At 28.7% G+C, this 72,089-nt stretch overlaps 6 protein-coding genes across 9 annotated transcripts in view; 4 read left to right on the forward strand and 2 right to left on the reverse strand.

Annotated features, from left to right (window-relative positions):
* LOC112688694 overlaps window positions 1-321 on the forward strand; it is a 4,446-nt gene extending 4,125 nt beyond the window's left edge. Inside the window, exon 3 of the mRNA XM_025562019.1 lies at window positions 1-321. This exon is cut by the window's left edge and continues 217 nt beyond it. Coding sequence (XP_025417804.1) covers window positions 1-134 — 134 coding nt within the window. The 3' untranslated portion in view covers window positions 135-321.
* Window positions 322-1,723: 1,402 nt separating this feature from the next.
* Window positions 1,724-26,098, forward strand: LOC112688712. 2 transcript variants are annotated; one of them, XM_025562046.1, is made up of 3 exons: window positions 1,724-1,805; window positions 21,972-22,059; window positions 23,087-26,098. In XM_025562046.1, exon 3 carries the CDS (start codon window positions 23,218-23,220, stop codon window positions 24,589-24,591), a length of 1,374 nt encoding a protein of 457 aa, XP_025417831.1. In that variant the 5' UTR covers window positions 1,724-1,805; window positions 21,972-22,059; window positions 23,087-23,217; the 3' UTR covers window positions 24,592-26,098. The 2 variants fall into 2 exon arrangements, with proteins under 2 accessions (XP_025417831.1, XP_025417830.1); XM_025562045.1 differs by lacking the exon at window positions 1,724-1,805 and adding an exon at window positions 20,439-21,903.
* LOC112688714 (anaphase-promoting complex subunit 11) lies at window positions 16,473-19,475 on the reverse strand. The gene is made up of 3 exons (XM_025562047.1): window positions 18,847-19,475; window positions 16,945-17,067; window positions 16,473-16,780 (listed from the first exon to the last, which is right to left on the reverse strand). Exons 1-3 carry the CDS (start codon window positions 18,887-18,889, stop codon window positions 16,662-16,664), a joined length of 285 nt encoding a protein of 94 aa, XP_025417832.1. The 5' UTR covers window positions 18,890-19,475; the 3' UTR covers window positions 16,473-16,661.
* A 7,507-nt stretch (window positions 26,099-33,605) lies between the features above and the next one.
* LOC112688744 (zinc finger MYM-type protein 1-like) lies at window positions 33,606-34,196 on the forward strand. Its single transcript, XM_025562095.1, has one exon. It carries the CDS (start codon window positions 33,606-33,608, stop codon window positions 34,194-34,196), a length of 591 nt encoding a protein of 196 aa, XP_025417880.1.
* Window positions 34,197-41,756: 7,560 nt separating this feature from the next.
* On the reverse strand, window positions 41,757-58,932 carry LOC112688703 (MAM and LDL-receptor class A domain-containing protein 1-like). Of its 3 annotated transcripts, none has more exons than XM_025562031.1 (18): window positions 58,516-58,932; window positions 49,836-49,936; window positions 48,987-49,017; window positions 48,669-48,824; window positions 48,399-48,543; window positions 48,140-48,308; window positions 47,897-48,073; window positions 46,299-46,455; window positions 45,965-46,234; window positions 45,603-45,773; window positions 44,340-44,448; window positions 44,033-44,213; window positions 43,954-43,966; window positions 43,760-43,834; window positions 43,521-43,679; window positions 43,202-43,398; window positions 42,947-43,112; window positions 41,757-41,913 (listed from the first exon to the last, which is right to left on the reverse strand). In XM_025562031.1, exons 2-18 carry the CDS (start codon window positions 49,929-49,931, stop codon window positions 41,864-41,866), a joined length of 2,322 nt encoding a protein of 773 aa, XP_025417816.1. In that variant the 5' UTR covers window positions 49,932-49,936; window positions 58,516-58,932; the 3' UTR covers window positions 41,757-41,863. The 3 variants fall into 3 exon arrangements, with proteins under 3 accessions (XP_025417816.1, XP_025417817.1, XP_025417818.1); XM_025562032.1 differs by lacking the exon at window positions 58,516-58,932 and adding an exon at window positions 51,235-51,517; XM_025562033.1 differs by lacking the exon at window positions 58,516-58,932 and adding an exon at window positions 50,320-50,378.
* Window positions 58,933-63,676: 4,744 nt separating this feature from the next.
* LOC112688745 (variant-silencing SET domain-containing protein-like) overlaps window positions 63,677-72,089 on the forward strand; it is a 17,536-nt gene continuing 9,123 nt past the window's right edge. The window contains exons 1-18 of the mRNA XM_025562096.1: window positions 63,677-64,044; window positions 67,556-67,753; window positions 67,841-67,936; window positions 68,023-68,124; window positions 68,280-68,306; window positions 68,340-68,366; window positions 68,552-68,656; window positions 68,847-68,948; window positions 69,033-69,116; window positions 69,201-69,302; window positions 69,387-69,488; window positions 69,574-69,675; window positions 69,761-69,862; window positions 70,243-70,332; window positions 70,425-70,529; window positions 70,697-70,789; window positions 71,124-71,258; window positions 71,996-72,034. Coding sequence (XP_025417881.1) covers window positions 64,031-64,044; window positions 67,556-67,753; window positions 67,841-67,936; window positions 68,023-68,124; window positions 68,280-68,306; window positions 68,340-68,366; window positions 68,552-68,656; window positions 68,847-68,948; window positions 69,033-69,116; window positions 69,201-69,302; window positions 69,387-69,488; window positions 69,574-69,675; window positions 69,761-69,862; window positions 70,243-70,332; window positions 70,425-70,529; window positions 70,697-70,789; window positions 71,124-71,258; window positions 71,996-72,034 — 1,625 coding nt within the window. The 5' untranslated portion in view covers window positions 63,677-64,030. The remainder of the gene's footprint in view (window positions 64,045-67,555; window positions 67,754-67,840; window positions 67,937-68,022; window positions 68,125-68,279; window positions 68,307-68,339; window positions 68,367-68,551; window positions 68,657-68,846; window positions 68,949-69,032; window positions 69,117-69,200; window positions 69,303-69,386; window positions 69,489-69,573; window positions 69,676-69,760; window positions 69,863-70,242; window positions 70,333-70,424; window positions 70,530-70,696; window positions 70,790-71,123; window positions 71,259-71,995; window positions 72,035-72,089) is intronic.

Consider the following 72,089-nt stretch of genomic DNA (forward strand, 5'->3'; position numbering starts at 1 on the left):
CGAACTGTTCCAAAAAAGAAAAAATTTGCATTGACAAACACGAAATCGAAATCTGTCTAAAATTCAAAGATCAGATGTATCATCCGACGGTTAAAGCAGACCAATTTCTGGAATTGATAAAAAAAAAATCCTGATAACACCGACTGGTCATAGATACGTGATAAATATTAATCAACGATCATCACGCGAGAAGACGACACATAGTATTATAATAATAATAACGGTGTTACACCTACAATATTATTTTATGAATTGTCTACGGGTCGTAAACACACGTATCATATTGTTTACCGGAGATACGCCGTGAATTTCTTGTGCCGAACGGGCCATTATTACTATGTAACATATCTACAAAGTATTACATATACGTATTTGTTTTACGCGTTATAATATTTTATACTATTTTTTTTTTTTTTTTATCGTTATCCATGTACAATTATGTCTTGAATAAATGTGTTCGATTGTATTAACTGTATTCACTTTTAAAAGACTTTCATCTTCAGGACATGACAAGTTTTTTATGTATTCTAAGGCTGACTGATAACCAGGCTTAGCGTCCTAAAGTAGGATACATCATGGTGCAGAAACAGTTGGTCAGTGAAAATTACCAAAACATTAATGAATGCACAACTTTTCAATTAAGTGTACACTGCATTTACACAAACAGCATTGGTTCGAATACGGGAGAACCAAAGGGTGCTTGACACCCCCAGTTTATTTTAAGGTAAGAATATTGTTAAAAAATATGTTTACACTCGGGCGCCTTCCACTTCAATTTAACTTGCGTTTCAACATTCAATTCTGTTTTCATCTAACGCATGCCTTTATTGAATGCAATAGATGCATGCCTTTTTCTATTCACATAAGCGATGTGACAAATAGTGCCGCATTTAGATACAAATTGCACAGGGGTCAATATTTTACTGCCCCCTCTCTAATAAAAAAAAAAAAAATCAATAAAGAATAACACTAAATTAAAATATAACTTATATTTATATACTCAGTTGCAGTCACAATCTGACAGATCACAATTTTAAATTTTAAATCGTGTCCGCTGTTCAACAACCAAACAAGGCCATTATATTTTACGCAGAATCAATCAAGGATATCAAATGAATAATTTTATGGTCATTAAATTGTATTTCTCCTCATTATTTAAATACTGTTTTTGCAATATAACTAGCCATTAGGCACGGAAATTAAAAACAAATTTTGATGTACCTCTAAAATTTTGGCGCTCGGGGCTGCAATTTTATGCAAGTATAAAATGGAACAATAGGTGACACGGTCGTGTTCCACGAATATCGTGATCTCACCCGTTACACTCCTTTGCCTTGGTGTCACCATTCGTTCGATTATCAATCGGGACGCCCGATAGATAATCGAACCAGTTTTCGGAGTCGGCGATGAGCCCCGAAGCGTTCGCGGACGGTGTGACGACCGTCGAGAACGACGGCGGCGCTTGTCTGCATTCTGCCGTCTTCGTGGTCCTTTACATTTTTACTTGTGGTTTACTTTTGTCTTTTTGATATTTGTTTCTTTTATATTTTTTGTTACAATAATTTTATTGCCTTTTCTTTTATTTTTACAAAATAATAATTCGTGCTTATTATTATTAACATTATTAAGCAAAGTTTATTTTTTTGTATTGATTATTATTATTTCTTTTCCTATTAATATATATATATTTCATTTTTTTTAATCTTTCTTTTCTTTTTCTTTCTTTTAATTATTAATTTGTGGTGTGCATCGTGACATTTGGCTCCTCGAGGGAACAACCAGTCAAGTACGTGTACAGCGAAATCGTAAGTACTTTTTATTTTGTGACACATAAAATAGTTACTTACGTAAGATTTTGCTAAATCGAAAAGTACTAATTTAGCTCGCTAGTTAGGAAAATCCCCGATAAGTGCGAGTCGGCCGACGACGAGTGTCATTAACGACGGAAATAGAGAATAAATTTGCCTTAATCGGGATTTGCGAGTCTTCGGTTGTTACCGAACGATATCACATCCAATTAACTCATTTTCACGGCACGTGTACGCCGTACTCGCCGTTCCCGCTCTCGCACGCGTAGACATTCGACCGGTCGTCACCAGTCGTCTCTACAATTCGTGTGCACGCGATAAGCATCACGCTTCGAATCGCGTCCGCCGTTGTTATCGGGATTCGGTTATCGTACTTGAAATTAATATCGTTCGCTCGTGTGATAGCATCGTTGTTGATTGTGGTAAATTATCAACAATAACAAAAACACGATGTCGAGTGTTTCGAAAACTATTTTTCAAATGTCCATCGCGGAATTGAAATCGGAGTGCGAGTCACGTGATATTTCTAGTGCGGGTACAAAGAATGATTTAATCATTAGGCTCGAACAGCGCATTCAAAACGATGGGTATGACCCGCACACACTTTTGTTGCCCGTTTCGACCACGTTCCCGCGTAATACACCGTGTTCCCTACCTAGGGCCTTCGAACACCGATCGCAGTGTTCCGACAATTCGGTAAATGGTTCTGGGGACGGATATATAGACGATGAGGTGCGGAATATTTGTTTGACAGCCCGCCAGAGTGACAGACTGGCGGGCGCCGATGGATTTTGCGGATCGAATAACAGTTCGCGGGCTTCTTCGCGGCTATCGAACCGTAACTCTCCGCCGGTTAATCAACACTATTCCGACACGGCACAGCAATTGGTTGGCTTAGGCCACCAAATTTCGAACAGCGGTGCTCAAACTACGGCGAGAAGTAGAACTTTTCAGTATCGAAAATCGCCTTGAGTCAATCGAAATCGCGCTTGTCGACATTAGAAATTCTATAAGGAATCTCAACACTCGGCAAAACGCGATCGAAAACCGATTAACAAGTTTCGGCTGCTGTGGGGCAGTTGGGCACTCCCAACGCACACCCGACCGTAATTCACCGGTAGGTTTAATAGACTTAAATAATCGTCTCGCGGTAATCGAACGCGATATACGGGAAACAGCTACGGCGCCGCACAGCCACGGCCGTCGGTGACGTTCGCCGACTCCCATATACGCTCGCATTCGACTATTTCATCTCCGATACGCGAAAGGACATCATGTGCACACACATATAATGACGTACCGAATGTTAACGTGAATGTTGGTTTAGATCATAGGGACGACCCGAATTATTTGAATACTGAGCGCGCGAGTAGCACGCGCGCGGGGCCAGCGCCCCAGTATAATAATAGACGTTCCCCTCAACAATGCGAATTACATAATTCGGGACGCCCGACAGATAATCGAACCAGTTTTCGGACGGTGTGACGACCGTCGAGAACGACGGCGGCGCTTGTCTGCTTTCTGCCGCCTTCGTGGCCTTTTACATTTTTACTTGTGGTTTACTTTTGTCTTTTTCACATTTGTTTCTTTTATATTTTTTGTTACAATAATTTTATTGCCTTTTCTTTTATTATTATTATTATTTTTACAAAATAATAATTCGTGCTTATTATTATTAACATTATTAAGCAAAGTTTATTTTTTTGTATTGATTATTATTATTTCTTTTCCTATTAATATATATATATTTCATTTTTTTTAATCTTTCTTTTCTTTTTCTTTCTTTTAATTATTAATTTGTGGTGTGCATCGTGACATAGGTATGTAATCAAGAACATAAGTATATATATATATATATATATATATATATATATATATATATATATATTGTACTTAAATAGTGTTTAATGCTCCTTAGTACCCCCCTCCTCATAAAATTTAATCAAATACGCCACTGATGGACGTACAATGCACATAATATGTAAACGTATTATGCACGTTATACGTGTACGCATGCTATGAGAGTATTAGGTGTTTGGTTGTCATATTACCCATTTATAACGCATGTGATATTGTGATGACTAGTGCTCGGAACTTAATGCACTTAAAAAGTACTAAATATGCATGCACTTATGCGCTTAAAAAAGTAAAAAATATGCTTTAAAAATATGCACTTAATTTTTTTTTTAACGCAAACATTTTCATAAATAAAGATATTTTACTAAGTATACTCGTACATAACAACAGTACAAATTATACTAGTATATTATACTAAGCTAAACATAATTTCTAGGTATAAATATATAAGATAAAATAAATAGCTTGAAATTTGAAATATTCTTTCAGTGTTACCATTAAATTATATATACATCTGTAAAGAATAAATACAAGTTTGAAAAAACGTTTAGAACCCAATTCACAAGTAAGAAATGCATTTAGTTTTTATCTACAAAACTTTTACATTGAACCACTAAACATTTTTTAGTGTTTTCAAAATTTAAGAGATCGCCGGTTATCCGATTAATGCAATCAACGATAATCATTAAATTGTTATGATTAAATATAAATAAAACTGGATATTTTGTGTCAACCTGGTATTTGAGAATCATGATAAGTACAATATCTAATGAAAATTCTCAAAATAAATATTTTATTATTGATAACATTTATTAATGTTATTATCAATAATCATCAAATATGCTCTAAAAAATGGCAAAATTAAGAAATATGCGCTAAAAATTGCTAAACGACTAAATATGCAAGAATATGCACTATAAAGTTTCAATAAGTTTTTCGTAATGTCATGAAAATAATTTCAAGCTTACTTAGCTATAAATTAAATAGCCCAATAAAAACATGCCAATGCAACATCTTCCTAGACTTAGTGATGATAATCAAGCTTATATTTAGTATTTGTTGTTAGAATATTATTTAGGAATTTGTTTGTGTTTACCGTCTACCGGTTTGACCGCTTATTGATAAATAATAATTATGTTTTTTAATACTAGTACTTTTACAATGAATGTTAACACTATTTAGTTATAATATGGAAAATTGGTAACCGTCACGTCAACCTAACGTAAGATGGTCGATATTCTTTGCAGGTTTTTGTAATTTGGTCGTATAGTATTCAGTAAACATAATTATTAGCTGTCATGTCACTGGTGACATGCTGCGGTCTATATTATTAGTTGTTTATATTTTATTTTTGTACTCTGTACGTACATATTACCTACCTTATAAAGTAGTAAATATTTTTAGCTTATTTAAATAAAATAAAGCTTTTAATGAAAGAATATAATAATGAAAATAATGAACGATTTGGATTGTATTCCTTCATCATCGAAGAATTTAAAAGTACAAATTGATGATAGTTGTTATATTATAATAAAAAGTACTATATAGACATAGGTATATAAGTGTACGAAACAAATTTTTGGTACACATTCGACTTGAAAATGCTTTTGAATTTAAAATAATTTTAAATGATTGCATAAAAATTATATGCATTTTTATTATTTATAATTTCAATACTTTTACATTTTATTTATTTAATAAATTGATAAAATATTTATATAGATTGACGAAACAACTTTAAAATTGACAGAGATTGAATGGGAGCTTAAGTAATTTGGAAACAGAATCTATAGATTTTAGTTTTATTTAATTAGATATATTAAATAGGTATATTCCAGAACATAATTTGCTGCAATAAATATCGGTTACGTACCAAAATTGTGCGAAATAGATTTACAGATCTTTCGTATTTATATATATATATATATATATATATAGAAAGATAAATAATAAAAATGTTTTAGTGTTTAGGATTTAAACAAAATGCAATGAAAACACTATTTTTTAATTTACGAAAAATTAATTCAAAATGTTTGAATAGTATACCTGCTATTTATTTTGCAGAATTACACTTAAAAATCAAAATGGATTTTAAAATAACAAAAACTATTAAAAACCATGAGTGTTCAGTTTTTCGTAACTTTAATTCTACTTCAGTAGAAATTTGATTTTGGGAGATATAAGTCAAATCACTCAAAATCAGCACTAATCGATATTAAAGACATCCACAATCATTAAGCGAATATTATTGAAGATTTTACTTACTGGAAGTTAGAGAAAATATGAAATGGCAACGTAGTATGCAAAATAAGCGCATATGGGTTATAATCGACAAACAGTACCTTATCTTTCGAGTGCAACTGTCCACATCCCTCGGGGCTCAAATAGGCTGTACCCTTCATTATCATAAATTTTTTTGATGATGAAATTTTTAATTAAATTGTAAAACTCAAACACTATGTACCAGATAAATAAGAGGTGTGTGGGGGCTTTGTTCCCCACGGATTACCTTAGAATAAATAATTTCAGCACACCCAAGTCTTAGACTGAATGACCACCTGTAGTACACAGCCATATTGTACATAAACTCGAATTGTTCCTAAAAAAATTATACACGCATTTTTGTAAATGTGAAAAAATGTCTCATGTTCAGCACTACGGTACAATGGTATCCTCTAAGTAATAATTTATATTCAAACCAATCCTCCAATGTATAAAATAAATTATATTTATAAATTATTATTCTAAATTGTGTGGTCACCGCAAAATTAATATCAACGTATGCGTGTTCCAAAAATCCCAAAAAAACACACAGATATCCATTGACTATTTTGCCGTACAATGCTTTATATTTAACCTAATTTATAAAACTGCAATTTGTTATATTATAATTTAAACATTACACTTCAGCATAAAATCGTCTTTATACTTGTATTAAAATATAAAAAAATAAAACAAAACGATTGATATTTTTATTTGTCGACAGATCACTTTGTTCCACGCTTTTTGAGATAATATATATTCAACTATAATGTCACTATATCCTCGTAGTTGGTAATGCAATAATCCAAATACTATCTTATTTTAACCAGCCCTAGGAAATATTTCGTATTTCGTCTCTGCTGCCTTTTATACAAATTCCTCGTCCGATTGCACAGTAGTGAACTGTATATAAACATCAACAGACATAACTAATAACACTGACCTAACAAATACGAGTACTTATTGTGTACATAAAAACATAATACACGGAAGTTATTTATTGTTAATATTGTTTTGGAACTATACGTACATGATATTATATTCATTGTTGTGCATGGGCACCCAGAGAGGGAGGCAAGACGGGACATTTGCCCCCCTGGAAAAAATTAATCGAACAACTGCGAAGACTTCAGTTTTTATTTGATAACGATTAAAGTGTGTACAATTCTGACATATTTTATTGTTTGCTAAGAATACATTTTTTTTAATATACTTTTTGATTATGCCCCCCTGATAAATTTTCTACGATCGCCTATAGTGTAGTGCATTATTCAGATAAAATATGGTAATCTTTTTATCTTATCTATAAATAGTTAAATAGGCCGTCTGAGAATCACTGATCTAGATAAATTATTATTCGGTCAATAATTTAAATATTTTTGACACAAAACTATTTTAAACCACACTTATAAATCAGAGACATTTTATCCCAAACAATTATAACAATCAAAATAATAACATTATAAATAAGAGCCAACTAGCGCTACAAAATAAACTACCCGTGCAATTCCACGTGGAGCAAATCGTTTTTTCCACGTAAATAATGGATACGATATTTACTAAAGATTGATTTTCATATAAAAACAATTGCGTAGCTAACTGATTTAATATCGATTTTTTAGTATTGACAGAAGACATCACGTCCGGGAGCACGCGTTATTCGTCTTTCATGGGTTAGATATTGTATCGTCAGACTCGTAATTTGTTGTTCGGGATGGTCGGTCTAAAAATTTGGATAAAAAAATTTTAAATTTAAATTTAAGATTAAAATTTCATTTAATGTGGATATTTAATAATAATAATATTACAACATATATAATTATGATAAAAACTATGATCTACGCCGAGTATGAATGTTGGCTCCATAAATTGTGTCGTCGATAGTTAGCATTGTAGTTAAGAGAAAAACATTTTCATCATTAAAAATAAGTAAATAGTTTATCCGTTAACGTCTACACATGTAGTGTCTACCTAACCATTTTATATTGATAATACGTTTTGTGTTCATAAAATTACGGAAAAAACAGAACCCGCTGGAGTAATCTTTAAATACGATAAACGATTGCTGAGTAGTATCATTGATTATGGATATTATAGATAGCTCACTGGATGGTTTTTCGGTGGCGTACTATTTGGTCGGTAACGTTATTTGGCGCTGCGGGCGCAAGTTAGTTGTGGTCGGCATCGTTATAATCGTTGCAGTCGCGTTGATTAGCGACGGCGCAATGTGGGAAATTAATAATCTTCAGTCGTTTATTTTTAGAAGAAACTCATTAGATCTGTATTTGATTATTGTAAACTTTATCTTTGTACGTAGTGTACAAGATTTATAAGATTTATTTATTATAAGGTCCCCACACACTGCCGCGATGGCGGTGGCGTTAAATTTGTACACACGTATTGTAATGGGATACACAATTATTGTATGTAATATCATTGATTATAAATATTTATAATCAATGGTTATATATAAATATATTATGTTTATACTGGATAAAAATCGCCATTGCCACCGCCGCAATGTGTTCAGGTCTGCGATTTTAATATCGCCACCGCCACCGCGGCAGTGTGTGAGGACCTTTAATATTATCTAATTTTATAAAAAAATGTTATGAAAAATAATTTTGTGTTTGCGCTGATATTGCAGTGTATTATATACTAGCTGACCCGGCAAACGTTGTTTTGCCATATATTTAAAAGTACACTTTCCTTTATATTTAGAATATATATGATTATATACGATTAATGTGTTTAGTGTGTAACTGAATAAAATAAAATGTTAATATTTTACAAAACTTTTAAAAATATTGACCCACCGAGCACCGGTGGTTTAAAAAAACCATCTAATTGGCAAATAAATATTTGTCATATCAGTTCGAAAATATTTGAAAAACATTTTCAAACCATATGTAGTCAAATTGGAATTGTGTCAACAATGACAAAATTAATTATGGCTAAACTAGACAAAAATACAATTAAAATGAAAAATGATCAGTGTCAGCAACATTTAGTCTACATGATAAATCTTTTATTAACTATTCGCGTGTTTAAAGAATGCAAATGGCAAAAAAATCATTTTTAATACTCAACTAAAAGAATACCAAAATTAAGAATATTTGAACATCAGTAAATAAATATCTAACTATGTTAACATTACCAATATTGTATGTTTTGATTTTCTACATTGATTTAATAATATAATTATTTTCTAAAATATTTTAAAAATTGTAAATCAATAATTTTTGAATAACAATAAGTTAATTGAAATCATGCTTAATTTGTTTTTATTTAGATCACATTTACTTTTGTACACAAGGTGTAAAATTATATGAAATTCAAGTTTACGAAAAAATATGTTCTTAAACTGACTAATAAGAGATTTTAGAATACAATAATAAAAAAAAAAATTCACTTTAAAAATTGTAATTATCAGTAATCAATTAAATTAAATATAACAAAGAATAATAAGTATTACAATAAGACGGAGGTAAGTACCGAGCATATACTTTATAAATACTATAATTACTTATTTCTATTAAACTAAATAAATTATAATACAAAATATATAATAAACAATGATTACGATGCGATGGTACGGAAACAGCTCGGCCTAGTTGTCTTCGCCCGTCGCGCATGGGATATAATATTCTTATCTAATAAGTAATAGAAAATTATCTGTTTCTCCCACCCGACGCACACCAACATTGGTTCGATACGGAGCTATACGGGATTATTTTATAAATATCAATTTAAATAAATTTATTTCTTTTATCGCTATCTACCGGCAGTTATATTCTACGCCATCGAAAAACCATCTAGTGAGCTATCTATACTATCTATAATCAATGGTAGTATCTATTAACTACATACAACATTAAATTTTAATTATCTGTTATTTTTTTATGTAAATGATTTATTGATTATCTTTGTACAGCACTGATTATGCTACACTGTACACAGCAATGCTTCCGTGCATAGGCGCAATTTGGGGGGCTTGGATGTGCTTAGCATCCCCATTTTTTAAATTAGCACCCTCAAATGTGTTTATGTTAATTTACATTTAAATACTCATTACTTATTATGTATAGAAAATAGAGTTTTTATTGTATAAATATATAAATTTATTATTTAAATAATGGTGATGGAAGTTTGTCCTTCGTCTTTTCGGTCCTCGAATTAGATAATAGTAATAGGTAGGGTTACCAGATTTTGAAATCCCTAAACTTAAACCATTATATTAAATAACTCATAAAAACTTTCAAAAAATTAGGTATTTTTAAAGTTCTATATTTAAATCGAAATCGCCATTAGACAATTTTATCAAATACGAAAAAAAAATATCTTTGCTACAGGGTAAAAGTTTCAAGTTTCTATTATAGCCACGTTACTTTTGGAATTAAGACTAAATAACTAAAATCTGAAAAGTGGAAGTCTCATTTACAGCGTATTTTTATCGTTTCAGGACAGTTTTTTCCTCATGTCTAGAGAAACTATAAAGAATTTTAAAAAATGACCTATTTAAAGTACCACTGCATGCCAATTTGAAATCTAAATATTTCCTAAAAAAAATGTATGGACCAATATTTCTATGCGAAAAAGTGTTAAAAAAAAAAAATACAAACATCATTATAAAACCATAATATTCTTCGCTTCAATTAGAATCTGAAAGTGATCATGAGATGAAATATTTGTGTTTACAGACAGATAATTCATCATATACGCAATAAAAATATAAAATCAAAGCGAACAATTTAAACTTAGAAATATTCAAATATTTACTAAATATTTTAGTGGCTGTTGAATTGTACGGGTTGTGGGTGTATATTACCATTAAGAAACATGAAAAAGATAGAAGGGCTTCAGCACCCCCAGTTTTTTCATTGAAATTGCGCCCCTGTCCCCGTGGATTTCGATCGAAACAACTATAAAATTGTACACAGTATTATTTATTCACAATTACGTATAATGTATGCGGATTAGGTTGTAATATAGCATATAGAATCTACATTTATCTCTACTATACGCATATAATTCAGTACGTAGAGAGTAATAGAGAACACACTTTTCGTTTCGGAAAAATATACGATTTAACTTCGAACTATACGTACCAATATAATAGCGGTTCGGTTATTAAACGAACAACCTCGCCCTATCGAGTAGTTCATCGTTATATTTTTTTATTACAAAATTCCTTTTTGAGAAATCTTTTATTGCTGATAAATTATATTAAACTTTATTTTAAAATTTAAAATGTAAACGAATAATCATAAAAAATGCCGTTACCGTTGTTTAAAACTATATAGATATGGATTAACGTTTAACATGTGTTGCGTTGAACAATTTATAACATTCATTTCATTATACATATAAAAAATAATTTATTAAGTTATGAAACAAGAAACGAAAAATTAACATTAAGATTATTAATCTGTTTTAATCGCCTAAAACCCAATACGATTTCACGTCTTACTATCGAAAATAACGTCTAAATCCAAGTATTTGGTCTTGACGTTATATTAAATTCTATTCATATACAAATATAATGACAAAGTGTGTATAAAAAAAAAAGTTGAATATTATAAGATATGAATAACGGTAAATTATAATTATTTTTATTCCAACACAAAATATTTACACGACAAACCTGTTAAAATAAATATGAACAATTTGTCAATAAACAGATATTATCTGTAACAAATACAACGAAACGCATGCGACTGAAGACTACGTATAAACTGAATAGTGAATGTCTAAACAATTTTTATCAGTCTTGACCATATGATTTTCTAATTTATGATTTATATATGTTAGTTTATTAGTTTTGTATGGCATTTATTTTTATTGTACATCACAATCATGATATCATAATCATGCAGGCTACAACAACGTGACCCGAATTGTGGTTTTGTCCCAAAACTTTAAGGTAGATACGGTATTGGTTTGAATTCAGATGTATTCTAAAAAATATGCTGGCCAAATAGTGGATAGTTACGTTTACCTTTTGTTTTGACAGCAGTTAGAGCAGTTTTGTATGAATATAAAAACAATTATTACATTTGCAAGACGATTCTGTATGAAAGTCGATATGAAATATACCTAATAGCAATGCTGATTATCTTATCTCAAAGAAATCAATAACTGTAACTGTAATATATCACATAGGTAACATAATAATGCATGTCTGCATTAAATTAAAATCAAATTATTATTAATTATCTAGTTAATAAGTTAAAAATTTTCTTATGAAAAACCTCATTTTAAATATTTACAGATAAGTCTACATGTCGATATCTACGTATCTACTTGTAAAACTACTAGTGAAAATAATCAGTTTTGACATAATCCAAACGTTAAAAAATTAATATGTACATAATCAAATCTTCTATTTATTAATTATTTGACCCAATTTTTATGTACATATAAGGGCAGTCTTCTTTGTTAAAATTCAATTAATTATACAACCATACTAACCCGTTTAATTAAAAGAAATATAACCGCTTACTGGACGTAACATTTTTCCTCACAGAATAATAATATCATATGCCCAAGTCACCGCTGTAACTCAACCAAGTTATACATCCACTTATATAATTTAGATAAAATCATTAATAAGACTTGAAAAATATTAACAAAAAAATGATTTATATATTTATTTAATTTATTTTACTTATTCTATCGAGATAGTCGTATTACTTTTGTTTTATTGAGCATATGGAACAAGGATTTTCTACTTATTGAATTATTTAATGTGAACAGTAAAATATTTAAGTTTAATTAAAAAATAATAATAATAATAATCCTAATAAAATTCAATAGGAATAATCAATTCACAAAAAATGAACCAACTCTTGTTTACTATCTTAAAAAAAAAAAACGAATCGAATAGGGCTCTAATATACAATTGAAAAATTAAGTTTCAGAAGTAAATAGTTTAGGACAAAAGTAGATGTAAACACATTTACATTATAAACCAGCAGGGACTATTTTTTTTTCTTTGTTAAAATAGTACACATGTTTTTGAAAATGGGTTATTTTTTAATAATAAGCGAAAATAGTGCATTTAAATATATTTTAATCGTTTTTTTCCCATAAATATTAATGCTACTCAATTAGATAAACTTAGTATCTCCAGTTCCGATATCGACTAATAATATTAATTAAAGCTAATATTCAAACATATATTCAACAAATAAAAAATAGAACGAATACTTTAAATAAGAATAATAATAAAAAAATAAGAATGTATTAAATCCTTATACCATTTCTTTGGTGAATAATTACGAAACATAAATAATATTGAAATATAATAAAAAAAAACTATTTAAAAATGTTATTGTGGCCATAGAACAAACAGTGAAGTTTTCTGAAAGTTATATTTCATTGTATTTTTCTGATATAATTAATACAATTAATTTTAATACTTGAATTCCTTTATTTTTGTGATACAGTTAAGAATAAATTTAGATTTTGTTATAAAAGCTTTGTCTTCTATATTTGATAAATCAAAATCTAGTTTCTACTTTAATATAAAAAATAAAATAATTACTTAAATAAACTTTTATACAAAAAAATTATTCGAAATTCTTCAAATAGGTATGCAGTCATCCAAAAATAAGCATTTATATGCAAAATAAACTTTTTCCTATGTATTCTTTGTTACATAAAACGTACACATTTCATACTCCCATAAAAGTGCATACATTCATCACAAATATGTAAATGCATGCAAATCCGGACTCCAATTATGACAATAATATTATATTGACAAATTAAACTTAAAATATTTAAGTCTATCTAAATTATAATCATTTTTTTATGAGTCTGTTGATTAAACGTTTTGCGAAAGAACAAGCATATAGTAGTATTATTGTCAAATAATAAAAAAAATGATCTATCAGATAAATATTAAATATTTGTACAAATTTTATTAATTTTTATTACATATTTTATTACATTTTATAAGTTTTTTATTAGAAAAAATAGAAACATTTACAATCTGTATTTAATTAATACGAATATTATAAAATAGATTCTCAATTGTATCTAGTCTATCAATTATTATTTAATTATAATTAAAGACTAGATTTAATAGATATTGCAACTTTTTATTGATACCAGGTGAATCAAATCTGATCAAATATGTTTACGAATCAGAATAATTAGTCTTCTTGTTTAATTGAATAATGAAATTTTTTTTGCAATTTTTAACAATTTTGCAATTCTTGAAGTTATTATAATTTTTGTCTAATTTATGTGATAAAATATACAAATTACTTCTGAATTTCACAATAAAAATATAACTACAACATAATTTTTACATATAATTAAATGTAGTAAAGTATTTTTAAAATTATATTTATCCGAGTTATCCAAAAAATTCACAAATTTAGAAGAATCAAATAGTCAATTACTTAAAAGTTTATAAATATTTAGTGAAGTTGAAAATATTTTGATAAATATTCTCGGTCACAATGGGAAAATAGTTAAAGGTGTTTTAAAATATGTCTTAGGAAAAAAATTAAGGATATAAAACTATTAAAACTTACTCTGAAGTTATGATAGAAAATCAAAATATTAATTTAGATACAACACCAAATTTTTTAAATTATTTTAAATATGCACCGATAACAAGTGTAGACGTTGAACGTACTTTTTCATTATATAAACAAGTTTTATTTAACAGAACATACAATTTTTAAAAACAAAATTTAGAGATGTATATAATTATAAATTTTAATTCGGAAAAATTATATCGTTTGTAAATATTATTTTAATGTCCATAATATTATTTAAATAAGTAATTAATGATTATATATTTGATATGATTTTACCATGTTATTTTAATGTATTTTTCAATGCTATTTGAACATATTCATACTGCAATTTTGATTAACTGTCATTGCAATTTAAACATCTTTTAGTGCAAATTTAAGTTTTTTTTAATGCAATTATATCCATTCTTTACTTATTATAATTTAACTTTGTTTAAAATAATATAAAATATAGTATAATATAATGTATATGTAATGTAGTATTTTACCGATTATAAAATAATGATTTAGGCAACTACAATTAAAAATCTATAATAATTATGATATAATTGATATAAAGAATATTCATTTTGAAAAAGTGAAGAATATATCGCACATCCATATCAAAATAGTAATAACTCAAAAAGTTGGTTTTTTTTGTTAAACGTATATTCGTATTCTACAAACGAAATTACATAAACCAACAAAACAGGTTTATCTTTATCTTTAATATTCTCCGTCAGATGTAAGTACATTTTATTGAATGAATGATACCAAGGTACCACCAACAAAATCGACATTCCTGAAAAAAGGCTTTTTTGAGTTATTACTGTTTTGATATAGGTGTGCTATATATAAGTTTGTTTAATAGTTTTCTGATGAATTAAAATATAATTTATTTGATATTATATATATAAAAACACCAAACATCATAACTTAAACAAAGATTTAAATTATAAATAGTAAATTTAATAAAAGTTTACTTAATAAAAAAGAAAAACATTTACTATACACGAGTGGTAAATTAAACCGATATTAACCACTTAACTTTAAAACCATACAATATAAATTAATCTATATTTAATTTGTAATGAATTATATTAATTATCAAAATCACGCAATACTTAATATAATATAAATAATAGATAAATAATTTGGAAATAGTAAAAAAAAAATTTATATTATTAAATTGATACAAAAAAAATACATAATTGACATTATAAACTAAAAAATAATATCTACATGACTAACCTAATAGACACCCATTAGACCAATCCAACGGAATAGATTCAAAGCATTCAATAATGATATCAACATTGAAACACATGAATTCATTAACAACAATATGTAATATATGTGTACAAAATGTTAAATTATGAAATTAATTAATACTTAACATTATACTATACGAATAAAAAAAATAAAAGTTTAATTTGGCTTCAATCATATAAGTAAATATTAAATTTATTACACCAAAAGGTACTGATGAATAATATGAATTAAAAAAACATAAAATGACTGTAAGTAACATTTATAATATTAATACTACTCAGTTTTAATTAATACTACTGCAAAATAAAATATACTTCTTAATCAGTCAAATTTGATGAAATACTAAACAATAAAAATCAAATAAAAATAACTTTATAAATGAATAATTAATAATACACTAGACGTAAAAGATAATAACTATGAAAATATTATAACTACTATGGCTCCTTACAAACTAGTAGAAACATTTTTAGTATATTTCAACAAATTCAAATTTAATGACTGATAATTAAAATACTATTATATAATACTATCTTATTTCTAAGAGCACTCAGAAACATAAGGATTACTAAACTATAAAAAAAATTTTTTTTTTGATTTTAAAAATCAATGCTTTATGTAAACAGTTGAGTTGGGTCATAAAACTATAAGTTAAAAAATGTAATTATAAATTAAATATAATGCATTGTTAAATATTAAATATAAAGAATTAAGGTTAAAAAATAGGCAATAATTGTTAAAGTAAAATTATTTATCAAATGCTTAACTTTTTCACTGCTACAATTTATGTTCTGTCACCTAACTGTGCTATAAAAAATAAAAAAAATTTTTATTTTTTATTTTCCAGTATTATATTTTCTATACAAAGAAATATAATAGTAGATCACAGTGAATGGGATAAATTGTTGTTACATCTGGAGCAGCGAAAGAGTTAATATACCCTTAACTCCCAATTTTGGCGACATATTGGACATTTATTATTTGCGTGCTCAGTGTCGAGCCATTTTAAAACGCAATGCAAATGAAAAGCATGTGAACATCTGCCCCACGCTGAAATAAAATAATGTATTTTTAATATGTTTACATTTTCTATATATTGCATTATTATTATATATTATATATATAATATATTAATATATTATTATATATTATATGATTCTGCATTCATATTAAATCAAGATAGGTAGAATATAGTATGGTAAAGTATACATTACCTATAGGGCATTGCGCTTCAGGATTATCACAGTTAGGGCAACATATTTCAAATTGAACTCTGCAAATGCCACAAATTCTGTCATTAGTGAACGACCAGCGCCAATTTCCGACTCCAAGGAATTCTGCAGCAGATAAAATAACAATATAATATTTTTATTTACATGATGAATATTAACATTCGTAATACTACTATATAATAAAAAAATATCAAAATTAAAACTGATAAAACTAAACACTAATCTGTTTTAAAAATTCCAACTTGAATTTTTTCTTTTATTATTTGAACAATTAATTAATACTTATGTCTTAACATAAATGTAAACATTTTACATTTTCAATTTCATAAGCTAAACTATTATAAATTGTTATTATAATTTTGCAACATCGCTCCCTCTTTCAATAGTTTGAACAAATACAAATTTCTCAACATTTATAACTAATTACGATCAATTTCTAAAGGAATTTCTACAGTACTAACCTATCTTTAAGTAAATGGGCCTCACAGGCAAACATTTTTTATTTAAATTCATTGAAAACTGTTATTGATACATTAGGAATTAATTACAATTTACCTTGATCAATACAATGCTAATAAAGTAATCATTGAAACAAGTTGGGCATTTTTTTTTTTAAGTTTAAAAAGACAAAATGGAAAAATATAAAAGATAATCAATGAATTGTTGATGAGCAGTTATACCCTGGAGTAATATTAAATTATACTCTATAATTTGCATGCAACTGTTAAATCAACTAATTCGATAGGATTCTTAATATCTACGCTCACCATGAAATAATGTTATGGATAGATATTTTGCTATTCGGTTTGATGAAATTTTTTGTTGATGTGACGGTAGATTGTCACAATAGCAATTGAACCAAAAAGAAATTCACAAAAAGTATTGAAATTTCAAATGTATAGCTCTACAATAATTTCAAAATAGAGTTCCAAAAAATAAATGCACACAACAATGTCATCACTCTGTAAAAAAGTTGACAGACATGAGCTATCTTGATAACATGACATCATTAATTTGGCCAGATATAAATATACATAAAAAAAAAATCATTTAAGAGTCAAAATGCTCACTAATTACAAATAAAACTCTTTTGTAGTGCCAATAACTGTACACTTTACCCTGTGTTGTTATCTTCCAAATTGTATTGTCAGAAATTGTTTAGGTTTAATACTACATTTTTACAACAATAAAAAATAATACTATTATTGGCATTATACATCATAGTTATTGGCACATATATGTTTTTATTTATAAAAATTGAGTTTCTGCAACTATCCTAAAATTAATTTTTTAACCAAGTACAAAAATCATTTTTGAATATATTAAATTATTTATTGTCTATATACAATTATATAATATACGTAACATATTAATTTACCATTACTTTAATAAGAGATATTTTTTTTATTTTGGTGGGCACAAACTAAATATTAAATTAATTATACAGCTAATAATACAAATTATAATAAATATTCATGATTAAATTATTGGCACACCTAATAAATTAAATAAATTAAATCTAAATTTGATTTTAGCAAGTAAATTCATTTGAAATATTTGAAGGAATCAGAATATATGAAGTTCAAACTATTTAGATGACTGTTAAATCGACAAAAGCCTATTTATGTAGATACAATTACTAATAGAATATTGAAATATCTTTACTGAATTATTCGTTCACGAAAAATACATTTATGTGGCGAGATATTTATATCATCGCATAACCTAAATCCTATATTAACCGTTGACAACCAAACTATACAAATGTTGTTGGATAACAGGAAGAAAAAAAAGAAAAGAAAAAGTGCCCAAAATAAAAATGACTTAACTATTCACGTAATCGAGTCATGGATTGTTTTACGTACACTTCACCCGAACACATACCTTTGATCACTATTCTCATGAACGACTCCGGTTGGTCCGACATTTCGGTTGACCGGACGGGGCAACAACGGTCCGGGCGGAAGACGGAACGGTCGTGAGCCGACGTGCGGCGATCGGCTGTCCGTGCGAAACAGGATCGCGGAGCGCAACAGCGGGCCGATGTAACGGCGTGCACACACGGATCGTTGCGCGACAAGCAAGCGGCAGAACGTGGTTACGGCGTTACCGGTCGCCGTCCGCAGTCCAAACGTCGTTGACGACCGAAGACCGGGTGGCGCGGGCGCCGGTATCAATTGCCGGTACTCGCGCGATCGGGGCAGATAACGCGTTGCCAATAACAACGATCTTCCGTGCCGACCGCGGTGCAAAAAAAAACTTTTAACGTCCGACGAAACACCGTTGTCGACAAGCGGACGGGCGGAGTGGTGCGGCCGAGAGGACCACGGCGGTAACTGTTGACAACGACTAGTGGTTGCGGCGGAGCGGGGTCCGGTTCACCATACCCCCTCTTGTCAACCGTCCCGATCGTTGCTACACTGTGCTCCCTCCGTACGGTACTCTCGAATATCGACGTTTTGCTTCGGTACATGCGCGCGCATCGTTTCATGTACCGCTGATATATTTTTTTTTTTTCCCCCCCCCGACCGCACCGTCTCGCATGAAATAAATATAAATATATATATAGAATATATTTATCGTCACCTCGCAATAAATATGAATATCGAATGATGGCGAAATATTTAAAAATATGTTCGGTCGAGATAAACAAGAGTTGGTCGAAAAATGATAATGTTTCGTAGAAGCTAATATTTAATTTTCAGTTTTGCGACTGACGAAAAATGTTGACAGCAAATTTCGATAATATAGGTGTCCAAATATCGATATTTTTATTAAAAAATTATCGACGTCGAGCGATTCAATTATGATACCTAATAGGTTTGTTCCGACACGGAATTCGGGATTAGTTGCAGACTAATCCGTGATTGATTTACTGCGCATGCCGTTCGTGTGGATCGATCGCCGACTCTCTGAGCTCTGTCGGAGCGCTTTTCGGATTTTTAATGATAATAAATAGATTTCAATGCAATGTGCATATTTTTTTTGGTTGATCATACACAATGCTCTCTAAGAACATAATTCGTTTCACGTAACGAGGGTTTCAAAACTACAAATTTTATTTTGCATTTTTTTTTTTTTGCATATTTCGACGTTTTTCATTTTTAGAGCATTTTTAGTGTTATTGGGTCATTTTGTTGGTTTTTAATGCATATTTGTTCGATATATTAAACCAGTTTAGCCTAATCAAAATAAAATCTAAAGACAAATTATTTTCTTTATATTCAAGTAGGTTTATCGGGTTTTTCCGTACACATTGTCAATCTTTATTTTTCGATTCAGTTTTTATCTTATCTTAATTTATTATTGACTATGGAACGTCACCGGTATTCGGTCAAATAACAAATAATCAGCTATAGTTGGTATTACCTCGCAGACGTTGCTCGTATTACGTGTGAATGTGATTTTAATGTATTAAATAGTGTGTTTAGTAATGCTCAAAATAAAAATAATATGTCATTTTTTCATTTTTAAGAACATTTTTTGGCTATTTTTTGGAGCATATTTTAAGTTGAGTTAAGGTTTTAAGTGCATTTAAATCCAGACCCTAAAGGTACGGCCACACTGCACGCGATTTGCGATACGAGCGATTAGGCGAGCGATATTGTCCAGCGATTTTTACGATTTTGGTGTGACCACTTCCGCGTTTTTATTGCTATATCAAAGTAGGTTGTTACATATAATCACTAGCTGTTTGTCACCAGTCGTCGAGATGACTTCATACAAATCAAATCGTAAACGTAAAATACTTTTATCTGAAAATTGTGCTTCATTAGAAGCTAAAGTTGACTTATTTAAACAACGATTATGGGTGCATGAAATAAATAAACATCGAGAAACCGAAGGTGAATTTCACACTCTTTTTAATAAACTTCAAAAGCACCCGGATAAATTTTTTTGAATACTGTCGTATGGACGGAAACACTTCCAAATCGGTTCTTTCATGAAAATTGTTGACGCCAACTTTTCCGACTGGACGGACATGGTGATTGAATAACGATTACAAAGCGATTAATCGCAAAGAAACAAACTATTTTGATTTTGACGCGATAGACGCGATTTATCGCAAAACGCAAATCCCACAACGCGCTGTATGTCATAGCGATTCTGTAGTTTTGAAAAAATCGCTAAATCGCTAAATAAATCGCTCGCGTCGCAAATCGCGTGCAGTGTGGCCGTACCTTAATAATAAGATATGAGATGTTTTTTTTTTTTTTTGTATTTCTGGGTTGTATTTTTTTTATTGCTGTTAATAAAAACACAATGAGCTATATTGACGATTCGGACGACATATTGTGACGTATATATTTATAATTATAATTTATTTATTTTATTATACGTAGAGTAGTTTATACGTGGTGAAACAAAAAAATTGTTGATATACGTTACGTGAAAATTCAAACGCGATAACATGAATAATAAATATGATAAAAGTTTCTCTGACTATTATTAGTCCCCGTCGGAATCAGCGGACTGTTTTGATTGTCAACAACCAATAAAACTAGTTTAATGACGTGTTGGAACAACGTGTCTGATAGTTTGAGTTTTGCGTTCAGGGTGTGTCTATTGGTATTGATTTTATTTTTGTACAGAACACGCCTAGTGCGCATATGCGAAGTGCTCCGGAGCATCGCTGGGACGCGATCCCCCCTTCGAACCCGTGAACTACCACCGCTACCACCCCTGCTTCTACTACCACTATTACTAACTGTCGTGTTAGACTGTTACGGCTCTGAGACACAACTTGATTCGAAATCGTATTCAGACGTTTATTAATTTTTGTTAAATACACGTTTCACGGCGTTAGTCTCGAACTCATATAGCGTTATTTGTCGAGTATTATCGTGATAACATTATTATTCTGTATAATCGTGAGATTTTGTCACGGAGAGTCGAGTCCACTATCGACACTTGGCGATCTGCGTTGGACAATCGGAACGCGTATGTTGTGTTATAATATAATTCGATTTGTTTATTTTTTATTTTATTTTTATCTCCTTTTCATCTAGGTCGAACCTACAGTTTCAGAAGTGGAATAGAACTAAGGTCGCCATACATTTATAAGGCGAAACCAGGACAACACAAACACAATATTGAGTAATATACTTTTTATATAACTTTTAATATATTGAGAGGACCAGTGGCGTATACAAAGGGTGGGGATGTGGAGGTCAGCCTAGGCCTTTTTTAAATGTTATAAAATAATGTTCTTAGTGTGAGAGCGTTAGAAATGTAAAAAAAAAATAATGATTTGTTTGCAAATGATCCCCCCTCATACAAAAGTTATGTATATTATATATAATATTTGATAGTAAATAGTGTGATAACAGAATATAGTGTACTTTAATTTCCCATTATCTTCAATATACAAAGTTTATAGATTATATAATGCGAGTATACCTTTATTGTATAAATCATACTATAGTACCTATATTAATAGTAATTTGAAAGTATAGAGTTAAACTATAATTATAATTAGAGAACAGATAAAATAAAAATGATGGACCCCCCCCCCCCCCGTAAAAAATTCCTATGTACGCTCCTAACCGTGACGTTACTGTATCAGAGCGCACATAATAATCGTTCCGCGCTCACAAACGCTTAAACGAAAACGCTAGTACAACGTAAGCGTTTTGCGTTCGTATAGGTGTGTCACGTATCACAGCAATCAAAATAAACGTCTAATATAAATTTGATCAAGTTAAGTAAGTTTATTTGTAGTAATTTATTTGTTTTAAACTTAAAAACATTGAAAATGTCCATTTCTGTGACATATATGGATGAAAAAACGTACATTACATTAAATGTAATGAGTGATGAGGCAAATTTGTTTTATCTTGTTATCAATTTAATTTTTGAAAACAAGGCCTAAGCGCTTAGTAAGCTAGCAGGACGTTCAGTTCCACTTGGAACGAAAGCAAAGAGATTATGTGCTTCTGTTTACTACTGGAACGGTTCATAAGCGTGAGTGATACCATTGTGAGCGCGTAAGTGTCCAAGAGGAAGGAACCCTCAATCATATTACGCCGAATAACTGAATAATATATTTTTTGTTATCTTAATAGATTTTTATCTCAATAGCATTATTATCAGTAGAGTTGAAATAATCTATCTATTTATTTAGGGTTGTCGAAATCAACAACTTGGTGTTACCAAACGATAGGGCGGAGGTAACTCTGGTAAGCCGAACGACGCTTGGTTAATCGAGCGAACTATAGTTGAGTTTTCGAACAGACCTCAGTACGTCAAAAAAAAATGGACTCGAATAACGGAGATTATACACGATCCCGTCGTAACGCGAATGGAAACAACAACGACAATAACACTAACGACAAAGGACATGAGCACGAATCGAGTGATGCACAGGAAGAACACGTCAACGTGCAGAATGGGCCGAATGAAAGCAACACGGATAACGCTATCGAATTCACACTCCTTAATTTTTTGATGACGATAAACTCTATGCTAATGATGGAGTCGAAGTCGCTAGCTAATAAAACGTCAAACGGCACGATGATTGCCCCGAACTTAAATAAGTTGATACCAGGTTTTGATGGGTTAACAAGGGGCGCGCCAGCTGAAACCTGGTTGCGGACGGTGAACGATGTGGCGAAATCACATCAATTGTCAGACAACTGTAAATTACAACTAGTACGTGCCAATTTAAAGGGTTTTGCCCATCACTGGTTCAAGTCGAGAAATATCGAAGACTGGGCCGATTTCGAAAATCGATTTCGTAAAACGTTTATCGGCATTGTGATGTCAGGCGATCGCTGGAATAAAATGTATCACCGAATGCAGCCGAGTACTGAGAATACACGCCAATATTTTAAGCACAAAATGTATCTATGCAAACAATTAGGCTTACCTTTTTACGAATCGAAAATACATTTATTGGAAGGTCTATATTCGCATGACTTGGCTATGTATTTATTATATCGTGACCATAGAGGCGAAAGCCATTTATTAAGCGACATACTCGATTATGAACAGTTAAATACATCACGTTCGATGCGTTCTCGTCAGTCGTCAACCACTATTAAAGACAACAATTTATATAAGCCGACACCACTACAGCAGAATGATGCGCCGCCGTCTAAAACAACGAATAAAGAAAGTATGGGAAACTCGACTACAGATTACAAGGGAAAACCAACAAGACAAAAAGTCCGATCGTGTTTTAATTGCGGCTCGAAAACCCATATTTCGCCGCAATGTCCTAAACCAAAAAAAGGAAAAGGCGCATGTTATGAATGTGGTTCGACGTTACATCAAATAAGAGAATGTCCCAAACGTACGAGACAAAATCCCGACGCGGCAAATGACAGTGTTCATAACCTGAAGACATTTAAGGTACAGTGTTACATAAATATTTCTCTTGCTAATGATGAAAATGTCAAAGTTAAATTTATTGGGATAATTAACCCAAATAGTCCTATCAGTCTTCTGCAGCGTCAGTTTATTCCTAATAACTATACATTAATTAAACCTGTATGTAATAATAATTTCTGTGGAATTGACGGATCTAAGTTTAATATTTTAGGTATTTTCAGATCTAATATAACAATCGGTAACATTGATACGGACTTTACATTTTTTATTATACCGAATAGCAAAAAAAATGCCTGATGCTATTTTGGGCAGGGATCTTCTGCTTAAACCAGGAATTAAAATCGAATTTTTGAACGAAAAAGAGAATATTATTAATTAATAACCAATTAAAAGTACCATGAGAATTTCAAATTACTTTTATAGTATGTATACATACTTTTTTCCAATTTCTGAATCCTTTTTGAACAAAAGTATCATCAACAGAGTGAGTGTGTAGAAAAATTTGCGACAAGTATAACAGATAATCACATCCTTTTCGATATTGTACTCGAACCAGTCGAAATATTCATACCAAGTTGTGGCAGAAAAAGCTCTATTTTGGTTACCAAACTTGACTTTGGATATATCTATCATAAAACAATGAACACAATAATAATTAAATAATAATCATACATCTACATTTTATAGTTTAGAAATGTAAAATAAAAATATAGGATATTGTATAATTTTTTGTTTAACTGAAATTATAAATTACTTGTAATATTGGGTAAATTGGATCGAGTTGAAAAATCTCCCAAATCAGTAGGCATATAATACATTTCTTTGTTTGGTTGAAATATTATTATAAATACTAAAAATACAAACTAAAATATTTTAATAATATCTAAAAACATACATTTAAGTTTAATTGAACCATATCACATACCGCAGAATAATAATATAATGTCTATACGTCATATAATAAATACCCACTCTCTCGAAGGTCCTGCATTAATTCTTATAAAAAAAAAAATTGACATTTTTTTTTATAATATTCGTTTATTATATTACGATTATGTTGTTTTCATTTTTGCATGTTCATGGTATAATATTTAATTTACTATTATATTTGTATATTGTTTAATTATGTATTATTCTTTAAATGTAAATTGTTCGAGCCGAACAAATGTCTCACTTTGTAAATTCTTATTTTTATTTTTTTTTACGATGTGGTAAATACGGGCAATATCGGCCGGTGGTTAACTTTTCGATATTTGGATATACGTCACGAACCCATCATTATTGTTATATTATTATTATTGTATGCCATTGTAAAGTTTTGTAAAATAATGTAGTATTTCAAGTAAGCAATTCAAATATCAAACTAAAATAAAAGTATATTCGTGTAGCAATAGAAAATAAGTTATCATAACAATTTAGTATATAAAAGTTTAATTGTAAAACAACATTTTTGTAATAATTTATTTAAATTAGCGTGTAAGTAATAATATGTATAATTAGGTTATTAAGTTAAATTAAGCTAAATGTATATAAGACTAAAGAATAAAGACTAATAATGAAGACTAACGAATAAAGAAGGTCTTCTATGGTGGTCGTGTGACTCGACCACTATAGGAAACATGTGCATTTTATTAAGTATTAACTTAATTCGAGTTGTGTAGTTGTGTCTATATATATGATCGGTATTTAAACTAGTGGCTCGTAACTAGGGCCAGATTTAGGGGAGGCCCGGGGACCCCGGGCCCCGAGCCTCCACTAAATGTGTTTTTTTTGCATCCAAGTATTAAACACAATATAACATTTGCAAAATAGATTTTAATCACAACTTGAATAAAAATGTTCAATAATTGTTATTGTCATACATTTATAAATAAATGTTATTATTAATATTTAATAACTAATAATATATTTATATATTATAATTGCATAAAAATTAGAAGCGAGCTTACAAGTATAAATTTAAATAAATTAACTACCTTTATTGTTTCATCACAACAAATGATTGGTTTTTCCTAACCAAAATTCTGAATATTTCAGATTAGAAATTATTATTACTTATTAAGAATAAGTTTTGGTGTCCAAATAGAGTTCATATTCTATCACAATAACAAAAAAAATATTTTAAAAAAAAGCTAAATTAGACAGTAGTTCCAAAGGTATCTCGAATCCCAGATTATCTTAAATCGATATAAATTGATTTAGCCAACCATTTATACTTCACGTGATCTCTTATATTTCACATGTATGTATTTGTCAATACTAAATGCGTTATTTATAAATAAAAAATTGTATCAACAAAGTCACTAAAATAATTTTATGGATTTTTATTGGCAACTTAATAAACATACTGAAATATATTGAAAGACCCTGACCTGCCCATGAGATATTTTAGTTTTTAAAATTAGTAATCAAAAAAAAAAATTTACTTCTAAGGGAGGGCTCAGGGCCTCCACATTCCTAAATCCAGCCCTGCTCGTAACCTTACGACTTTTATGTGTGTGTTACACACGAAATTTTATATCCGTGTTCTGGTACCTCAACCTTAGCACAAGTTGTGTGTGTTTATGTTTTTTATGTATACGATTTTACATACGAACATTTCCAATGGCTTCAAAGTTAAGCATTTTGACGACAAGCAGAGACGAAGGCTCTTTCTGCATTCAAGACGAGGTCAATTTCGACGGCATTGTTAAAAGCGACATTATTTTTGTTACTTGGACAAACTCTACAGGAGTTTTGTTTAAAATAAAATACAGGTAAGTTATTATTATTACTGACAATTTTGTGTCAAAGAACAAAATATTTTGGTTTTAACATAAATTTCTCTATTCGGGGAAAATTATTCCAATTTTTTTATTTTTGCGTGCGCGTTTGCTTATAAGCATAAACATATTTTTTTTAAATTATAAATCCATTAATAAATTTATTTACTCCATTGAGAATTAGATTTATATAAAATTTTGGATCTTTATTTGCTTTATTTATCAAATTTGAACAGGATTATTTTTATCTTTTTATTATAAAACTATTATTAATTTAATTTTGTAATGTAGTAGTTTGAGGAGGTCATGGCCTGTGGTCTGACATCAGGATAGCCCTGAAAAGGGCTGTTTTTTCCAAAATGGCCAGGAAGTCCAAAAATGTTTGGCCGCCGATTTGATGCTGTTTCGTTTTGCGACATTTTCATATAGTTTCACAAGGAATATTTTTGTAAACTATACTTTGAAGTGAAAATGAGACAGTTACACTGACAGTGGGGACCACGAAAAGGTACAGCATCACCCCCACCAGATATAATAAATATATCACTATTTCCGGGACTGTCAAAAGCACGCAAACGCAATGGCTACTAGTTCTCTCCAACATACTAGCACCCGAACTACATAGAAAAAATACGACGTTATCTATCCTCGAACAAATTAAAAACAAAACGGACCTACCAATTCATTAAAATATCTTTCTACATCCAGACAAAAAACTCAAATCAAGTCATCCAATATGGAGTTACAATATAGAACAAGAAACCCCACAAGAGTTATGGAAAAAACAATGGAAAGAGTCCAGCGTCAAAAACAGCTCCCTGGTTGACGACCCAAACATAAAACCGCCTGGCTTTGAGCTACCCCGACTAACATGGACAACACTAAATAGGATCCGATCTGACCAGGGAAGATGTAATTATCTTTTACACAAATGGTGTTTCACAGAAACACCTGCTTGCCAATGCGGAGCGGAGCAAACAGTGAAGTACATAATGCAAGAATGCCCTCAAACAAAATTTAAAGGAAGGATTGAAAGAATTCATGGATGCGATTCCAAGGCGGTGGGCTGGATGCGCGAACTTAAGTGCGCTTATAGTCCTCTTTCCTACCTACAACATCTCACCACCTACCCCTGTTTCCACCTCAAGATACTGCATGCTATTTATTTTTTCTTCTAATTTTCTTAATGTTACTTAGTTAAAATCAAATTTATATTTATTTCTGTTAATTAATTCATATTCATACATTGTTATTGTTAACGTAATTGTAATCTGTATTAACTTGTATTACTTAATATTTATTCGCCAAAACCATATGCAATAAAAAAAAAAATTAATTTAATTTTTTCAAAGTATTATTAATATAAATCGAAATATTAATTTTGGATGATTAATTCGATAATTTCATGCTTATAGTTCACCAATATTTTTTATTATAATTTATATTCATATTAGATATATTTATATAAATTTTTTTAACTTTAAAATAACATGAATTATCCAAAATTTTATTATTATTAACAATTATAATTGCCTTTGTCAAATATGTTATACCCAGTGACGTATATAGGAGGGGGGTGCCTAGTGAGCTATAGCCTCCCTCCCCCCCCGAAATTTTTAAAATGTTTGTTATATTTTAATGGTGCTTTTATGCTGATTTAGATATAATTTTATAAAAAAAAAAAAAATAGAAAAATGATTTTAACATGGTCGCATTTATTTTATCCAATTGTATTTCAATAGTTCATCAAAATGTTTTAAAACTCTCAATTTATAATTAAATGCTTTTTATTAAGAGTTAATTATATAATAAATAAATTATAATACATTTTGTTCATATCATATTTTATTATAGAAATAGTCCATTAGACATATATATATATATATATATATATATATATATTAAATAATCAAGTACCATATCATATATCCTTTATTTACGAATACAGGAATATACTTACTTTAGGAAATACGTAAATAATGTGTTCAGTTGTGAAAATGTTTATTACCTTTGTCAAATAGTTTTGGAACATTCTGTAAATGAAATGTAGATAAGTACTTACTGTGCCTTATTAGTAATTCTTAGATAGCAGTGGCAATTTAACTCTGTCCATAGTAGCCTCTCCCGAAAATATTTTCTGTATACGCCACTGGTTATATCCAGTGGCGTAATTGTGGGGTGCAAGTGCCCCCCTCTGACAATTTTTTGAGAGATAAAGGTATAATTTTGCCTCCCCAGATAATCCAACAGTACAAATAGCATCTTTTATTAATGAACTCTTATGGGTATTATTTAACAATATTGGTACCTAGTACCTGCTACTTACAATTTATGTGTATCTTAACTATAAAATGATTTAAAAGACATGTAAAATCAAATAATTAGATATAGTATAAAAAATACATACAATAAAACAATGTTTTAACTGGTGAGGGAGAGGGGTTTCACGGTTTTGGTAATAATAAATATATAGTATTGCTCTCCCTTAGATTTTTTCCCAATCACGCCACTGGTTATACCAATAAGTAAAATATAATTTTGAAGAACAACAATTATAACAAATTTATTATCAATTATTACTTGTTTAAGAAACTGAATTATAATTTGAATTTGAGAAGAATTTTTAATTAATAATGCAATTTGAACTCGGTTCTTTTAAATTCATTTTATTTTACTTTTATTATTATTATATTTATAATAATTCATTTATTTTTTTTATATATTACAGGATCAAATAATCCTTAAGAAATTAATAGTAATTTTGATAAAATTACTTTCTCTCCTTATTTTATTATTAAAGACTTTATTGATTTAATTATATTTATATGAATATTTACAATTATAACATTAATTTTTCCTTATTTATTTAATGATCATAATAATTTTGTTGTAGCAAATCTAATAATTAATTCTAATCATATTCAACTAGAATGGTATTTTTTATTTTCCTATTCAATTATATGAGCAGTATCCAATAAACTAGGTAGAGTAATTGCACTGTTAATATATATTTTAATCTTATTAATTTTACCAATATTAAATAAAAAAAAAAAAATGTAAAAGAATCAAATGTTATCTTATAAATAAAATTTAATTTTTAATTTTTATAATAGTATTTTTCATATATAACTTGAATGGAATACAACTAGTTGAATATTCATTTATTAAAACAGGTCAAATTTTCAATATCATATATTTTATATATTTATTAATTTGTACAAAATACAATTTGAGATATTTAATTAATTAAATAATTAATATTTATTAGTTAATTTATTTAAATAAAATAGATACTTTGAAAATAAAATATAGAAAATATTTATCATATTAACATTATATTGAAATTAATGATATAAAATAAATAATTTAAAGGAAAAATTTAAAATAAATAAAAATAAAATAAAAGTAAAATTAAATATAAACTTATTAACCGTTAAGATGCCGTTCTCGTAGCTAAATTCGACCGTAAAAACATGCTTTTGTACTTCGCATTTTCCTCAGCTTTCGTTAGTCGTAGAAACATGATTTCTTCATCAAAATAAGCTTGAGAAGTTCATCTAGATAACTACGTGTCAGATTTTTGCTTTTTTTTTTCAAACCAAAGATATATGCAATTTAAATTCTCAATATTTTCAAAATGTATAAAAATTATATAAAAAAGACAGTAAAATATATCGAAAATCTGACACGTAGTCATCTAGAACAATTTCTTAAGTTTATTTTGGTGAAGAAATCATATTTTTACGACTAACGAGGGCTGAGGAAAGTGATAAGTACAAAAACATGTTTTTGGTAAGTAAAATTAAAAATGTACAATCAAGTGCTGCTGTGCTGATTATTGCGGCAGCGTTCAAGAACAGTGTTCATACAACCACCCCGAGCTCGAGTGTAACCATACTCCACCAGAGATCAAAACTGGTTTTCATATCGCAACTGGGCCACTTGCCGCTTATAAATAACTAGCTGAATTACCCGTCGTTGCCGGGTTTAAGTATATAAATGTATGTAACCTGCCAAGATTAAATTTTGTTAAATCTATTGTAATTTAAATTAATTAAGATTTTTGAAATAATATTTTATACATATTAATTTAGTTTTTAAGACAATGATTATTATCATAACCTATTCGATAAGTTATAGCTTTTGGCGGCAGAAGCTTTGTTCACGATAAATTTTAGCACTAAAGGTTCAAAATAAATGTTTTATTAATAGTTTTTCAGTATGTTATCTACAAAACTTCTTTGTAGACAAAGTTATTCACTGATCTATTTGTAGGCGACAAAATCACCAAGCTACTTGGTGAGCTTACGCGTGAGCAAGCTACGTAGAACTGCCCATGTGAACCTGCCAAGATTAAATTTTGTTAAATCTATTGAAATTCAAATTAATTAAGATTTTTGAAATAATATTTTATACATATTAATTTAGTTTTTAAGATAATGATTATTATCATAATCTATTTGATAAGTTATAGCTTACAACTACCTGAACCTCTCTACAATTTGGTATTCTGTTGAATACATATAGCATCTCACTTCTCCGAATATTTTACCTTTTGTCAATAAGTTCATGGTCTTTTTGACTTTTAACCGAAACACTCTTGCAATTATATCATGTCGATCGTATGATCTTTGACCGGGAAGTAAGAGCTCTTTTAAATCGCATCTTTTAAATGAATATAACTATCTGCACGCAATTTGGCTTGGTTGTTTTTGATGTAATTTAGTCTTTAAGTTTCAATTTTGGCGTTTTTAATAATTTTTTGATAACTTTTTAATAGTTTTATTTAATATAATTCATTTTCAATAGCGCAGTTATCGACCTGGTCAAAAAATATTAAACCGATTTCAACTCTTTAAATTCAAAATTTCGAAAAATCCTTTCTTAACGCACGTCTACATCATAATAGCTATCTGTATGCCAAATTTCAGCCAGATCCGTTCAATAGTTTGAGCTGTGCGCAAGGACATATTTACGCACGGACAAAATAAACATTTGTCCTGGGCCTACGTGGCCAAGGGGCCCACTGGTGACTAAATTTGTAATATATTATTTTGTCGAAAAAAATTTTTTTTTTATTGTTTTTGTCTAAGACATAATAACAAGACAAATGACATAATAAAATATATACATAAAACAAAAATACAATGATAGTTTATATAATAGTGCAAGAATTAAGAAACCAGTAGTTTGTATTTTTAGCTATAGACTATAAGCTTAGAAATATTCGTTTGGTATTATTTATAAACTGAATAATAATACAACCTTTTTCCCGTAATATGATAACTATAGTCACAACTTTTTATATTGTTTTGTGGTAAAAATAATAATAAATACACAGCTCGCATTATAGCCATGCGCGATAACGCCGATAACATTGTACATAATATATATATTTTTATTACGAGTACATTACTCGTAATTGGTGATGGTCGACAAATAATACAAATGTACAGACGTACAGTTGCGATTTATGATTCCAACTAGCGACATATTATATTATTTTATTTTATATAAAATGTTACCAAAAAAATATCTAAGTAGCTCCGCCAAAAGAAAATTAAAAAGTTACATGGAAATTTAAATAAATATGTTGTTAAAATTAATACAGAATCATCTCCATCACTTATTACTGATAATTCAGAAAGTAAGTAGTTCAAACTAATTTATAATAAAATATATTATTGTCCGAGAAAAAAGAAACGAAATAATATAGCTACTAATAATAATAATATATATACTCTTATTTTATGCTTTTAAATAATACTCATTACTCAAGTATATATATGTAATATTTATATTTATTTTTTAGTCAATTCACAAAATTTAAATTCAGAAAATATTACTAACCAGGTTAAATCAAATGAACTATCGATTAATGAAGAATCTACGACTCAATTTATGGTAAGTTTATTTGAAAATGAACTTGAAAAACATGATCAAAATCCAATCGATAATAATTTAAATACAATTAATAACGATATAAAACAAATCAATTTTGAAAATTTCATTGACGATATTGCTTTATGGCCCTTATCCATAACGGACAATTTTTGGGAATACTTCACACTTCATCCTCCAAATCAAAATATTCAAGCTATAGACGAGTCCAAGAAATCGATAAGAGGTATTTCTCGTAAATTAAAAAAAACATAATTTTTATATAACAAAAATGAATGGTATCTCAGTTCCAAGAACTTGGTTAATATATTCTCCCTCGAGTGTCAGCGTATTCTGTTATATTTGTAAATTTTATGCTAAAACTTCAAAACATTTACTTTGCAAGAAAGGTTATAGTGATTGGCATCATATTATTGAACATGAGAATTCAACTACTCATAGAAATATAATATGTGATTATTCCAATCGTTCTGTAGAATTAAAACGAACTGATTGCCAACTAGTAAAAGAATATAAAACAGAAGTTCAATATTGGAGAAATATTTTAAAACGTACTATAGCTGTAATTCAGTTTGGCCAAAGAGGTTTAGCTTTTTTTGGGATAATGAAATATTAGGTATTTCCCATAGTGGTAATTTTTTAGGTATTATGGAATTAATAGCTAAATTTGACCCATTCCTTAAGGAACATTTAAATAATTATGGAAATAAAGTTAGTGGAAAATCTAATTATATTTCATCTCATATAATTCGTGAGCTTATATCACTGATGGCAGATAAAGTTTTAAATGTAATTGTAGAAGAAATAAAAAATGCTAAATATTTTGGCCTTATTGTAGACTCAACGCCAGATGTGACACATATAGACCAACTAGCTATAGTTTTACGTCATGTAAAATCTGATGGCCAAGCCATTGAACGTTTTATAAAATTTATAGATATTTATAGTCATAATGCTGAATACTTAACATCAACTGTTATTGAAACAATAAAACAATTAGGTTTAAATATTGAGAACTGTGTTGGCCAGCCATACGATAATGCCAGTAATATGGCTGGAAAGTATACGGGATTACAAGCGCGAATAAAAAAGATAGCTCCAGCTGCTGAATATTTGCCGTGCGCAGCACATTCAATAAATTTATTAGATGTTCGTGCTGTTGAAAGTTGTAATAATGCAGTTAAATACTTCAGTATTATTCAAACATTTTTTTTCTATATCAACTCATCGTTGGGATAGATTAAATCAAAGTTTAAAATCAAAGGGAATGCTTTCTTTAAAACCATCATCACAGACACGTTGGTCAGCGAATGCTAATGCTACTAAGGCCTTGACCCTTGGCTATTCTGAAATTACCAAAATTCTTTTTGAAATGTCTAATGATATGAATGAAAATACAAATACTCGTAATGAAGCAAAAAATATTTTTTATCAACTAAGAACAAGAGAAATGGCGATTATGATTGTTACTTGGAATTGTATATTACAGCGAATAAATTTAACTATACAAAGTTCAACAACAAATATATCGATAATAGTACCATTATACAATTCTCTATTTGATTTTATACAAAATGTCCGAGAAAATTTTGAAATATACGAAAATGAATCTTATTTAATAGTAGAAAAACAAATTGATTACAAATGCAAAAGAATAAAAAAATGTTGAAGAGAGACAACAAAGTTTAAAACAAAATGTAATTACTGATACACATTATGTAATTTACGATACATTATTGGCAGAAATACAAAAAAGAAGAGAAGTTTATGTTAATGTGGTTAAAAGATTTGGATTTTTATTTAAAGAAAACTTAACCAGAAATGAAATTATGACTAAAATTAAAGCATTAATATTGTTATATGAAAATGAACTTAATATTGACGCCGAAAGCTTCGTAGATGAATTAATTCAATTTCAAAGTCTTAATTCATCTACCAACAATAGCACAACAATAACGCCAACCGATCAATTAAAGTTTATAAGAAATATGCAAATAGCACATACGTTTCCAAATGTAGAAACATGTTTGCATTTATTTTTAACAATGCCAATAACTAATTGTTCTAGTGAAAGATTATTTTCATTTCTGAAAAGAATAAAAAATAGATTAAGGTCATCAATGAGTCACGAAAAATTGGATGCCTTAGGAATACTTTCAATAGAAAGCGATGTCACGGCAAGTATTGATTTTGATGAAATTATAGATGTATTTTCCAAACAAAAGACCAGACTAAAAATTTTTTAATAATTTATTTAAAATAGTTGTATTTTATAATTTTTAATTGTATTTATTGACAAGTGCTTTAAAGAATTAAGTATAATTTTGATATTCATATTGTATTTGTGTATATTTATTCTTTATTTATGTTATAATTTATAGCCTTATAGGCTCAATTTTTTATTTTGTCCTGGGCCATATATTTGGTAAATCAGGCTCTGGCTGTGCGTTGATAGCAGTCAATCAGCTTACTGTTTTATATATACAGATTATAAATAGTGAATACGATAACACAAATGTTCGTGACAAAATATTTGTTTTATATTTTCATAATAACGATATAGAATTTTATACTTCTTATATTATTATTCTGTTCAACCTATTTTAGAAAAATTAAAAATCTCTAAACATAAAACTGTTATAAATCGTTTACAAATAATCAATTCTAAGATATATTTTTTAAGCTTGTTGAATATTTAACGACAAATTTAATTTTTTCAACTTTGAACAAGAAATTATGAAATTTAAATCGGTATAACAAAAATACATTCGGCAGATACGAGTAATAAATTATACAATGATAGCCAGTTTAATATGGTGACCAGCGTAATAAATATAGGTACAACGTAATCCGATAACTTTTAATGATTTACACAATAAGTCCTTAATTATAATATGAATTTTTTTTATAAAGCAGTCAAATATTGTTTTTTTTCTTAGATTGTTTCAGAGGTGGCTCGTGCCTAGGTGTGCAGTTGTGCGCACACCACATAGATTATCATAGATATAAAAGTAAAATTTAATTTAAATGTAATTGAATTATCTTCTAAATTATATTTATTTTATTATACAAAATACATTTTACAAACATTTCATATTCACCAAAACTCGAAAATACTACTCCTAAAATTTGATAAGTTATGTAATATACACACATCATCTGGTGTGCAGCTCAGTCAGAACACTTCAGCCTGTGAAATATTCTCCGTCGTCGGTAGAGAGGGGGTTGACGCATAAATGGGTCCGTGGTATGCAGCAATTGCTGCACACTCGGTAACACACACGGTAAACAATATCGTCACGGCGTGTCTTATCAGAAATAGTCCACCGTATTTTCTATTTTCGTCAATATTATCGTAATATTTGTTCCAATAAATGTATTTTTAGTTTTAACAAAAGAACTTTATAATAATAAAATATGTTAGTAATCATTTCGGCTCTGTTCACTGTTATGTGTAGTTGCTTTATTTTATCATACTCACAATTTTATTTATATTACAATATAAATAATGAATTCGGTAGATTATATTTTAGAAAAAAAGTATTCTTTCAATAATATTGACGAAAAAATTAAAATAAAAACATTAGGGAGACCTATGTCTGATTTAAAATTAATACAAGTCATTAAAAAGAAAACATGTCAATTTACGCGTTCATTTACCATTGATACTTACACGATATATAATAATTGGCTCTGTGGTTGTGATAAACGTAATGCAGTTTTTTGTTTTCCGTGTTTATTATTTGGTGGAGAAATGGTATGGACCAAAACAGGAATGACAGAGATTTAAATCATTTAAATGATCGAATGAAAAAACACGACTTAACTGTTAAACATATGAATACATTTTTTGATTCATAATGTCGTTTGATATTAAATTCTTTAAAAACTGAAACCGTTACACGACACACAAGACAAACAGCTTTTCCATTAATTTCAATGAAAAAGTAATTTATAGACCATTGAAAATTCGGCAATCATCAATATATTTGCGTTTTTTTCTGTCTGACATTTTCATATGCAAACTTTACAATTAAATATCGATATCATCCGTGTACTTAAAATAACGTACTAATCAAACTAATGTGTATTAATTCATAATCTTTTCAATAGACAATAAAAGATAAGAAAACAAGTCCAATATATAAGATTATTTTTGTACTTTTATACTTTGTGGCCCGCTTGAAGATAATTGTTTACCAAAGTGGCTCCCCAAAGGAAAAAGATTGGACATCACTGGTATATAGTTAATGATAAAGTTGTTGAAAGATTTTGGGGATTTTTAAAGCCTAAAGAATATAATTCTGAAGTATTAGCTGAGTGCATTAAAGAACAACTTGCCCAACATATTGGTGATGTCACTAGTAAATTGATTGCACAGACATATATGATGGCGCTTCAGTTATGAGCGGCAATATTAACGGAGTTCAGGCGAAAATTAAACTACATTATCCAAATGCTAATTATGTACATTGTTACGCTCACCAGTTTAATTTAGTTATAGCTAATGCTGCTTCAATAAATAGGAATGTTCGGATTTTTTTTTCTAGCCTTGGAAGTTTTTGTACATTTTTTTCAACGTCTTTTCAAAGAACTGCTGTTTTGGATGAAGTTGTTCAAAGACGTTTACCTAAATCAGCTCATACAAGATGGAATTTTCATTCTAGAACAGTAAATACTGTATTCGAGTATAGGGAAGAATTAATTACTTGCATGGAAAAAATAATAAGTGATGAATCCATTAAACATATACCTACTAATAAACAGGCATCGAGTCTAAAAGGAACATTACTTGATAATACATTTATTTCTTGGCTTACAATTTTTCACAATATCATGCCTCATGTCGATATATTGTATAGTCAATTACAAAAAAAATGAAACTGACCTAACCTAACCTAACTTCAAATAACAACTCTTAAGTCATTGATGAATCATAATCATAATATAATGGTTGCTTCCATTTAGCAAATAAGCCTTTAAAGTTAAACAATTTAAATATATTGTACACAATCTTTACGTTTATTGAGTTATTGTGATTATTAAATTACACACCTCTGGCAATCATGACCTGAGCACAATTAAATGGACCCAACACTTGTTCTATTTTTTTGTCATAACACAATTTTTGTGCTACATAAGTTTCATCAAATGAAATTACTGTAACTTTGTACATTTTCATTAAAGATTTTCCTATATTTTTTATAAGCATAAGGACATCTTTCAATACGCCTCTGTCCATTATAAATTTACCTGCCCATTGTCTTAATGTTGATAAACCTAAAATCATTTTAAATGTAGGTATTAACAAATGGCTTTCTTCCTTATAGTTATATTTTAACATTTTGTATTATATTTTTGATAATGTTATTGTTAATAATAATAAATATTTATTTCTGATAACTATATTTGAATGTTTTTTATAAGTATGTACTTTTATATTATATACTATGAAGTAATAAATAAGTAAATATTCATCAAGTACGTATCTTTATAACTTTATCATTATTATAATTTTAAAATTAACATTTAATAATTTGGAATACCTGGTAATGGAAACTCCAATTTATCTCTAAGATATTTATAGGCTTTTGGTGATATACTTCTTAGTGTAATATCCGATGCGATATCTTCTGGTTCCCATTTTCCAACCTTCTTTTTTATATGAAGTATCATTTCGATTTGCTGTGGTGAAAACATATTGGATAGAGCGCTTTTAAATTTATTTTCAAACCTACCAGCTTCTAAATTAATCCAATTATTTTGTTCAAAAACTAATTTTTGCAATTCAGCATTTTTTCTTACAAGTTCTTCATTTTGTAATTTAATGATTTCTAACTCATTTTTTAATTTAAAGATCATAAAATAAAATTTTTTTCCTCATTCTTCATACAATTCACTACATTTATTAAATGTTAACTATTTTGTAAGTATTTTAATACAATTATCTTTAATATTTAATGCTGCTCATATTATAATTTTAAGTGAGTAGGTATTTAAAAAAAAATTCAAATATGTTTTTTTCCACATAAATATCAAATGTATATTAAAACAGATATAATGAAGAAGAAATTAACTCATTGATAAATCAATATACATAAAATATTAACTAAAATACATACAATGAAAAATTACTTTACACATAAAATAGTAATTAAAATACATACAATTAAGAATTGTTTAACACATAAAATATAACAAGATAGAAGTAAAATAGATTCAATGAAGAATGATCCTTGGGTACCATTTGGTAAAAAAACTGTCTTATGTTAATGTTAATAGGTAAAAGTAAATAAGTTATATAATACATTGAGATACAAATTGATTTTTACTTAAGATTATTACTTATTTTTAATAAGAATCGGTAATGAGTTTTCATCCGATAAAATACATATTTCTTTGATGGAAGAACTTTCTTCACAGGTGACCTCAAATAAGTTTCTTTTGTATGTTATGCCAGAATTCTCATTTGTTAATATTTCTAAATTACTGTAAATTAAAGACAATGTTTTACAAATATATATATATATATAATAGTAACTTGCTAGATAAAGTATTTAAAATATTTTATAAGTATACCATCTACTATGACCTGGAGATGGTGTTACTTTAAAAATTCCAGTTGAAGTACTAATTTCTATTCCAACTGTTTGAGAAGAGTATTCACACCTATATTACTAAAAATAAATTTAAAGTCAAATTATATTCTTGAAATTTTAGAGAATATATTATTACTTCAATGGAACAGCACCAATTTTCAATCTCCTACTACATTTAGGTGAACTAAATACATTCAAAACAAAGTGGCTTTAGCTCTAAATTTTGTGGACAAAGTGTAATGAACATATCACAGATACAGTAGGTATATTTCAAGCAGAATATTTTAAACAAAAATTATACAATAATAATTTATAAGTATAACTTACCTAATAATATATGACAGTATTTAAATAAATCAACTATGAACATATTAAAATCCACTTATATACTTACCATTTAAACTATTCTGTAAACTTACCTTTGTCAAATTTAACATACTGTATAAATGATCCTTCCTTTATTTGTTTCAGCTATTTTTTCCGAAGTTCTATGTTTTTAGGAAATTTATGCAAATGTACATTTTTGAGTTTTATGAGGTTTTCTTCTTACTACCACTCATACAGCCCTTGGAAACGCAAACAGGCATGGTTGATAAATATGTAAAAAAAAAAAACAAATTCAGTTCAAAATTAGAATTTAATAGTTAAATTACAGAATAAAAAATTTTGTGTGGACGAGATATTAATGACCGGCAAAAGAGTTTAAAATCACGATAGTATGTGAACCAATGAGAAGTGGCGAACGATCAGCGCCATATTTGCGCAACAAAAGACTGATATACAACTTTTGACATCATACCTAGTTTATTATATCATGGGTATAGCTAACTATTTATAAATCATAATAAATTCATCATGAGAAATTGTATTTTACTTTTTCTTAGAAATAGTTAAAATAGTTATCTAAAGGGGAAATTTTGAATATATTAGTAGAAATATTACTTCTATTAATTTATAGTTTTTAAGTTTCTAGTAAAGTTCATTTTAAATTTTTTTCATTTTTTTTTTTTTTTTTTTTTTTTTTTTTTATTTAATTAAATATGCGGTTGTAAAACTTTTTACAATATTTATAGCATGATTCAAAGTTTTTACAACATAATTTTTAAAAATTAATATAAAATATACTATAACATATATAGATTATATATTATACACTAAAAACCAGAAAAATAAATAACAATACAATAACTGTAAAAAAAATCAAAGTTTATTTTAAATGCGGTTAAATACAGTATTAATATTACTAATCTATTATATTATTCATGCAGAAAAATTGTGTTCTTGTACTTATTACGTTTCAACCTGTTTAGCTTATAAAATAAATTTTATACACAAATTAAAAAATTAAAATAATAATTTAAGCCGCCAGTAAGGACAAATTTTTATTACAATCAAATCAATCAAATTAAATAAAAACATGAAAAATGAAAAATAGATAGATTTTCTGCTTCAATAATAATTTACATATATTTCATTAATTTATTAAATTAATTAGTAATAGCTTATTTATAAATCGTTTTATATAGAGATACAGTAGAAAATAATGGTTTTTTTCGTATAAAAAGTAAAAATATCACGAAACGCCAATCTAAATCTAAATTGAAATAAAACTATAGTCATAAATGCAATAATAATACAATTGTAAAACGAATTAAAATGTAAGTGTTTCAGTTGGACGGAATTTTTGTACATTCTTAACGAAATTATGAAGCAATGTTGATAGAAAATTATTGCATAAATTAATTTTCGATTATGGTAGATAAATATACTATGATAAAATGTGTTAAAAATGGAAGTTTCACATATGAATAGGTAAGTACATACTTTACTAGTATGTTTATTATACTATAAAAAGTAATAATTATAAAAAATACTTTATGCTTTAACGTTTTTATAAAATATGCTGTCATAATATTTGTATCGGATGTATAAACATATATTTTTTCATTCCAACATAATAACTACAACCAAATAGATTACAAAACAAAATTGAACGCGTTATAGCGAACTTCATATAATTATTATTTAGTTAAATGGTCATGGTCACACAGAAAGATTATTAACCGAATAAAAAATGTATACATTTTGTCGGTATTATGATTGCTATATGTGTAAAACTTTTGGACGCAGATTTATAATATTATACATAATATAAACTATTATACATAATACATTGCAATGCAATTGAGTAATTAAATAATAATTATTACAATGCTCATAATCGTATTACAGATAATTTTTTGTTATTTTTCGAATTGACTAGATAATAATAACACAGGTGCACGATGTTAATACGTTGGTTTAAATTCATGTTACTTTCAGTTTTTGATTTTTTATAGCGGCTTTGTCTGGTCGAGCTGAAACAGAAAAAAAAATATGATTAAACAATCGTTTACATATATTTTAAATTATTCAGAAATTAATTACGAACATAATGTTATAATGAGAAAATTTACTGCAATCACTAGTACACGACTACAACCTTAAGAGTGGTTATTAGAACTTTAATTTTGTACTTATATTTAAAACGTTTATTTTTAATGAGTAAAAAATACAGTAGATACGTTCCATACACAAACAAAATATATGTCGATTGCAGACTGAAAATATTTTATTGTTACATAAGTGTTATGCGTGATTTCAGGGCCGGAATTAAGGGGGAGGGGCTCCACAAAATGTGGATTTTTTACATGCAGGTATAAAACAAAATATAACATTTGCAAAATATATTTAAATCACAACTTCAATAAAAATGTTTAATCATTGATATTGTCTTAAATGTTTTAAATAGGTAAATGTTATTATTATTATTTAATAACTAATAATATATTTATATATTATAATTACATAATTTTAGTAGCGAGCTTACAAGTATAAATTTAAATAATTGTACTACCTTTATTGTTTCATCACAACAAATCATTGATTTTTACTAACCAAAATTCTGAATATTTCAGATTAGAAATTATCACCTATTACTTATTAAGAATAATTTCCTGTGTGGAAATAGGGTTCATATTCTATCACAATAACAAAAAAAAAAAAATATTAAAAAAAAATAAATTGGATTCAAGTTCCAAAGGCATATCGAATCCCAAATTATCTTAAATCGTTGTAAATGGATTTAGCTAACTATTTATACTTCACGTCATCTCTCATATTTCACGTATATGTATTTATCTATACTCAATGCGTTATCGATAAATAAAAAATTATATCAACAAAGCCACAAAAACAATTTTAAGGAGTTTTATAGGCAACTTAATAAATATATTGAAATATATTGAAAGACCCTGACCCGCACGTGAGATATTTTACTTCTTTAGATTAGTAATCGAAATTGAAATTTATTACTTTTAGACATACAAATTCGAATAATATTTAATTTACTTGGACAAGATCCTGGAGTGAATATTATATCATCTACGGCAAACCCTCCGTTTGTTGCTTGTCCTTCCATAATAATATGAAAAGGCTTATTAGATTCTACGGTCACTTGGGCAGGCATCCATGCCGGTCTAGTAGTGTCCATATTTTTCGCCTCTAAGCTCCAGATCTATAAAATCGATTTAACATGTAATATATTAGCCAATTGTTCATCTTATCATACAGTTACAACAGCTGCTGATTGTTTTCTGTTTTTACTTTTTCCGCCGGTGTTTCTCCAGAACTGTTATCCTGTCTCATGATTTGAAGTAATGCCGATTCGCCAGCACCAAAAGCAGCGTACCAAAATGAAAAGCAAAGTTGCGGCTCGTCAGTTACTGGTATGACCGGCGATATCAATCGCACCATATTTGCGCCCAATATTTGATTGAATAAATCGTAGTAAATATAACCATCTGAAATGAATAAATATTTCATTATACGCGATTCCTATACGCATGTATACACAAAGCATAGTCCATCCAATACGTATGATTAGGCACACTGTAGTTTTTCAACCCCTTGTGCGTTTTCTAACCTGGTGCTCCAAATGTTTTATCGGGTAAATTCGAAGGTCTCCTATTCACCGTAGCCATTCTCCAAGAAGCGGGCGACTTATCTGTGCCATTTGACCAGTCGCACATATCACGCTCAAATCTACATTCGCCCGGTCGTACTTTCGCTCCAGCCGGAATTACTGTAACACCGTCATATTAGTACACATGTAAATGTGCACAAATAAATTTAAAAACATATCAAATGGTCTTATACTCGTACTTGAACAAGATCCACCGAAAAACGTGATATCATCGAATGCTATAAATCCATTAGCTCTGCTGGAACCCCATATGCCTAAAAAAACAACATTCTTACACCTTGTATAAGATATCCACTGAACATTTGTTAACACACGTATTTATAATTAACACGTGCCTTATGTCTTACGTGTTTACGAGGTTTTTTTTTCTTACCTTCAATCAAAATCTGAAAACAATTCAAATACATTATTACATTAATTGTTTATAACTAATATTTAAATAATCTTCTTACAGCGTCGTTAGGATCCTTAATAAGAGCTTGGGCATATTGCCAGTCTGGCCCTTGGTGATTATACAACCTCCAAATCGGTTTCATGACAGTTACTCCGGTGTTATCAATACTTCGAAGATAAATACTCAAAGCGCCTAAACTTGGTCCAATAGAATCAATGAAAGGTTCATTCATTACAAACCTATTTTCAGAATAAAATAAAATTTTTGTAATTAATTAAATTAAAAAGTTATTCCCTCAAATGATACAAAATTAGTTGTATTTAATAATTATTATTATGAATTAATATTGTGTATTTTCAATTTACCAAAATGATAAGCAACGAGGAGTAGTAGCCGTTTTGAAGTCTCTTGACGTAAACCATGCTCGACTTCCAGGACGTTGAAGAGTGGTACGTGACAACGTCATCAAATATCCTACGACATGAATAAATATATATATATATATATAGGTACACTAACAAAAATATAGATATCATGCCTATAATTAGAAATCGTGTAACATAGATTTATTTAGTAATTATTTTAAAAATTTGTTTTTTTTTTTTTTAATATTGATTAATTGATTTTTCAGAAATATTTCGGAATAATTTTTTACAAATCATAATAATTATGTTTTTATGTCATCAATAGTTTTTTTTTTTCTATAAAATTTCACTTTTGTTATACAATTGTAAATTTTAAAAACATTCTTATGTGTATTTATTGTTTACAATGTGTATATTATATATATTACTAGCTGAATTACCCGGCTTTGTCCGTGTGTAGTTTTTTTTTTCTATATTAAACTCTTAATTGTTTTATTTTAATTAATTTGATCAAGTACTTAATAGTAATAATAACTAAATTATGAATAAAAAAATAATAATAATATAAATAATATTTAAAAATGATTGTATAGCGAGTTACTCATTTCTAAAATAACTAAGTAATAACTAAGTCAAAACCTCTTGGTAACGTATAGTATATATTCTGAGTTTTATTTTATGGTTTAATATATAACTGAAATAAGGAATACAATTAAATTTTGAGTAATAGATCACTCGTAGGTGTAATTGGTACAACCTTGTGAAAAAAAACCGTTAAATTATTTAAATGGTACGCTAAAATACCGTAATCTATATAATATAATACCCCTATTCCTTCCCTTTCAAACAAAAAAAAATGAACAGTTGGGTGACGTGGTGATACTCGAGAAGGTATTTGTGACAAATCTGCGAAAAAAATTGGAAAAATGTTAAGTATCGTCACAAAACTGGAACAGAAAACCGGCTTATTATTTTTTATGTATAAAGATTTGTTAAAATCTATGACTAATAAAATGTGTAATATATTTAATATTGTGTACTGTAAACCGTTTTTGTTACTAAATTATATTATACCTTTAATTCAATAATTCAAATTGTTTTCACTCTTCTCTAGAAATAATATTTTTTTAAATATTAATGAAGTTAAGATTTAATTACTAATTTTGACTTTTTAACTTAAATGTTTGTGGGTTAAATTGTTATAATATTGTATCTTATTGGATTTAAAATAATTTGTATAATATTTAAGAAAAGATAATATACCTTTTTCTGTGCCTAATGTATGATCATGAGCTGTACTTCTTAGAGCAGCTCCTGAAGTTCTTTCCCAGTCAATATCATCTAAACGTTCTCTTGATCCAATGTTGCTCCATCCACATTCATCTACTTCAAATGTACAATCACCTGATGTAGCAGCAGCAATTTGAGGAGCAGCTATATAATATAAATTAAGCATTATTTTCAATATTATAATATGTATTAAATTAAGTTTTCCTGACATTGCTCAACTAAATTTAATGTTAAATGTTAAATGTTAAACATTTTTTTGGTAACAATATAATAGTTAAATTTGTCACTTATAACACGATTAAAAAAATTATAACAATTTATACAAAAGTGCGTACTAGGACAACTTCCAGGTGTTAAGGAAATATCGTCTACGGCTATATCTCCTAGATTATTTTTGCCAATTTTAGCAGTAATAACTATTTTAAACGGGTTAGCTGAAGACACGGGCACTTCAGCTTGATACCAAGAATTTCCAGCTTCACCAGTAAGTGACCAAATATCTCTATCTTCTCCTTCTCTAGTATCACTTATTGATATAGTCAATGTTCCGATTCCATTGCCATACATGTGAGTCCAAAATCGAAGGCATAATGGTGTATCTGGCCCTATAAAATAATTAACCCATTCAATGATAATCGGAACAATAAGTTGATTGGCTTTTTTACATACCGGTTGGCTCGAACTCCATGCTTGACATACGAGCCATATCACCAGGTCTTCGTGGATAAGACGAGTCAATAAATGCATAACCTCCTTCCATTCCACCATAGATAAAACTTGATCGGTCTGTTGCTGGTCCAGTTGACGGATTTTTACTTCCTCTTCCCTAAATAAGAATAATATTTCTACATTTGCTTTGATATTTATATATATTTATATAAAAAAAAAAATAAAACAAAATTATTTTATGAATAATCAGTACTATTTAAATATAATAATAAAGTATTATTATTGATTTTAAAATATATAGATGTCGTACTATTGTTGAAATCGGTAGTACACGCCGTAATCGTTTGAATACAACTTGATGAGAAATAGATTTTCAACAAAACATAGTAAAAATATTTCTGTTGAAAAACAATTTTTATTGAGTTGAATACAACGATTAATGCGATATCATATGACTGCTTCTACGTAGTGCATACACTCATTTAAGAACAATTGCGTATACGTATATTATAAAATCAATGGAGTTATTAAATTTGTAAAAAAATACTCAAAATTAATAAATATTACAATTAATATTAATTAAAATAAGGATTCTTGTTTGGAGTATTGAATTGTGTAAATTGAAACCGGTCGCAAAATGTGTACACACTAATAATACTCCCGATAAAAATGTATATGTTTATATCATATATTTTATATTGGTATATAATTATTGTTAATACATTTTTATCCATCAAATTAACACCTTATGTTGCATAAAATATTAAAGATACATTATTATTATTATTATTTTTTTTGTAACTTTTTTTTTTCGTTTTCGTTTTTCATTTTTTTTCAATTAATAGATAACGTTTTTTAAAAATGTTTTCAAAAACGTTTTCCATCTATGCTAAAAACACTCGCGATTCGTGACAACGGTGAACGGACCAATATGAAAATATGTACACCGTCGGAATACTCGGAATCAATGTAATATTGTAGTCCGTGGATACAACAATAAACGAAAACAATGTTGCTCCACGTGGAATAACGTAGGGATATTTTAGTATTTTACTAATAATTTTAGTATTCGATTAAATTTATACTATTTTTAGTCGAATCTATTATAAAAATAATACTACAATTAATATGGAACGGCATTGGATATTCGTGGAATTCTGGAATTATTACTAAAATCGTCTATAAATATCAACGTTTATTTTTATTACATTATATTATATTATAAATTGATACGCAATAACATATCGAAATGTGCATAACGTTTTATCATCGCTTACTGTTGTACGATTTTTTTCATTTTCTATTTCGTTTCATTTTATGTTTTACTAAAATTGTCATTTATTGCACCGTTTCGTTTAGTGATAATTTAATATTAGCGTTTACCGTTTGTCATTTTGTTTTCTGTTATATTTTTCAATCTTTTTATGACAAGTTATAACATTATAATTATAACGTTATGTAAACGTTTTTGAGGCATGATTTTAAACCATCAATATGTTTATATCTATAGTCGAAGAATTAAACTGTTATTTTGTTCAATAATCAACAAGAGATTTTTTTTTATAAAGTTATTCAATTTTTAAAGATTAAATTTTTACCAATGACCAGTTAAAATCGTCATCTTCATCATTAATCCATCCACAGAACCCTCCTTCGAATGTACAATGGCCTTTACATTCTAATCCCTGCTTAATTGCTATGTTGTCCACAGCGACGTAGCCACGGAATTTTCTAAACGGATCCGGCAGTTCCTTAGCAATGCCTTCTAATACAATCTATGCAAGTACATTATTATTATCACATGTATAAATTTATGCTACACAAGTACAATGTTGTCATACTTGATGGTCTTTGTTGTACGTATAAAGTACTTCTGAATTCATCCAAATTTTATTGGTTGGATCTTTAGTACCCCATAATACTCTAAAAAATCCATCAGGTCTGCCGTCTTTGTTAGTAGGTTGTAAAATAACTCTTAGTCCAGCAGCACTTAACCCATCGATATTGAAGCTTAAAATGGTACACGTATATATATTTATATATATTATTACTATAAGAACACAATGTATAATTTATTAAAAAAAAAAAAAAATTGATTACCTAAAAGAAACACATTTGCCTTCTGCTCCTGTACTTCCAAGTACTGGACTTTCAATGAATGCATTTTGACCTTCTCTAATAGTGATGTCATCTACTCGAACAACTGGTGCAGCTAACAAAGATGTTTCAAAGAAAATATAACCACCTAGATCCAAATATTTGAAAATTAAATAATCAACAGCCTTATTTAAGGTAATAAGTATTAAATTAAATTAATACAGTTTTTTAGAGTACATATTAAATATTTTAGAATAATATTATTTTGTTAACCCTTTTCCGCATCTTCTCCTTGTCCAGAATCGGTCGGTGGTCCTCCTAACCAATTTGAAAGTGTACCAGCTCCTAGTTCCCATTTCAGAGAAGAACCATTTCGATTTTTCCAATCACATGTCAATAAAGTAGGATCGACTCCAAAATCACAGGTATCTATAAATGTTTAAATTTATTTTTATCTATGTAAAAAAAATTAACACATTTTTAATTTTACCTAGTTAAATAAAATAAATGTTTATGTTTTAATACTTTAATTAAACTATTATATAATTTTTTCGTTACTATTTTATAAATAAATACATTAATATAACTTACCTGAAACAGTTCCTTGTCTTTTCACTCGAATCTGTAAAAATATATACAAAATTATCAATTTATTCGGTAATTTGGGTTGGTATAAAGAGTATAGACACTATGAATATTAAATAAATTGAACCACGGTTCAGTGAAATGAATAAAATTGTATTCTAGCTATATTAATCAAAGATTGATCTATTATAATTTAAATAATTATAAATAAGTCCATCAACATAACTAACATCATATATTAATAATATACTTGCGAAATAAGTGATAGGAACTTGGAATGTTTTAAAAAAATATTATATCTTCAATAAGTATTAGAATGTCACAAAATAATATTATTTAATTATATTATGTTCTAAAAAATAAAACTATAAAAAAATGTTCTATTCATGAACGATCAATATAATTTATGAACATAATAATACGAGAATATTTATAAATATAAACAATTTTCTAATTATTTATTTCCTAATTTCCTATTTTCTATTTTTATTTGTCCTTCCGAAAAATTGACCCTCCCAATTATAGTTTTAGATCCACGACTGTATATACTTATTATTTATAATTCAACATGACGGATTAAACTTTTTTAGTTTTGGTTATTATTTTTACCATCCGATACAAAAAAAAAAAAATGCATTTTAAAATGAACCATATGTGTAACTGTAACGTGTAACTAATTAGAACAATGATTTTTACAGTGGGTACATGATTTATTTTGTTTATGTCATGGTTGCTCCTTTGTTTTTGATGTTTGAGAAAAAAATTGTAATATGACATTGGGACAATATATTTCAGAGTCTAAATAACATGGTATTGAAAACCGTATTTAAACAAAATAAATACAAAAATACTTACAGTAACTTTTGAATCGTCAGAAAATTTTGTTATAGCGCCACACAAACATTCTAAAATTAAAATACTTGCTAATGAAAATATCAACCATGGTTTCATTTTTCCTGAAAAATAATTCATAAATTAATTTTAAAATAAATCATTTAAAATATTTAATCTTAGGTGTAATTGTTTTGTGTAATTTTTATCTATACATAAATTTTTTTCATAAGTTTCTTTTAAATGTAATTCATTTTTTACACAAGAGTTATTTAAATAGTTCTAATTATTAAACATTTACTTTTTAAACATAAATACAATAAAAAAAATTGAGATATTGCTATAATAATATCGACGAAAAAAATTATTTCTATTAGGTACTTGATTAGTCAATTAAAATCAACTATATTAGAATCATTTAAACATTTTCAATAATTGTAAAATGTTCACACATTATTATTGTTTTTTATTCTTAATTAATTTAGGTATTATTTAATTCACTTATTACATGAATATAAAACTATCGTATATTGACCACTATTGACTATTGTTCACATTCAACTAAACACTAACAAAATATTGGAACATTATACATCAACATAATATATTATACAGAATCTAGACATTACGTAATAAATTAAGAGTGGGTAGTAGGTGAAACTACAAGCAGAATTTTATACATATGTATCTAAAATATTTTTTTAAGTGTATAAATGTAAGTTTATATCTAATACAATTAATTAAATTCTACTTCGTAGTGTTATTCTAAACAATTTAATTCTGAATATTTGATTTCTCTAGGAAATAACTCTACATTAATAGGTAAATGTGATTTTACTTGCTTATCCGAATTACGAATTCCGACCTTTTAACTATAACTTAACGTCGTTTTTTGAAGTTTAAATTGATAATTACTTATATATATATATATATATTATATACCAGTCATTGATAGAGGAAGAACTTATAATTGATGATAAAGTTGGTCTAAACTTATTGGTCTAGACGCAGCTAAGTGTTGTAGAAATTAAAATTTCAAATTTCAAGATCTCATGTATAACAAAAGCTTTTTTATTATTTATTTATTTATTTTTTTTTGAATACATTGATTATTTAGCTTTAACTACGTAATTTAATTGTATTATACTATTATATTTGTTATACAAATTTGCTTTTTCCTTCTCACACGTTGAATACCTTTGGTTTTATTAATTTATCTCAATATAATGAATTATTACTACAGGACTAAATTGTATAGCAACAATTATGCTTTATTTATTATTACTATTTTTATCGTTTAAAAATGTCCAAATAAAATAATTTTAAGTTTAGTTTTCTTAACAACAGCAAAGCTAAGTTTAAAAAGCTTTCGATAATTTTAATAGTATTACTTAACTATAAATTAACTATAGTTTGATAATACCTGTTATGTTATTACATCCATGTGAAATATTGTGTTTTACAACACACACACATACGTCGAAAATAGTCTTTTGTAGGTATATTTTTCACTTTTTGCTGTACAATTATGACACGCTTTTCAAACATACATATAGATAATATTTAGATCAGTAGGTATTTATGCAACGTTAACCGTTACTCGACGCTTTCGATTACAGTAGAAATCATTTATTTACGTCTTACGTGCGTTTTATAACATATTTCACGGTCTCGTTATGAATAATATTTTTTCATTTTAACAATTACAATTTGTTTACATCTCTTTTCTTTTTACCATTATTGTTATTATTATTATTATTATTATTATTATCAATAAAAACACGTTACATTTTTGCTTGAAATCGAAACCACTAAATCGAATTCACAGTTTAAACACACACTCACGCGCGCGAGCGCCGCACGCACACACTCGCACGTGCACGAACACAATAGCAACGCATAATAAAAAAGAATGTTTAACCTTTTTTTTTTGCACAAATAATTTTGAATCGCTCAACATAACCGAAACATTGTGCTGGACACTCGAAGTCCGCAACGTTAAGCGCGAAGGCCGCGGGCTAGGTTTCCACGATTGTTCAACATTATCGCGCACGGTTCGAGTTCCGTAAGTGCGAACGTAACTGATAGTTCGGTAAAACGAGTGCGCGCGCACATAATAATACGTACCAATAATAATTAAGTCCGTTGGCACCACGCGAAGATCAAGGTTTAGCGGGGGCTGTAATTACCGAGCCGCCCGCGCGATAAAGTCAATAGCGTGAAATAAAACGCTGCGAAATCCGCTTAAAACAAGTTTTGATTTTATTGCACGTCGGCACAACAATGCTTTGTGCACCTACCTGTTTAATTAAACAGTACTACCTAGAAGTACGGACCGCAGCAGTCCTTGGAATTACAATTAAAAGGAAATCGTTCTTTTTTCGCATTTTTGTGTAAATTCTATTCGAACATTGTAATGTACAGATGCGTTATTTAGATAACATTTTTGTACGGAAAACATTTCGAATAGTCAAACCCGATTTGTTTACCTTCTTTCTAATGCTTCGATACAGATTGCGAAAAAAAATCTAAAAATTGTATTAAAAAAAATAAATAAAAACGTATGGCATCTGGCAAGGGCGTATTTGAGGGGGTGAAAGGGGACATTTACCACCCCCATCACTCGTATTTTTTTTTGAATATAATACATTGATTTGTTTAAAAAAATGTAATGTATAAATAATTAAGAATATAAATTACTATGATAAACTTATCATTATAACAGATACAAGAGCTGTAGGTAATTAACTGTCAATTATTTTTTAAGTTAGTATTGAAGAAAAATTAGTTTCCCCGCCCCCATGGCCTCAACTCAAAAACGCCCTTGTCATCTGGGTTTATTATAATACACGTTTACACGTGAACTATTACGTTAATATAACAAAACATTTTAACGCGTTATTCATTCCAAAACATCGAAATATGCCGGAGTAAAAATCAAAACATTACGATTTGATCAATTTGATCAAATTGTGTACGACTCTTCAAATAATATTTTTGAGATTTACAATCAAATTTTACCTACCGTAACATTAAAACTTCTCATCATCAAAAATAATAGCTAAATGAATTTGCTTGAAAAATCGTGATAACCAGATGATTGAAATAAGTACGTTTATTAAATTGAATTTTTCCAAAAATGTCTTTCCATATTTACTATAATAATAGATATAATATATAAATACAATAACTCATTCGCCCTTTATTAATATATAGATAATATGCTTTATATTGTAACCTATACAACATATTATTAGGTGGAAAACTGAATTGTTTTTCTTCGAATTTTTAGTTTATTGCATTATGAACTTTTGAATCTTTATACATTTTTAGCTTACGCGGTGATCTTCGAGTTAAAATAAATGAATCATAAATATTCTTTCATGACTTATTTCCCAAAGTTTTCTTACTGAATCTAACAGTATAAGTATAATCGTGTAAACATTTAATAATATGTCATATATAATGTAAAAAGGGCACAGCTTGTACATAATAATAAAATGAAATAAAAATATTTAAGTGTTAAATTTTTATTATACAAAAATGTTATTTAAAAGTAATGGTAAAAACTATTAGTTTAAAAAATAAGTACCTATTTCTTAGGTTTAAAAAACGTTAAAAAAATAACGTTAACGTTCTAAACTATGTTCATAATCTATAATACACAATTTTCCAGTAATAAAAATTATATAATGACCTACTTTCACAGACATTTACAGTGGTCATTCTTTTTCACTCGTAATTTGGTGACTTACTTGAATAATCATAGTAATAATAGTAGTAGGTACCTAATTTATTTACGTGGTATTATCAAACTAATATATAAATTCAACAAATATATATTATTTTTGTTGGAGGTCAACTGATTTCAAAAAAAGTGTTAGCCTTAAAAATAGCACCATACTAATATACTTTTTAATACTACGAACGATTCGTTGTTACTCATTAGGAATGATATCATTAGCTATACATATTATCCGTGTATTAAGATACTAAGTAGATGTATTATGACATTGGAAAATTGTACAATGATTAACTTAGACTTGCATCACAAGATTTGGTCATTTCAAAAAAATGTATGAAAAAAGTGAATAAATTATTTATTAGTAAGACTCGAATTTATTTAGGGTCTAACTTAACATTTGAGTCCTTAATTTATGCTTATGTGTTATTAGAATGTGCCCATACAGATGTATAAGTACACTAACGACAAGATATGCCTAAAATCTAACAATATGCGTTTAAAAATACTTTGCGTCTCCTATTTATACATAATTAACAATTTAAATACACAGAAACATGAAATGTTAAATTTTAAATCCTAGTTATGTGTAACTTAACTTAATACTTCTATCCCATCTTGTTATTTTTTCAAAGCTATCAAATAAAAGATATTACATAAAAATGCAGTACCAATTTATTAGTAATTAACTATTTTGAATTTTTACACGTTATATATTTATTTTACTATTAAATGGCATTCTAAAACACAAAAAATATACATACTCAAATTAAATACAAATTATAACCGATCAATATGAAGATATTTATCTAACTATGTAGTTATTTATTACCTGCCTATATATACTGTAGTTAATATACATTTTTTTTTTGTATTTGAATAAATCGAACAAATATCTTATAAAATAAAATATAAATTATCAACTCCACAAATGTAAAATGTGATGATATAAAAATATTACAGGTTATATTATTTTATAACAATAAAATAATTGTTTAAAAAAAAACCCTTTATATTTTTAAAACTTTGCTTTGACATGTAATAAATATTCACTTTGCGTGCAATACAATTTAAACAAATAAACCCTCCATTAGTATACACTTTGTATATATAATACTATAAATTATATTATTCAAAATATTGCATACAAAAATACGGTTTATTTTTCATTGATTAAATTAAATTTGGATACATTTCCAAATATTGTCCAAACTGTTATTTAGTCAAATATTTCTTAATCTACTTAATAGTATAAGTTTATACGCTAAATGTATAGAATTAAATATTAACTTACATAAATGGTCTCGTGTTTATCATTTTTAACAACAAAGATCAATGTAAATAACAATAATAACTTTTACTAATAAATTGGTATTAACGCTTAAAGAAATCATATAAAATACTCATACAACGATACGTAATTAATTAAAATAATTTAAATAATAAATGTTCTTTATTCTAAATATTCAAAGTTTATTCATTTAAAATTAGGTATTTCCAAAAATAAAGTATCAAACTCGTTAGTATATAGTCCATAAAAAAGGCCGTTGAACTTTAAAATATTAAGTTTCACATCAATGATTTATTTCAATATATTACTGTTATTTTGTTCAATATTTGTATAGACATTTTTAACGTTATTATTATGTATGAATCACTTCTCTCAATTAATTACGATTAAAATCTATGAATAATTACAATACACAACGTATACATTGTGGTTGGTGTTTAAAAGATGAATAGAAAATAACAATAAAACGAAAATAGTTTTAATTTACGTTCAAATACAACGAAAAATAATAGCATCACTATGTGTATCTACAAATACCATTTTACTTATACTCCTACTAACTTATTTTTTAAATTATAATTGACTTTTAAAAAAATGTATTAATAAAATATTATATTAACAGATTTATCAATTAACAAAAAAATAATTAAAATGCATAATACTATACACCTACGAGGTTAGGTATTTGATTAAAATCAGAAATTTTTTCAATATTACTGTTTTTTTTTTTTTTTTGTTAGGGAGGTATACATAGACATATTGTATAATAGACAAAAATTGGTTTTGTATTCGAATTTTAATTTTTTATAATGTTTTTATTGTTATGAGTAATATTATACTCGTAAAATTGGAAAGCAAATAAAAGGAATAATTGTTATGAAACTTGTTCGTTCGACTGTAACTCAGACTTCAGCGGATAAAAATAAATATATTAATAACACATATTGTTATGTAATATAATTTATTAAAACTAGTCATTCAATCCCAATTTTAAGATACCGAGTAATATTGCTCCCAATCCCGGTTCTAATCAATAACAAAAAAGGATTGCCTTTTTTTGTTATTGCTAATATCACTACTGCCAATACCCATCCTTAAACTATGACCGAAAACTTGTTTTCGGAATTTCTCAAGGATTGAAAAGCTGTTATCAATCCATTACTCCTTTTATGAACAACAGTTATAAAACAACTAAAACAACATCTATATTTTCTTCTTAACTCGTATACTTTATTAGTAATGAAGTATTACCAATTTCACTCCTTATTTCTGTTTAATATCTCTATATTTTTATCATAGTAATAATTATTATAAATATTATAATTTTTATTATAATTATCTCTGTATTCTTTGTTCGTTATAGCTACATTGTATCAATGTGTTTTAACTTATCTGTATTTTCAAACTTATATTATGAATATTTCTGTTATTATTGAACTTAATTGTTAAAACAAAATTAAAACAGAAGTTTTAAATAAAAAATTAAAAAGGCTAAAGTCTTAATTAGTTAGTTTTGTAAATCTGAGTATGTACATAATATTTTTATAAGTAAAGGTATTTTTTATTGTTAATCGAATGATAAACCACGTGCAAATTTCTAAGTAGGTACCTATCAATCTATATTTAATTCTTCTCAAAATGTATTTTCTACTTAAAAATAACTAAAAAAGTTATAGAATTACATATTACTGAAAACTAATCCAAACTACATTTATAATCTAAAAATACTGTTAACATTTCTAGTAAAAATAAAATATTACTTTATGTGACATTACTTTTTTAATATTTATCGTTGGTAAAATATATATTGATGAAACAACAATATATACATAATAATGATAGCCGATTTCTACCTATATTGATATTAAGTAAACACCATAATTTTTCTGACACATAATATTTAAATATACGTTGTTGGTTAGTTGTTTCATGAACTTCATAATTTTATTTTTCTTAAATTGATTTACTCTTAGATAACAGATAGTATATTTAAGATTTATTTTGAACAAATTAAATGTATCATAAATTACCAATTTTATTAAATAAATGAAAACATTTACTATGGTGTTACATAATTTAAAAATCGAATTTTTACGACAACGGATGTTGTACACTTACACACGTATTTAAATATCGTAAGTATTATAGGTAATGAGTAATTTATACCATCAAAATGTACATTTGGATGCTAATAAAATATCATTGGTGCGTAGGTGCGCGGATTTTCGTTCATTTTAATCGACAAAATCAACTGATTACTTGTTGAGTCCACGTGCAAATAATGTGAGGTTTCAATAAAAACTTTAAAATATTAACTGAAACATCAAGTCCCGGGTGTGATTTAGAAAGAAAAAAAACGAAACGCTAAAATATATGTGGATGACATCAACCTAAATTAAGCGCAGTATCATTATACTTAATAACTAGGGAACGGATGTAAATGCGCAAAATGTCTTCAAAATATGTTCCTAAAAATAGTGTAATACGCTACAAAACAAGCATTTGTTTTCAAATATGCGCTTATAATTAAATCAAAAATATTTCATTTTAAATCATTTAAAAATTTCACAAAAACATTGCAATACAAAATTGAACCATTGTTTTTGAAAATATCTTTATGCTAGTTTATGTATGTCTGCAAACGACTCCAAATTAGTGTTTTTACTTTAGTCATTTTAAAGTTACGAACGAATAATAAAAAAAAAATCACAAGGCACAAAACGGGAACACTTTTACGTGTAAAAATAATACTGATCAGTTTCCGCTATTCCGTCAAATTCAAGTGTTCAACTCTACCCTATGAGTTTATCTATATTAATTAAATTTATGTTTCATACAAGTATGACATTTTATTGTTGGCGATATCGATCAGTCTTCATTTTATCTGTATCATGTAAACGTGAAAATATATGGTAAATGTGCTTTAAATAAAAATATACATTATAAAACTACAGATTAAATATGCAAAATGAATGTTATTCAAATAAGAATGATCTAAATCGGAGAAGATTCTCATCAGATTTCAAAAAAGTTAACCCGATACATACTTCCATATGGATATAAACAGTGGCGAATTTTCAATTTTTTCTGGGGAGGGGGGTCCACAGTTTTTTACATAATTAATATAAACTATATATTATATTGTAATAGTTACGTCCTTATGCAGTTTTTGGAGGAAGTTGAACTAAATATATAATGTAATAATCGTATATAGTCTTATGTAATATTATATATATGTATCTATATATTGTATTTAGCATTATATATTATAAAGTATTGTTATAAAATAAATTCCAGTTGCTCGATTTTTTTGGCCAACTCCTCTATCACTTCATCAACAGTAATTTCAACTTCCCTGTGAATGTTTAACATACCCAATTCTGCAAATATGTAAGAATTGTTGTTAATTTTTTAATTTTTGGAGAAGTTGGGGGGGGGGGGCCCAGTACCCCTGGACTCCCCCTGTAAATACGCCACTGGATATAAATCCGTTCCCCAGTAATAACACTAAACCGTTGCAGCTCACAACGCTTAAAAAATATACAACGGGCGGACACATAACTGTAATTTAGCGACTAAAAACGTGTAAACCGATGCCGTCGTTGAACACACATTGTGACGCGTTCAGCGAGAGACGTTTTTAATTAATAGTCCTTGAGGACCGTGCTTACCGTGCTGCGGTGTTCGTCGACGCACTTCCGGCCGGGTACACTGGAGCGGCTAAAGCGTTACCGTCGCGAACGTTATTCACCCGGTCGAAGTGTCCTCTACAGGGATCCGTTGCGTCGGAGAACGGGCGCGGCGCAGGGGCGAGAGACGCGAAAAGAAAAACGCACGACGGGGAAACGGAGAAACGTTGAACGGCCGTTGGGTGCCAGAAGAAGCGTTCGGTGCGGTGCAGTTGACCGCCGGTCGCGTTCAGGTGTACTGGACGTGTGCGAGCGGTGACGGCGGCGCGGCTCGGCTCCCCCGACTCCGGGCGTACCCGCGCGGCACGCATCAGATACGCGCGTTGTGCGCTCCGCGGTGCCGGGGTCAGTGTTTGTTGACCTTGCCGTTACCACGGCGATACGCGCGTCCGCGAATCACAGGGCCCGGTTCAGTGAACCTCTGTGCAAGGGAGCGGGCCCGCGCCACAACCGTACCGAGTGCGTGCGCGCGCGCGCGCGTATTGCAGTGCGTGCGTGCATGGCTGTTCGACCGACCGATATGATCTACGGTGGCGGCGGGAAAATACGTGCGCGGGTTTAATAAATGTACGTTTCGTCCCCGTTTCGCGTGGGCACGAAATTCGAACGTTTCGGCACGCGAACGCGAGCGGAACGCGTACGACGAGTAGTTCGCCGCGGTCTCCTCGCGTCGCGACGAACAACACGGTCGTGTTCGTCCGGGCCGAAAGATGACCGCCGCCCGCGGTTCGCACGTCCGCACGCTCTTTTCCGTACCGGGTGCACGAACAGCAGCGCCGCCGCGACGCGTTGCTACGCGCGTCGATCAGGCCTGATGCGCACGCGCGGTTTTTGAACGCGCGGCGACGGCTGCGGTACCGCGCGCGCGTCTCGCGTTGCTCACAACTGGACCGTTGGTGACTCCGCGCGATAAAACTTCCGGGGCACCACCCCGGTACCGTGCTCGCACTTGCGGACCCTCATAACCAGGGCTCATAACTTATAGCTCTCTGAACGAGCGCTGAAATATGTTCTTAAAAAATCATCAACATAACCGCTTAGATATGCGCTAAAAATACCAAAATATGCGATAAAAAAATCGATTGCGTCGTTATATGATGTAAATTAATATACAACTTAAAACATAAGAAGAAAAATAAGTTAATTACCGTGAATTAACTATAAATAATTATTACTACTATAATTAGTTGTTTTGTTAAAAATATTTAAAGACTACGGACCTGAAAAGGGCGAAATAGCACTTATACTTCGAAATATGCAAAATATACAGCATAAGACTTCGTATTTAGCTTCTTAGTTATTTGAAATAATTTTAAAGCTCACGTACCTCTAGGTCTCTATAGGACCTCTCAAATATACAAACGCTAGAAGTTATGAGCCCTGCTCATGACGTTTTTACGCAATACACAGTACGCACCAGCGTTATTTTGACTCTAACGGTACCGCGTGTTTAAAAATCGCACGTGCACATCAGGTCTAAAGCCGGGTACACACCGAAGCATTTATGTATAATGTAACAGAGTTCGTACTCGCTTGAATGTTACGTGTTACATGTTACGAACGACCAAGTGTGTTTAGGGTCGAGAACTACTCGATATCAGTTGTTCGCCGGTCCATCCATCACGGTTTGTTCTCGTGTAACATCGTGTGCGATGCATTATAACAATTCACATTTGCGTTATAAAAAATATACAGGCGTACGATTATTTCGAATTATATTTAATCACTTTTTTACTTCGAAGATGTATTATAACATTTTAGGTCCATCGGGAAACTTGGTACCGGTTTATTTCTTGTAGCACTCGACAAAGTCTGTGACGCCTTTTCGTTGTTCCACTGTGTTTTCTAAATTTAAACGAAATCAATGCAAATAAAGCGCATTCCGTTAAAATAGTCCTGTAGAGGTAGAACGATCAAGGCGATTCGCTGCGAGCAACTGGTTTACACGCTGGCGTCGTATCGTAATGCAACATTTCTTTGACCGTCGGAATACCGACACGCGTGTGAATCGACGACGGCGCACCGTAACACCGTACACACTTGAGCATTACAGTTACTTTAAGGCGTTACGTAACACAAATTAAACGAAAAAATTAAACTCTCTGGCGTGTAACCGGCTTGAGACACCGAACGCGTTAACGCTGCGATCCGCGTGAACCCGACCGCCCTCTGTACACGGGTTCCGTTCGCGCGAGCCCGAACGCGTAGGCGGATCCGGCGGTCTCATCCGAAACGTCGTGTTCGTTTTTGATTTTTATTTTTTCAACAATACCGTTTCGCCGCGAACTCGTTGTATCACCCGTAACGATCGGCTCGTAAGATCTGTGTATGCGGACCCAGATCAGTTAACATGGCGATGTATTCACATACGTGTTTGCGGCTGTGGCCACTCCGGCAATGGCCAGACCTGCAAAACCCAGCTCCGTTTCGATAATACTTATTACATATTACATCCGTCAAATACATGTTCTTGTACTCGCGTGATATACGTACGACGTTGCGTTCGTTGTACGTTTATAGGCAACGGCCTGCAATCGGGTCGACAAACACTTTTGGAAATGTACGATTTCTGTATAAGTGATTGGTATGTACAATTTCAACCTGCGCGGTAAACAGCTCGGATACTATTTTCGCGGTAACGGTAGGGTACAGTTAGATTCAAGTCGCATTGGGAACGACTGACACCGAACGCAACAGTTGAAGAGTTTCAGCTTTGGTGCAGCTGTGTTTCGGGCGCAACGCATCGGGATCATCGACTCACGTTTTATCGTATACGATCGGGTACGGACGGTGTCGCCGAGTCGTACGAGATCCATTCAAAGGCGGATTTCCCTATTAGGCACTGTAGGCAGCTGCCCAGGGCGGAAAATTCTTTAGTGTCTTATTAGAAAACATCAAACGTATGAAAAAAAAATTGGAAAATTAATTACTTTATATTTACGAAAAATAATTGCATAATAATGTGTGCGTTTTGATAACGCATTTTTATATTATTGTTACGGTATATTTCGGTTCGTTATAATTTATAGTCGTAAAAACAACTGTACGGAAAACGGTTTGATAATACTGTATACATCACGTCGGAGTATAGTCCGCTCAGAGCCCGCGTTGCCACGTTAAAAATACGTACGGTCGACTATGGTCGGTCATAACTCGTATTATATCCCGATTAAGCATTCAGTGAACCACAAAATTCGTGGCTGTATGTAAACTGCGGCAAAATTAATCTTTTTCCAAAAGTCGATTTGTAAACTGCGGAAAAAAAATTAAGATTATACAGTCTGCGACAAAATCGATAAGATACCTACCTTCTATATATACTGTTTATTATAGTACCTACATCATATATACCTAACTATGTGTACGTATATCGATTAATTAATTATGAAATGTTGCGTCTTGCGTACAAAGCAGTAAAGTAAATCCAAATGTATATTTGTTTTAACGAAATATACTATTAGTAATATCGGTTCCTTTACTTTTGAAAATATTAGTTATTACCTACTTACAAGCAGTGGCGTATCCAGAACTTTTTTTTGGGGGGGAGTTATAAAAAATAGAACATTAAATTTTTTTTGAATTTTGTGGGTTTTTATTATAATCAATAAACAATATACATACACTAAACATTTTCGGGGGGGGGGTATAACCCCCTAACCCCCCTGGATACGCCACTGCTTACAAGTGTTAGAGGTTAATAGAAATAAAGTTAAATATTCATTCAACGTCATGGAATTTACAACAATGTTTAGCCAGAATGGAAAGGAATTAACAGTGTTAAGTAATTTTAAATTCAAATTTAAATATGAATCCAAAATAAATGGTAATAAAACACGGGAATGCACTAAAAAAAAAAAAAAAAAAATGCAAGGCAAAATTGGTTTTCACAAGGAAAAAATTTTATTACAAGAAAAATCAGTTTTAGATCATAATCATGAATCGGATTTTACAATTGAACGCCGAGCAGTAAGAAAAAACATCGAATACAAGTTAGTAATAACAAGTAATAACAAAAAATATATATATAGTATATATAGAAGGTATATATAATTAATTGCCGCGGTTTGTATTATGTATCTTATCGGATTTGTCGTAGATTGTTTAATCTTAATTTTTTGTTTGCCGCAGTTTACATATCGACTTTTAGAAAAAGATTATTTTGTCGCAGTTCACCATCTTCCAAATTCGTGATCAAGCCGCCACTGTATACACTACAAAAATAATTATGCGATAAGGTTGGTAAATATTGTGAAGTCATCATGGATAAAATATTGTTTTATTTTTATCGGAAATAAACATCGTTGTTCAGAAATATTATCGCCATAATAACGTATAGTGTAATATATATATTACGGGTACATTGGACGGCAGTGACTTCGGCGATGCACGGTTTTTCCACCGTCGTACGCGCACATGATATCTGATCGCGAACTTATTTTTGTCCACGGCCAACGACGACAAACGTATCGATAACAACGCGTCGTGTGCGACCCAGGCACGGCATCAGAATCTTACCAATGAGGAGAGGGGCATTTTTAAGCATAAACATAATAGAATCACCGACTAAATAAAACAAATATTAAATAAATAAATATTTATTTAATCTGTGATAGAATCATAATAATCCTATTATGTCTATGATTTTAAGTAAATTAACTGATAATAGTTGTTTCCCCGAATCAGTACTGGAGACACAGAGTCCGACTGCGTTCCTACGTCATGACACACACCTCATATCAATGTCATAATACGGTTTTTTTGGGCGAAATAAAATGTCTACGTAGGCATCTAATTGAACAATCGGGATTTTACAGTTCACAAGGACAAAAACGTTTATAAAAAAAAACTCGTCCGGTGCGACCAACGGCCGACGACGACCCGGAGAACATACGTGTACGCGGTTTTATAACCGTCCGTTTATTATTTGCGCACGTCGAACGGCGGAGGGATTGGTTTGAACCATCGAAATACGATCGAAAGAATACAACGTTGCGACGTACACACGACGCGTCGGAGCGGCAAGCTCGTTGGGGGAGGGGGGGGGAAACCCGACGAGAAACGATCGCGGTGGCCGCGAGTCGACGGGTCTAACTTTGGAAAAAAACAGCCACGGAGAGTGCGTCGTACCGGTGAGGGTGGCGGGGGCGGAGACGGTGACGACGAGCTTGACGAGACGCATCCGGACGGTTATCTCCACGGAGATCGAAAACAATGAACCAGCGACGGCGGCGTCCGAGAACCGCGACCGGGGGCATAATTGAACGTAATTGATTTTCAATGGTCGCCGGCGCACGTGGTTGGTTGCACTGCAATCGGTGACATCGGTGTTCGAGACCGTTGCGTCAACGCGCTTCCAAAGTTCGTGCGCACCCCGCCGTCATTCGTCGCTTCGCCGTCCGGCCGTTCAACGTTGTGTGCTCATTGTTCGCACCCGTATTCCCAGACCCTGTTCCGCCGTCGTCGTCCGCTAGCGTTTTCAGGTAACCGACGCTGAACAATGGCTCCGAAAAAGTGAGTGATTTTTTCCAGATCCGTCGAAACAATCATCCCGTATACGTTTTATGGTGCGTGAGATCCGTCGGGAAAGACATTCTTGTCAGACGGTGGGGGGGGGGGTTGGTAGTGTTTTTTCAACAACCTTTGTTCGATCAAGTCGTCACCGGACCCATAATCATCTTTTACGATGCGTTTGGACTACGGTCCGAACGAGAGCGAATAGTTTTGGCAGGGTTCGCTCCTAGAGCTTTACGATTGAAAAATAACCATTCTTAGAAGCGAACGCAAACGAATAATTTGCTCGGTGCGGCCGAATATCTAGCAAATCGACGAACAAATTCGTTCGCGTTCGGGCTAAAGACCATAAACGCACCTTTATAGGGTCGGGCTCCTCAACTCCGGGAGTCTGGCGTCTTAATGCTGATAGTCGGTTCCGGATCGACTTTCCGCGACGCTGTATCGTGAAAACTGAACGGTGGAGAAGGCGTTTTCTACGTCTCTCTTTGACGGATTCTAGGGTACAACTATCGTTTGTGGTGCGGTAAAATGTTCGTGTTTACGACAAGTACGATCGAGTGCTGTAATTTACTGGCTTATTTCTCGTTCTAATTTTAGAAACTCTCAGCGTCTTAATGACGTTTGTTGTTTTCTTTATTGTCGGTTTGAGATGCTAACCCATTCGTGTTGTTTTTTCGTTGGTGTTTGTATTACTGTTTGGTGAGATAATTAATAGTAATTCACGGAAACCCACTATATAGTACTACATAATGTTCTACATTTACGAGTCATGGCGACCTCGGGAAATGGACTTTTTTTTTCAAAATTTTGATTTTCCAATTTTTTATCTATCTATTTATTTAAGTGAAATCAATTACAATTTAATACATACATTACATTCATAATAGCTGATATATGTACCAACTGAGCTAAAGCTTGTATCTAATATAAGGAGTTCATGGACGTATAATTTGTTTTATATTAAAATACTTATGCAATTAAAATATGACTTAACGAAAACCTAATGTTATAATACATAGTTTAATAATTTATTAACGATAAAATATTTTATTTAAACATATTTACCTTTTATAATTGTATTAATATACACATTTTTATCAAGTTACCATATTGATTGCTTTTTTTATTTGATTTTTATTATATCATTGGTATTATTAAATTGACTTTCACATAAACTTTTCATGTACTATTTACTTCATTATTTATTTCATTATTTGAATTATTGAATATAGTTTTCTCCATATAATTCGAGTAATTTCTCAAACTTGTTAATAATGTATATGGTGGTTTAATGTATTTCCTAATTTATTGTCTATTATTTTTTTAACATTAAATGTGTGCTTTTGTGTGGATTTTAATAAAGTTTGTATAATGTATAATTTATAAACCAATAATAAATTTGTAAATAATTCTTCTAATGAGTATTTTAATGGTAGAGAATATGCTACTTTTATTATAATTTTTTGGTTAGTATGCAATAAAATAATGTTTGTTATATTTGAGCCTTCCCAACATGTTATGTTATTGTATGGCCATACAATAGAATAGAATTGCACGGTACTATGTATATTTGTCATATAATTGATTAATTGAGAAATCAAATTTTGTAGAATAAAACAGTTAAACTCAACATTTTATTTTTGATATTCTGTATACGTTCTGACTATTTCAGATTAAAATTTATTGTCATTCTTAAATATTAGAAAGATAATACCATTTGAATTGATTTACAACAGAAATTTGTCATACAAATTTCACATTTGTGTATTTTAAAGTTATATCTAAAAGGAAGCTGTGAATGAATTGATACTATTGGCATGTAAGTCAATTTATTCATGTTAAGTGATGACATATATTTTTTCCATTTAGTCATAGATATATCGTAAGTCAATTTTGACAGTTTATTTCAATTTTCCTCAATTATCTTCGAAATTGACTAGTACTATATCATCAGCAAACATAAATAATTTTATTTTTAATAATGAGGCAAGTATAAAGTTATATATAAATCAAAAAACCGTATTGAGCCTTATAATGTACCTTGAGTGATATCATAATCTTTGACATAACAATAATTACTGTACCTATTAAGATCCAAAAGTAATAAGTTTTTGTCTGTTACTCAGCTAACTAGTAAACCATTTTAACGTATTGTCATCAAATCTCAAGTCTTATAACTTGTCATGTTATAACTTTTCTTAAATTAATTATTTTTAGTCCAAGAAAGAAGTAAGATTTTTTTTTTTACCATCTTTCTTGTGTCAAAATTTATTTATATGAATTAAATTAAATTGTCCTGTTCCAATGTTTTTTCTTCTGCACTGTCCATTAAATATTATTTTATCTTTATCTAAGTATTCCAGTAGTTGTATTTTTATTATTTTTTCAAGAATTTTAGTTGAAATTCCTCCTATTGAATATCTGTTTATAGTTAGTGAAATCTGTTTTATCACCTTTTCTATGAATTAGAGTATTTATTATTATAAACAAATATTATTTTATATTTTATTATTATATATAAATAGGTAAAAAAAAAATTAGTGTAATCTTAAAATATGTATTTACCAGTTGGGCGATAATGAGAAATTTATAAATTTCAAAGAATCAGTTGGTACTATTACAGTATTTTTTTTTGAAAATTTACAATAATGAAAAAAATAGTGAAATTCAAACAATTATACTCTTTTAAATATATGTTAATAACTGAATTATTTAAAGTAATTTTCATCAAATTAATATAACTTTAAAATTTTAGTAGCAGATCTATTTACCAAAATATTGATTAAAATAAATTAACACTCATTGTAATACCTTAGCATTAGTTACTTGCCTAATTTATAATCAAAACTTGATTATGTGATTTATGTTTTTGAAATGTTTATAGATAATATACTAAGCAATTTTTTTTTCTTTATACTATCTTTGTATACAATGCTCAGATGTATTTATGGTCTTGTACCTGTATGGCCATGATTAGGACTTGGATGTTTATAAAATTGCATATTTTTTTCTATTGATCTAATTTTATTCCGATCTGGATACAAAATTAATTCATGTTCTACTAAATCAAATAATACTATTTTTATTTTAAATATTTTTGCCCTAGTACATTTTGAAATTTTTTTTAAAAACAATTTAAATTAATGGGTACATAAATTATAAAAAGAGGTTGGATTTATATTCTCTAAATATTATTTTAAAATATAATATAAGATATATGATGTTTTATATCCTTAAAAATACAAATATTAAGAGTTTCTTAATGTTATAAGTATTAAAAATTTACTAATTTTTAAATTGTATTAAATATTTTATGTTTTTTTTTTTTTTGTGCATAAATTCATATATATTACAATCATTTTAAATCCATTGTATTATTATTATTTTTTTGGTTAGATTAAGATTTGGATGTTTATCATTTTAAATCCATAAACATCCAAATCTTAATCTAACCATGATGATCATATTCAACAATTTGTAAATATTATTGATTGTTTTATTTTCTTAGACGATCATGCAATGAAACTAAAAATTGGCTGTATATTTTGACCAAATTAAAGTACATAATATGTCTTATACTAAGAGTATTATTATTTTTTGCTGCATATATAATGCTTAAATGTAGTGCACTGTTTGAAACTTTGTCTGAATATTTAATAACAAATATTAATACAGAAGATTTATTTGAGGCACCTCATGAAAATAGGTGAGTAGTAAAAAAATATTTATAAATATATATAAACAGCAAATAAATATTTCTATTTTTTGTTTATGTATGTTTTTTTTATTATAGGTGTAATTGTTCATCTTTTAATCCCAACAATCAAAGTAAAAATATTTTGGATAAAAATAAAGTTGTTGATACTATAATGGAAACATTAAATATAAAGTAAGTTATAAAATTAATGAAACAAATTATTTAGCTAAGATTTATCAAAACATATTGTTTATTTTATTCATTATTTCTCCACATAGTTTTAATGATAATGATTATATTGAACAAGAAATTCAACATGAATCACCATTAAAAAAAATTAACAATATTTTTGACACTGTAGATGAAACATTAAATATTAAGTGAGTAGCTAATTATCTTAAAACAAATTATTTTACAAAAATTAGTCCTAAGTGTACTAATAATTTAAATGAAATAGTGAACTTGTAATATAAACAAAGCATAAATTAGTAAATGTTTAATTTTTTAATGGCCCAATAATTTTATTTTTCTTAAGACTTGGAGACAACAATAAAAATGAATTGCAACTAAAAATATTTAAGGAAATCATGGGAAATATAAAAGAATTATCTACAAATAAACAGTAAGTTTAAGAATAATTTAAGCCAATTATTTTCTAGACCTTATCAAAGTAGGTAAATATATTTATTATTTTATTTATTATTTCTTTATAGATTCAATAATAATACTTAAACTTAGAATATATCATATTACGAGTAGTTTGTGAATGCAAATATTGATTATTATTTATAATTTTTTTTTTTGTAGATGTAATGATTATGCTAATATAGAAGAACCTAATATTCAACATGAATTACAAAAAGAAAATATTAATGATATTTCTGATACTGTAAATGGAACATTAAATAATAAGTAAGTTGCTAAATTTCTTATACATGTTATTTTACTAAGATTTATGAGAGTATCTTAACAATTAATTATTTTTGATAAAATAATAGCAATCTATTAATTTTATTAATAATATATAAACATGCGAGTTAAACTTTAGTTTATAACTTTTTAATGGTTTAATATTTTTTTTCTATTTTTTTTTCTTAAAAAGATTTGAAAATGATAATCCATGTGATAATCCTTATAAAAAATTAGAACTTAAAATGGTTGAAGTAATTACTGATAATGAAAAAGAATTATCTATAAATAAACAGTAAGTTATTAAAATATCTTTAACTCTGTTATTTTTATAGGATTTAACAAAGTAAACAGATTATTTTATTCACTATTTTTTTAGATGTAATGTTAATTATTTCATGGAACATAAAATTCAACATGAATCTCAAGAAGAAAATATTAATCACATTTCTGATACTATAAAGTAAGTTGCTGAATTTCACAAATGAGTTATGTAACTAAGATCTGTTGAAGTATATTGATTATTATTTTTATTGTTTCCTTGTAGATTTATTGATAATTCTTATTTGGAACATAATATTCAACATGAATTAAAAGAAGAAAATGTTAATGATATTTCTGACATTATAAATGAACCTTTAAGTATAAAGTAATTTCCTAAGTGTCATAAATAATCTTTTTAATTGAGATCTATCAAAGTATATTAATTATTATTATTATTGTTTCCTTGTAGATGTATTGATAATTCTTATATGGAACATAATATTCAACATGAATTACAAGAAGAAAACATTAATGATATTTCTGACATTATAAATGAACCTATAAGTATAAAGTAATTTCCTAAGTGTCATAAATAAGTTTTTTTAACTGAGATCTATCAAAGTATATTTTTTATTATTCATATTGTTTCTCTGTAGATGTATTGATAATGCTTATATGGAACATAATATTCAACATGAATTACAAGAAGCAAACGTTTATGATATTTCTGACATTATAAATGAACCTATAAGTATAAAGTAATTTCTTAAGTATCATAAATAAGTTTTTTTAACTAAGATCTATCAAAGTATATTTTTTATTATTCATATTGTTTCTCTGTAGATGTATTGATAATGCTTATATGGAACATAATATCCAACATGAATTACAAGAAGAAAATGTTAATGATATTTTTGATTTTATATATGAAACATCAAATATTAAGTAAGTTGCTAAATATTTTTAAGTGTGTTAACATTAGATCCTGCTCACTAATGCTATTGTACAAAGATTCGTTACATTGTTTACATTAGTGCGTTCATTCAATATCCATCTAAATGGTTTCTTTGATATTATTGCTCTTCAGTCGATCCACGACAGCACAAAAATAAATCATTTATGTATAGTTGGACTGCTTACATTATTCATGTGGTAGCATTCGTGTGTGGGCTCTAATGTTAAATGCATCTCTATAAAAGTATACTAATATTTATGATGGTAAACATATAATTACTTTTAATAAAATAATAGCAAACTATTAATTTTAATGTATAAACATGTGAGTATAAATGTCATTAATGGCTCAATAATTTTTTTTCTTCAAGATGTACCGATGATAATCCTAAAAATGAACTACAACATACAATTTTTGATGTAATTACTGATAGTGAAAAAGAAACATCTATAAATAAACAGTAATTTTAATAAATATTCTTAACCAGTTATTTTTCTTGAATTTATCAAAGTTCAAAGTAAAAAAATAAATTTATCTGTTATTTTTTTGTAGATGTAATGATAATAGTTATATGGAACACAAAATTCAGCAAGAATCACTTGAAGAAGAAAAAGTAAATAATATTTCCAATACTGTAAATGAAACTTTAAGTATAAAGTAAGTTGCTAAATGCCATAAATAAGTTATTAACAAAAATTTATTAAAGTAAACAAAATATTTCTTTTAATAAATAAAAAGTAAATTTATACCTAATTTAACTAAGCATAAACATGTGATTATTCAATTATTTAATGTCTTAAGTGTTTTGTTTTTTTTTTCTGTAGACGTTCTGTTATTGATGATCATAAAAATGAAGTACAACTTAAAGTAGTTGAAGTTAAACCTAATGCTAAAAAAAATAGATCTACAAATAAACAGTAAGTTTCATGAGTATTTTAATTTATTTCAAATTTGAATTAGTCATCTATTTGAGTCGTCAATTTTTTTAACTTCCCTGGTTTTTGTACTCAGAATCTTGCACTTTTGTTTTTGTTAAGTACTTTATTTGTTGATCACATTAAATATAAATTACAAAGAGTAAATATCATTACAATTACTTTTACTAAAAGTGAAGAAAAATTAAATCAAAAACAAATTTTGTTAACATTTATTGTTTTACATTTTTAATTAAGTTAACTTATGAATGTATCTCATAATTAACACCGTATTGTAACTACTATGTATAGTATATTATTATATTTTTCTCTCAAGGAATAAACATTTTTCATGTACATCCAATGATCAAAATAAATTACAAATAAATCAAAAATTAAATAAAGTGTATGAATTACAACCAAAAGTGAATGATGTTTATATTGATACTGTAAATGAAATATTGAATGAAAAGTAAGTTTCTTTCCTTTAATTCTTCTTAAACCAAATTCTAATCATTTTTGTTCTGATATTAATCAAAATGTATTTATACTACACTATATAAGCTTTTCAATTATTTCTTTGATAAATTATGGTTTAAAAAAAAAAAAAAAAAAAACATTTGTCTTCTAAATACAATAATGCAAATTAATTACAAATAGAAAATAATATTACTACAGATTTTAAAAACAAATAATTTCACTTTGAACTTAACATTTAAATATTATATTATAACAAATCATTTGTGATTATTTATGATGTATATGATACTTAAATCTTAATATAATATAGACATAACATATTTCATACTAAGTAAATTTTCATTAAACTAATATTATACACTATATTGTCATATAGTGTTCTCTTTCACAATTAAGATACACTAACTTTTTTTTACTTAAATAGAAAAAACTAAAAATATAAAAGAATTTATATTGATTATTAGGAATGTCAAAAATGACCAATATATAGTGTAATAAAACAATACATTTTTTTTTCTAGTCAAAATTCTCAAGTTCACAAAGAAACAATAATTGAAAAGTTAGCTCTTATTCCGTGTATTAGTAATCTTTATTTGTTTTATCGCAAATGAAAACAATGAAACTGTTCAAAATAAATCATTAAAATGAAACTAACTTTAACAATTTAACAAAAAAATAAATAAATAAATAAATAATGTATCCATTTTTTTTCTTATCTTATTTTTGTAGATCTATTTCTGAAACGATTACAGTAAAAATCGATAGTGGGTGAGTGTTAACAAATTATAATTTATATTGTACTTATAATTAATTATATAGATGT

Source organism: Sipha flava, unplaced genomic scaffold, assembly GCF_003268045.1.
Source record: "Sipha flava isolate LNK unplaced genomic scaffold, YSA_version1 3_pilon_pilon, whole genome shotgun sequence".
Lineage (NCBI taxonomy): Eukaryota > Metazoa > Arthropoda > Insecta > Hemiptera > Aphididae > Sipha > Sipha flava.

Bases quoted from the DNA above. Each gene is read 5' to 3' on its own strand.
- LOC112688703 (XM_025562031.1), bottom strand. From the start codon at position 49,931: ATGAAACCATGGTTGATATTTTCATTAGCAAGTATTTTAATTTTAGAA. The intron at 48,544-48,668 runs GTTAACAAAATA...ATTTGGATCTAG, and splicing joins AGGAGAAGATGCGGAAAAGG to GTGGTTATATTTTCTTTGAA. The intron at 41,914-42,946 runs GTAAATTAAATA...TTTCTGTTTCAG, and splicing joins CACTCCAGGATCTTGTCCAA to CTCGACCAGACAAAGCCGCT.
- LOC112688744 (XM_025562095.1), top strand. From the start codon at position 33,606: ATGGAATTAATAGCTAAATTTGACCCATTCCTTAAGGAACATTTAAAT.
- LOC112688712 (XM_025562046.1), top strand. From the start codon at position 23,218: ATGGACTCGAATAACGGAGATTATACACGATCCCGTCGTAACGCGAAT.
- LOC112688714 (XM_025562047.1), bottom strand. From the start codon at position 18,889: ATGTCGGACCAACCGGAGTCGTTCATGAGAATAGTGATCAAAG. The intron at 17,068-18,846 runs GTATGTGTTCGG...TATCTGCTGCAG, and splicing joins CATGAGAATAGTGATCAAAG to AATTCCTTGGAGTCGGAAAT. The intron at 16,781-16,944 runs GTAATGTATACT...ATTTTATTTCAG, and splicing joins TGAAGCGCAATGCCCTATAG to CGTGGGGCAGATGTTCACAT.